The following is a 72,089-nucleotide window of genomic DNA, read 5'->3' as shown; positions in this document are numbered from 1 at the left end:
CCGTCCTGAGACTGTCTCAGTGCTGCCATTACACTGGGCTTTGAAACCGTCCTGAGACTGTCTCAGTGCTGCCATTACACTGGGCTTTGAAACCGTCCTGAGACTGTCTCAGTGCTGCCATTACACTGGGCTTTGAAACCGTCCTGAGACTGTCTCAGTGCTGCCATTACACTGGGCTTTGTAACCGTCCTGAGACTGTCTCAGTGCTGCCATTACACTGGGCTTTCAAACCGTCCTGAGACTGTCTCAGTGCTGCCATTACACTGGGCTTTGTAAACCGTCCTGAGACTGTCTCAGTGCTGCCATTACACTGGGCTTTGAAACCGTCCTGAGACTGTCTCAGTGCTGCCATTACACTGGGCTTTGTAACCGTCCTGAGACTGTCTCAGTGCTGCCATTACACTGGGCTTTGTAACCGTCCTGAGACTGTCTCAGTGCTGCCATTACACTGGGCTTTGTAACCGTCCTGAGACTGTCTCAGTGCTGCCATTACACTGGGCTTTGTAACCGTCCTGAGACTGTCTCAGTGCTGCCATTACACTGGGCTTTGTAACCGCCCTGAGACTGTCTCAGTGCTGCCATTACACTGGGCTTTGAAACCGTCCTGAGACTGTCTCAGTGCTGCCATTACACTGGGCTTTGAAACCGTCCTGAGACTGTCTCAGTGCTGCCATTACACTGGGCTTTGTAACCGTCCTGAGACTGTCTCAGTGCTGCCATTACACTGGGCTTTGAAACCGTCCTGAGACTGTCTCAGTGCTGCCATTACACTGGGCTTTGAAACCGTCCTGAGACTGTCTCAGTGCTGCCATTACACTGGGCTTTGAAACCGTCCTGAGACTGTCTCAGTGCTGCCATTACACTGGGCTTTGTAACCGTCCTGAGACTGTCTCAGTGCTGCCATTACACTGGGCTTTGAAACCGTCCTGAGACTGTCTCAGTGCTGCCATTACACTGGGCTTTGTAACCGTCCTGAGACTGTCTCAGTGCTGCCATTACACTGGGCTTTGTAACCGTCCTGAGACTGTCTCAGTGCTGCCATTACACTGGGCTTTGAAACCGTCCAGAGACTGTCTCAGTGCTGCCATTACACTGGGCTTTGTAAACCGTCCTGAGACTGTCTCAGTGGCCATTACACTGGGCTTTGACACACAGACACAGACACACTTTGTAACACAGACACAGACACAGACACTGCAGACACAGACACACATCACAGACACAGACACAGACACAGACACACAGACACACACACACACACACAGACACACACACAGACACACACACACACACACACACACACACACACACACACACACACACACACACACACACACACACACACACACACACACACACACACAGACCCTGTAATGTTATGGCGTTTGAAAGCCATGGTGACTTCCAGTACACGGACTTTGCTAATTCATTTGCAGTGGACTAAACACACACACTGTTATGGGTTTAAACAGTATCCATAGTAACAGAAGTATCCACCTCACACACATGGTTATTATGGGTTTAACAACAGTATCCACCTCACACACATGGTTATGGGTTTAACAACAGTATCCACCTCACACACATGGTTATGGGTTTAACAACAGTATCCACCTCACACACATGGTTATGGGTTTAACAACAGTATCCACCTCACACACATGGTTATGGGTTTAACAACAGTATCCACCTCACACACATGGTTATGGGTTTAACAACAGTATCCACCTCACACACATGGTTATGGGTTTAACAACAGTATCCACCTCACACATGGTTATGGGTTTAACAACAGTATCCAGGTTATGGGTTTAACAACAGTATCCACCTCACACACATGGTTATGGGTTTAACAACAGTATCCACCTCACACACATGGTTATGGGTTTAACAACAGTATCCACCTCACACACATGGTTATGGGTTTAACAACAGTATCCACCTCACACACATGGTTATGGGTTTAACAACAGTATCCACCTCACACACATGGTTATGGGTTTAACAACAGTATCCACCTCACACACATGGTTATGGGTTTAACAACAGTATCCACCTCACACACATGGTTATGGGTTTAACAACAGTATCCACCTCACACACATGGTTATGGGTTTAACAACAGTATCCACCTCACACACATGGTTATGGGTTTAACAACAGTATCCACCTCACACACATGGTTATGGGTTTAACAACAGTATCCACCTCACACACAACAGTATTATGGGTTTAACAACAGTATCCACCTCACACACATGGTTATGGGTTTAACAACAGTATCCACCTCACACACATGGTTATGGGTTTAACAACAGTATCTACCTCACACACATGGTTATGGGTTTAACAACAGTATCCCTCACACACATGGTTATGGGTTTAACAACAGTATCCACCTCACACACATGGTTATGGGTTTAACAACAGTATCCACCTCACACACATGGTTATGGGTTTAACAACAGTATCCACCTCACACACATGGTTATGGGTTTAACAACAGTATCCACCTCACACACATGGTTATGGGTTTAACAACAGTATCCACCTCACACACATGGTTATGGGTTTAACAACAGTATCCACCTCACACACATGGTTATGGGTTTAACAACAGTATCCACCTCACACACATGGTTATGGGTTTAACAACAGTATCCACCTCACACACATGGTTATGGGTTTAACAACAGTATCCACCTCACACACATGGTTATGGGTTTAACAACAGTATCCACCTCACACACATGGTTATGGGTTTAACAACAGTATCCACCTCACACACATGGTTATGGGTTTAACAACAGTATCCACCTCACACACATGGTTATGGGTTTAACAACAGTATCCACACATGGTTACACACATGGTTATGGGTTTAAACAGTATCCACCTCACACACATGGTTATGGGTTTAACAACAGTATCCACCTCACACACATGGTTATGGGTTTAACAACAGTATCCACCAACAGTATCACACACATGGTTATGGGTTTAACAACAGTATCCACCTCACACACATGGTTATGGGTTTAACAACAGTATCCACCTCACACACATGGTTATGGGTTTAACAACAGTATCCACCTCACACACATGGTTATGGGTTTAACAACAGTATCCACCTCACACACATGGTTATGGGTTTAACAACAGTATCCACCTCACAACAGTATCCACCTATCCACACACATGGTTATGGGTTTAACAACAGTATCCACCTCACACACATGGTTATGGGTTTAACAACAGTATCCACCTCACACACATGGTTATGGGTTTAACAACAGTATCCACCTCACACACATGGTTATGGGTTTAACAACAGTATCCACCTCACACACATGGTTATGGGTTTAACAACAGTATCCACCACACATGGTTATGGGTTTAACAACAGTATCACATGGTTATGGGTTTAACAACAGTATCCACCTCACACACATGGTTATGGGTTTAACAACAGTATCCACCTCACACACATGGTTATGGGTTTAACAACAGTATCTACCTCACACACATGGTTATGGGTTTAACAACAGTATCCACCTCACACACATGGTTATGGGTTTAACAACAGTATCCACCTCACACACATGGTTATGGGTTTAACAACAGTATCCACCTCACACACATGGTTATGGGTTTAACAACAGTATCCACCTCACACACATGGTTATGGGTTTAACAACAGTATCCACCTCACACACATGGTTATGGGTTTAACAACAGTATCCACCTCACACACATGGTTATGGGTTTAACAACAGTATCCAGTATCCCTCACACACATGGTTATGGGTTTAACAACAGTATCCACCTCACACACATGGTTATGGGTTTAACAACAGTATCCACCTCACCTGGTTATGGGTTTAACAACAGTATCACCTCACACACATGGTTATGGGTTTAACAACAGTATCCACCTCACACACATGGTTATGGGTTTAACAACAGTATCCACCTCACACACATGGTTATGGGTTTAACAACAGTATCCACCTCACACACATGGTTATGGGTTTAACAACAGTATCCACCTCACACACATGGTTATGGGTTTAACAACAGTATCCACCTCACACACATGGTTATGGGTTTAACAACAGTATCCACCTCACACACATGGTTATGGGTTTAACAACAGTATCCACCTCACACACATGGTTATGGGTTTAACAACAGTATCCACCTTATGGGTTTAACACACACATGGTTATGGGTTTAACAACAGTATCCACCTCACACACAACAGTGGGTTATGGGTTTAACAACAGTATCTACCTCACACACATGGTTATGGGTTTAACAACAGTATCCACCTCACACACATGGTTATGGGTTTAACAACAGTATCCACCTCACACACATGGTTATGGGTTTAACAACAGTATCCACCTCACACACATGGTTATGGGTTTAACAACAGTATCCACCTCACACACATGGTTATGGGTTTAACAACAGTATCACCTCATGGTTATGGGTTTAACAACAGTATCACCTCACACACATGGTTATGGGTTTAACAACAGTATCCACCTCACACACATGGTTATGGGTTTAACAACAGTATCCACCTCACACACATGGTTATGGGTTTAACAACAGTATCCACCTCACACACATGGTTATGGGTTTAACAACAGTATCCACCTCACACACATGGTTATGGGTTTAACAACAGTATCCACCTCACACACATGGTTATGGGTTTAACAACAGTATGGGTTTAACAACAGTATCCACCTCACACACATGGTTATGGGTTTAACAACAGTATCCACCTCACACACATGGTTATGGGTTTAACAACAGTATCCACCTCACACACATGGTTATGGGTTTAACAACAGTATCCACCTCACACACATGGTTATGGGTTTAACAACAGTATCCACCTCACACACATGGTTATGGGTTTAACAACAGTATCCACCTCACACACATGGTTATGGGTTTAACAACAGTATCCACCTCACACACATGGTTATGGGTTTAACAACAGTATCCACCTCACACACATGGTTATGGGTTTAACAATCAGTATGGGTTTACCAACAGTATCCACCTCACACATGGTTATGGGTTTAACAACAGTATCCACCTCACACACATGGTTATGGGTTTAACAACAGTATCCACCTCACACACATGGTTATGGGTTTAACAACAGTATCCACCTCACACACATGGTTATGGGTTTAACAACAGTATCCACCTCACACACATGGTTATGGGTTTAACAACAGTATCCACCTCACACACATGGTTATGGGTTTAACAACAGTTTAACATGGTTATGGGTTTAACAACAGTATCCACCTCACACACATGGTTATGGGTTTAACAACAGTATCCACCTCACACACATGGTTATGGGTTTAACAACAGTATCCACCTGACACACATGGTTATGGGTTTAACAACAGTATCCACCTCACACACATGGTTATGGGTTTAACAACAGTATCCACCTGACACACATGGTTATGGGTTTAACAACAGTATCCACCTCACACACATGGTTATGGGTTTAACAACAGTATCCACCTCACACACATGGTTATGGGTTTAACAACAGTATCCACCTCACACACATGGTTATGGGTTTAACAACAGTATCCACCTCACACACATGGTTATGGGTTTAACAACAGTATCCACCTCACACACATGGTTATGGGTTTAACAACAGTATCCACAACAGTATCCACACACACATGGTTATGGGTTTAACTCACACACATGGTTATGGGTTTAACAACAGTATCCACCTCACACACATGGTTATGGGTTTAACAACAGTATCACCTCACACACATGGTTATGGGTTTAACAACAGTATCCACCTCACACACATGGTTATGGGTTTAACAACAGTATCCACCTCACACATGGTTATGGGTTTAACAACAGTATCCACCTCACACACATGGTTTTTAACAACAGTATCCACCTCACACACATGGTTATGGGTTTAACAACAGTATCCACCTCACACACATGGTTATGGGTTTAACAACAGTATCCACCTCAACACACACACACATGGTTATGGGTTTAACAACAGTATCCACCTCACACACATGGTTATGGGTTTAACAACAGTATCCACCTCACACACATGGTTATGGGTTTAACAACAGTATCCACCTCACACACATGGTTATGGGTTTAACAACAGTATCCACCTCACACACATGGTTATGGGTTTAACAACAGTATCCACCTCACACACGTGGTTATGGGTTTAACAACAGTATCCACCTCACACACATGGTTATGGGTTTAACAACAGTATCCACCTCACACATGGTTATGGGTTTAACAACAGTATCTACCTCACACACATGGTTATGGGTTTAACAACAGAAGACACCTCACACACATGGTTATGGGTTTAACAACAGTATCCACCTCACACACATGGTTATGGGTTTAACAACAGTATCCACCTCACACACATGGTTATGGGTTTAACAACAGTATCCACCTCACACACATGGTTATGGGTTTAACAACAGTATCCACCTCACACACATGGTTATGGGTTTAACAACAGTATCCACCTCACACACATGGTTATGGGTTTAACAACAGTATCCACCTCACACACATGGTTATGGGTTTAACAACAGTATCCACCTCACACACATGGTTATGGGTTTAACAACAGTATCCACCTCACACACATGGTTATGGGTTTAACAACAGTATCCACCTCACACACATGGTTATGGGTTTAACAACAGTATCCACCTCACACACATGGTTATGGGTTTAACAACAGTATCACACACATGGTTATGGGTTTAACAACAGTATCCACCTCACACACATGGTTATGGGTTTAACAACAGTATCCACCTCACACACATGGTTATGGGTTTAACAACAGTATCCACCTCACACACATGGTTATGGGTTTAACAACAGTATCACCTCACACACATGGTTATGGGTTTAACAACAGTATCCACCTCACACACATGGTTATGGGTTTAACATCCACCTCACAGGTTATCAACAGTATCCACACACATGGTTATGGGTTTAACAACAGTATCCACCTCACACACATGGTTATGGGTTTAACAACAGTATCCACCTCACACACATGGTTATGGGTTTAACAACAGTATCCACCTGGTTATGGGTTTAACACACACATGGTTATGGGTTTAACAACAGTATCCACCTCACACACATGGTTATGGGTTTAACAACAGTTATCAACACCCTCACACACATGGTTATGGGTTTAACAACAGTATCCACCTCACACACATGGTTATGGGTTTAACAACAGTATCCACCTCACACACATGGTTATGGGTTTAACAACAGTATCCACCTCACACACATGGTTATGGGTTTAACAACAGTATCCACCTGGTTTAACACACATGGTTATGGGTTTAACAACAGTATCCACCTCACACACATGGTTATGGGTTTAACAACAGTATCACACATGGTTATGGGTTTAACTCCACCTCACACACATGGTTATGGGTTTAACAACAGTATCCACCTCACACACATGGTTATGGGTTTAACAACAGTATCCACCTATCCACCTCACATGGTTATGGGTTTAACAACAGTATCCACCTCACACACAACAGTGGTTATGGGTTTAACAACAGTATCCACCTCACACACATGGTTATGGGTTTAACAACAGTATCCACCTCACACACATGGTTATGGGTTTAACAACAGTATCCACCTCACACACATGGTTATGGGTTTAACAACAGTATCCACACTCAACAACAGTATCCACCTGGTGGTTATGGGTTTAACAACAGTATCCACCTCACACACATGGTTATGGGTTTAACAACAGTATCCACCTCACACACATGGTTATGGGTTTAACAACAGTATCCACCTCACACACATGGTTATGGGTTTAACAACAGTATCCACCTCACACACATGGTTATGGGTTTAACAACAGTATCCACCTCACACACATGGTTATGGGTTTAACAACAGTATCCACCTCACACACATGGTTATGGGTTTAACAACAGTATCCACCTCACACACATGGTTATGGGTTTAACAACAGTATCCACCTCACACACATGGTTATGGGTTTAACAACAGTATCCACCTCACACACATGGTTAACAACAGTATCCACCTCACACACATGGTTATGGGTTTAACAACAGTTTAACAACAGTATCCACCTCACACACATGGTTATGGGTTTAACAACAGTATCCACCTCACACACATGGTTATGGGTTTAACAACAGTATCCACCTCACACACATGGTTATGGGTTTAACAACAGTATCCACCTCACACACATGGTTATGGGTTTAACAACAGTATCCACCTCACACACATGGTTATGGGTTTAACAACAGTATCCACCTCACACACATGGTTATGGGTTTAACAACAGTATCCACCTCACACACATGGTTATGGGTTTAACACATGGTTATGGGTTTAACAACAGTATCCACCTCACACACATGGTTATGGGTTTAACAACAGTATCCACCTCACACACATGGTTATGGGTTTAACAACAGTATCCACCTCACACACATGGTTATGGGTTTAACAACAGTATCCACCTCACACACATGGTTATGGGTTTAACAACAGTATCCACCTCACACACATGGTTATGGGTTTAACAACAGTATCCACCTCACACACATGGTTATGGGTTTAACAACAGTATCCACCTCACACACATGGTTATGGGTTTAACAACAGTATCCACCTCACACACATGGTTATGGGTTTAACAACACCTCACACACATGTTATCCACCCTCACACACATGGTTATGGGTTTAACAACAGTATCCACCTCACACACACATGGTTATGGTTATGTTTAACAACAGTATCCACCTCACACACATGGTTATGGGTTTAACAACAGTATCCACCTCACACACATGGTTATGGGTTTAACAACAGTATCCACCTCACACACATGGTTATGGGTTTAACAACAGTATCCACCTCACACACATGGTTATGGGTTTAACAACAGTATCCACACACATGGTTATGGGTTTAACAACAGTATCCACCTCACATGGTTATGGGTTTAACAACAGTATCCACCTCACACACATGGTTATGGGTTTAACAACAGTATCTACCTCACACACATGGTTATGGGTTTAACAACAGTATCCACCTCACACACATGGTTATGGGTTTAACAACAGTATCCACCTCACACACATGGTTATGGGTTTAACAACAGTATCCACCTCACACACATGGTTATGGGTTTAACAACAGTATCTACCTCACACACATGGTTATGGGTTTAACAACAGTATCTACCTCACACACATGGTTATGGGTTTAACAACAGTATCCACCTCACACACATGGTTATGGGTTTAACAACAGTATCCACCTGACACACATGGTTATGGGTTTAACAACAGTATCCACCTCACACACATGGTTATGGGTTTAACAACAGTATCCACCTGACACACATGGTTATGGGTTTAACAATAGAAGACATCCGTATCATATCAGATACAGAGTTGAAATGTATTCCATTTTGAGTTTGTATCCCAATATTACACTTTATATACATCATACAACACTGAAATATAACAAACCGTTTAACATAAAAACACCGTATTTTAGGCGTTTAAAAAAACTAACATTTATTGATTAATTATAAAAATGAAGAATAATATTAATAATATTCCACCCATGAGGCCACTAGAGGGCGATTTGGTCACCTGACTGCAAGACAGGGCTACCTGCGAAACTGCATCTGTCTTAATGTGTGTTGGAGTTCATTTAGCCTATATGCACATCCCAGGTAATCTATCTTCAATTCACCCCTAGTTCAGCTAGTCGTCTATCTGATTAGTTTTGGTAAGACATTTATATGAGGATTAAGAGGAGCTTGCCTCCTGGGATGTAATACATGACCCTATAAAACTACAGTCATGTCAAAGGAACATCGGAAAACGTCTAACTATGTTACTCATATAACTATGAGAACTCATGTAACTATGAGAACTCATGTAACTCATGTAACTATGAGAACTCATGTAACTCATGTAACTATGAGAACTCATGTAACTCATGTAACTATGAGAACTCATGTAACTCATGTAACTATGAGAACTCATGTAACTATGAGAACTCATGTAACTATGAGAACTCATGTAACTATGAGAACTCATGTAACTCATGTAACTCATGAGAACTCATGTAACTCATGTAACTATGAGAACTCATGTAACTATGAGAACTCATGTAACTCATATAACTATGAGAACTCATGTAACTCATGTAACTATGAGAACTCATGTAACTCATGTAACTATGAGAACTCATGTAACTATGAGAACTCATGTAACTATGAGAACTCATGTAACTATGAGAACTCATGTAACTATGAGAACTCATGTAACTCATATAACTATGAGAACTCATGTAACTATGAGAACTCATGTAACTCATGTAACTATGAGAACTCATGTAACTCATGTAACTATGAGAACTCATGTAACTATGAGAACTCATGTAACTATGAGAACTCATGTAACTATGAGAACTCATGTAACTCATGTAACGATGAGAGCCCTGTCCTAGATAAACATCAACGCATCAGGACACCTCAGGTCCTTGTTCTTATAATATAATGCTACATAAGGGTTGCATATTCTTATTTCTTTTTACAATACAATGTGTTTGAATTTCCTAGACTTGACGCGCATAGCGTTTTGTGGGTATGCGCGTCACCTGGCAAAAAGGCGCCAGTGGAGTGGCTACTTACGGGTCCCATCAAAACGGTTTGCGATTGTGTCTAGGAAGGTGTTCTGTGGCGCCAGACGACCCCTCGTCGCTGGCGTTCTCGACCGTTGAGACCCTCTCCGGTCTCGGCGATTCGAGGCATCGGTCTCCGCTGCGACGAAACCTGGCAAAAATCTGGAAGCCCCGGGCGCGCCCCCGAGCCCCTGTAGGAGCGCGCCGATCCGAGATCCTCGGGTCTCCACTTTTAGACCGCGGGGTTGACCACTCAAATGGTCACAAACAAAGAGAAGAAGGAAAGTAATATCCGATTGTTGTGGGTGGTTGCCAGATGATGAATGGTAGGCAGTGTTTGACTACATTTGTGAACTGGAACACACGAGGAATGTTAACGGCTGCAACGTGCGCCTCGCTGCATAAGTGCTGCTGCGCTCTGCATAAGTGCTGCTGCATAAGTGCTGCTGCGCTCTGCTCCTCGATGTTACATACCTAGCCTAGGTCTGCTTCTCTCTCGCTCTCTCTCCCTCTCTCTCTTATATCCTGTACTCTTTCTCTCTTTCTCTCTCTCTCCTCTTATATCATGTACTCTTTCTCTCTCTTCAGACACACAGGCAGGTATGAGGATAAGACCAATGGGTAATGCAGTTCTCCATCAAAACATGTGACTTTGGAGAAAGTTTCATTTACATTTTCACATTAAGTCGTTTCTCTTATCTTTCAAAAGCAAATTACAGTAAATTAATATACAATCATATACAATGAAAGGCTATGAAGGCTTATCCGATTGTTTTTCCATGAGCATAAATAATTTCTAGACAACTGAACGTTCATAGCTTGTGGTGTCTGCATTTCGTCATCTTATTATTTTTTAGATGGAGTGGAGCGCCCTCTAGTGACTGTTGTTTGAAAGACCGTAGATCTCGATGGCGCTTTATCAAGCACTGGCTCTATTTACATCTACATAGAGCCAAGATCGAGTCTTTGTGCTTTTATTTCCTGATATAATGAGTTGTGCCAAAAGCTTGTATAAAGCGGAAGGGTTCAATACCCTGCGTCATGTATGGCTCTCAAAAAGGTTCTATATAGAACTGCAAAGAGCCCTTATTTTTGTTGCAGTGTACTATATTTGTTACACTTTACTTATATCAGATCATGCTATTGAATAGTAGCATGTTTAAAATATATATTTTGTAGATCATTTGTTATAAAATAAATCTAAGACTGTGTCTGTCTGACTGTGTCTGCTACTGGAGGTGTCGACAACTGATGGGTAATAAGGAGAAGGGTTAGCCTGCCATCTAGTGGTGAAGATAAACTATACATGGATGATTCAACGAGCTGTCGAAGAAAACTATAAATGAATGATTCAACTAGCGGCAGAATAAAACTGGGAATGGACAGCATAGTCAAATAACAGTCAGACTCAACTCATTGTACCTCAATTCCTCGCATTCCAGCTCCACCCCTCCTGCTCGAGCGTATCCGAGGAGGGCCTCTCCCCGTTCAGACGTTCTCCGATACGAGAAGGGTGCGAGGAGAGAGGACACAAAAAAGCGAGGGAAGATCCATTGAGAAAGTGACTCGGTGATTCACAGTTTGATGAAACGAGCTGAATAAAACCTGATAGACATAGAATTGAACAAACACTAGTTAGTCTTTCTTCATAAAAAAAAAGTGAACTGCACTAACAGATATGATTCAACTTAACAAGTGTTTAAAGTTGATTAGTTGAATATGACGAATTACTACTGGGTTGGAACAAGAGTAGCAGCTGACTACAGGACCGCCTCTGGGAGCAGTTGGAGTGGTCGATTATTGACCCGTGTGCTGTGTGTCCACCTTACTACCACACGGTGGAGCTGTTTGTTCATAGTCAGATCCATAGCCATCACAGGGCATTGACAGCGGAAACTAGATTTAAAAAGCAGGAGAAAGGACTTACATGAGACAATATGTGACAATATGTGTGTATATGTAACTATTACAGTATTTAGTTATGCAAAGTACAACGTAACTGCAAACTGGCCCTCTTAAATATGTATGTGTGTTAATTGACTTACTACTAGATACCTTATACTCTTTTACCACATTAACAAATGTGTTACAATAAATCTGATACAATAAACACCCAGCACATCCTTACAAATCCCAAGGAGCTTTTGGTTGGATTGTATTGTCTGTTACTCATGTGTGTGTAGTTGGATTTTATTGTCTGTTACTCATGTGTGTGTGTGTGTGTGTGTGTGTGTGTGTGTGTGTGTGTGTGTGTGTGTGTGTGTGTGTGTGTGTGTGTGTGTGTGTGTGTGTGTGTGTGTGTGTGTGTGTGTGTGTGTGTGTGTGTGTGTGTGTGTGTGTTCGGCTTGCATTGTCTTGTAACTCATGTGTGTGTGTGTTAGTGTGTGCATGTGTGCATGTGTGTGTGTGTGTGTGTGCATCTTCAGTCAGGAACAGAGGAGGTTCCTGCACCTGTTTCTATGGAGACCCCTTTACAATTGGTGTACTCATCAAAACCAACCCAGAGGTGAGGTAGAGGAGCCTTTGTGCTGAAGAGCACAGAACATAAAAACACTGGACAGATGAAAGACTAGCCAGCCTACAAACAACACTAATGTAGACAGTGGAGGTGGGCAGAATGAAAGACTAGGGGGAGCAGAGAGAGAGAGACAGTGTCCACTACCCACCCTACCAACACCTCTCTCAACCTCAGTGTCCACTACCCACCCTACCAACACCCCTCTCAACCTCAGTGTCCACTACCCACCCTACCAACACCCCTCTCAACCTCAGTGTCCACTACCCACCCTACCAACACCCCTCTCAACCTCAGTGTCCACTACCCACCCTACCAACACCCCTCTCAACCTCCTCAGTGTCCACTACCCACCCTACCAACACCCCTCTCAACCTCAGTGTCCACTACCCACCCTACCAACACCCCTCTCAACCTCAGTGTCCACTACCCACCCTACCAACACCCCTCTCAACCTCAGTGTCCACTACCCACCCTACCAACACCCCTCTCAACCTCAGTGTCCACTCAACCTCAGTGTCCACTACCCACCCTACCAACACCCCTCTCAACCTCAGTGTCCACTACCCACCCTACCAACACCCCTCTCAACCTCAGTGTCCACTACCCACCCTACCAACACCCCTCTCAACCTCAGTGTCCACTACCCACCCTACCAACACCCCTCTCAACCTCAGTGTCCACTACCCACCCTACCAACACCCCTCTCAACCTCAGTGTCCACTACCCACCCTACCAACACCCCTCTCAACCTCAGTGTCCACTACCCACCCTACCAACACCCCTCTCAACCTCAGTGTCCACTACCCACCCTACCAACACCCCTCTCAACCTCAGTGTCCACTACCCACCCTACCAACACCCCTCTCAACTTCAGTGTCCACTACCCACCCTACCAACACCCCTCTCAACCTCTTGATTGTCATTGACAGTCAATACAAAAGAACCTTGTTTTAGCCCAATAGATTTGCATGTCATCCCCATTCACATGTATGTCCCCTGCAGGCTCTACAGCTGGAGCCCAGGCAGCCGTTACAATACCAACAATACCCCCGGAGAGGAACTCAATTGGGGCTGAATCCCACCTATTAGCCCCTCATTAGAGACAGCTTTTCTTAAACACACCAAGACAATGAGAGTGGCAGGGGAGGGGGAGATGATTCTTGTATTGCTACTGTTTAGTTGTGTGTTGGTCTTCTCAAGCAGAAACCAGGGGGGCTTATGTTTCTCCTGGTGGTCAGTGAGCCCACAGAAAAAAACAATCACTGTTGAAAAATGCCTCTCTCTCTCAATTCAATTCAATTCAAGGGCTTTATTGGCATGGGAAACATGTGTTAACATTGCCAAAGCAAGTGAGGCAGATAATATATAAAATGAATATATAAAGTGAAATAAACAATACAAATTAACAGTAAACATCACACATACAGAAGTTTCAAAACAATAAAGACATTACAAATGTCATATTATATATATATATATACAGTGTTGGAATGATGTACAAATGGTTAAAGAACACAAGGGAAAATAAATAAGCATAAATATGTGTTGTATTTACAATGGTGTTTGTTCTTCACTGGTTGCTCTTTTCTTGTGGCAACAGGTCACAAATGTTGCTGCTGTGATGTCACACTGTGGTATTTCAACCAGTAGATATGGGAGTTTATCAAAATTGGGTTTGTTTTTGAATTCTTTGTGGATCTGTGTAATCTGAGGGAAATATGTCTCTCTAATATGGTCATACATTGGGCAGGAGGTTAGGAAGTGCCGCTCAGTTTCCACCTCATTTTGTGGGCAGTGAGCACATAGCCTGTCTTCTCTTGAGAGCCATGTCTGTCTACGGCGGCCTATATTTGTAGCGTGTAGCGTGTAGCGTGTAGTGTGTAGTGTGTGTATTTCCTATTTTCTTTTTTATACTGAACTAAAATATTAACGGAACATTTAACGTGTTGGTCCCATGTTCCATGAACTGAAATTAAAACCTCTCTCTCCCATAACAATTCCCCAGGGAAAGAGAGAGGGAGAGTCCTGTGTGTCTACCACAGCCCCCACACAGCCCCTCCACCCCCTGCCTGCAGCTGATTGGCAGTGACCATGTTTGCATTTAGGCCTGATTCAGGAGTGACCTGCTTGCTCTTAATTACCACACTTGAGGAACTTGATGACACAGGAATCTGCCAAATGTCAAATTAGTACAACAACAAAACAAAGAGGGCCTCCTCCTGTCCTCCGCCTCCTCCTCCTCCTCCTCCTCCTCCTCCTCCTCCTCCTCCTCCCCTCCTCCTCCCCCTGTCCTCCTCCTCCTCCCTCCTCCTCCTCCTCCCTCCCTGTCCTCCTCCTCCTCCTCCTCCTCCTCCTCCCCTCCTCCTCCTCCTCCTCCTCCTCCTCCTCCTCCTCCTCCTCCTCCTCCTCCTCCTCCTCCTCCTCCTCCTCCTCCCCTCCTCCTCCTCCCCCTCCCTCCTCCTCCCTCCTCCTCCCTCCTCCTCCTCCTCCTCCTCCTCCCTCCTCCTCCTCCTCTCCCTCCTCCTCCTCCTCCTCCTCCTCCTCCTCCTCCTCCTCCTCCTCCTCCTCCCCTCCTCCTCCTCCTCCTCCTCCTGTCCTCCTCCTGTCCTCCTCCTCCTCCTGTCCTCCTCCTCCTCTCCCTGTCCTCCTCCTCTCCCTGTCCTCCTCCTCCCCTGTCCTCCTCCTCCTCCTCCTCCTCCTCCTCCTCCCTCCTCTCCCTCCTCCTCCCTCTCCCTACCTCTCTCCCCATTCTCCCTCCCTCTCCCTACCTCTCTCCCCATTCTCCCTCCTCCTCCTCCTCTCCTCCCCCTGTCCTCCTCCTCCTCCTCCTCCTCCTCTCCTCCCCCTGTCCTCCTCCTCCTCTCCTCCCCCTGTCCTCCTCCTCCTCCTCTCCTCCCCCTGTCCTCCTCCTCCTCCTCTCCTCCCCCTGTCCTCCTCCTCCTTCTCCTCTCCTCCCCCTGTCCTCCTCCTCCTCCTCCTCCTCCTCCTCCTCTCCCTCCTCTCTTTCCCCTGTCCTCCTCCTCTCCTCCCCCTGTCCTCCTCCTCCTCCTGTCCTCCTCCCCTGTCCTCCTCCTCTCCTCCCCCTGTCCTCCTCCTCTCCTCCCCCGTCCTCCTCCTCCTCCCCTCCTCGTCCCCCTGTCCTCCTCCTCTCCTCCCCCTGTCCTCCTCCTCCTCCCCTCCTCATCCCCCTGTCCTCCTCCTCTCCTCCTCTCCTCCCCCTGTCCTCCTCCTCCTCCTCCTCTCCCTGTTCTCCTCCTCCTTCTCCTCCTCCTCCTCTCCCTGGCCTCTCCTCCTCCTCCTCACCTGTCCTTCTTCTCTCCCCCTGTCCTCCTCCTCCTGTCCTCCTGTCCTCCTCTGATCCCAGCATCAGGCAGGCCAGGTGAGTCCCCTTACTGAGGGGAGAGAGGCTGTAGGGGTTGTTGCTGTTCTCTACTCAAGCTGAAGCTTTGGGAAACTGATTTTTAGAAACACACATTTGCAACACCAAAAACACAGCGTTTTGTGTGTGTGTGTGTGTGTGTGTGTGTATCTGTTCATATGAGTGTGCATGTATGTTCATATTCAAAGAAATATAAGCCTTTTCAGATGTTATCAAAAGCAAACATTTCAGTGGTGAATCTATGCATCTGATCAAACCATTTGTACAACACTATGGTTTAATGTACCTGATGCCTTGGCGTCTAATGGCTGTCCCTGTACACATACAAACATACATGTGATGTGGAACCTTTTACAGAAATAACAGGATGCCGGGTTTTAAGGCCTCATCAAAGATGAATTCAAAGGCTTCTTATTCATGGAGGCTCGAAGAAAGAGGAGAGAGAAGAAAGGAGAAACCACTTGAAGGGTCTGGCCCTCCAACTAACAATGCTTAGACTAAGGTTGGATTGGAGGGGAATGGAGGAGGTGGTACTGAAGGTAATGTATGGAAGGAGGAGGGGGGGAAGGAAGTGGTACTGAAGGTAATGTATGGAAGGAGGAGGGGGGAGGCACTGAAGGTAATGTATGGAAGAAGGAGGGGGGGGGGAGTGGTACTGAAGGTAATGTATGGAAGGAGGAGGGGGGAAGTGGTACTGAAGGTAATGTATGGAAGGAGGAGGGGGAGGAAGTGGTACTGAAGGTAATGTATGGAAGGAGGAGGGGGGGAGTGGTACTGAAGGTAATGTATGGAAGGAGGAGGGGGAAGGGAAGTGGTACTGAAGGTAATGTATGGAAGGAGGAGGGGGAGGAAGTGGTACTGAAGGTAATGTATGGAAGGAGGAGGAAGGGGGGGAAGTGGTACTGAAGGTAATGTATGGAAGGAGGAGGGGGAAGGAAGTGGTACTGAAGGTAATGTATGGAAGGAGGAGGGGGAAGGAAGTGGTACTGAAGGTAATGTATGGAAGGAGGAGGGGGGAGAAGTGGTACTGAAGGTAATGTATGGAAGGAGGAGGGGGGAGTGGTACTGAAGGTAATGTATGGAAGGAGGAGGGGGGGTGGTACTGAAGGTAATGTATGGAAGGAGGAGGGGGGAGGAAGTGGTACTGAAGGTAATGTATGGAAGGAGGAGGGGGGGAGTGGTACTGAAGGTAATGTATGGAAGGAGGAGGGGGAAGGAAGTGGTACTGAAGGTAATGTATGGAAGGAGGAGGGGGGAGGAAGTGGTACTGAAGGTAATGTATGGAAGGAGGAGGGGGGGAAGTGGTACTGAAAGTAAGGTATGGAAGGAGGAGGGGGGAGGATGGGAGGGAGCGAGTTGTTATGGGATACGGGGGATGTTTAAATCAAAGGTTTACACTACAGCGTCGCTCCAACATCAAAGCTTGCCCTCTCTTCTCTTGTTACTCTGGGAAGTCCCCCCCATCTTTCCCCTCCCTCTCCCTGCCAAACTGTTCCTCCTGTTCTTCAGTTAGAGCGCAGTTGCATCAAAGCGTCATCTTCGAGAAACTTAATTTGGTACTTTTATTTCAGTATTTCAGTGACCCTGGTATTGTGGCAGTCAGTTAGGTGTGTACACACTGCTGCTCTTCCCACAGAAACACTGGACTACTGAGGGCCCAGTCACCAGGGCATCTGGTTCAGAAAGACTGGACTACTGAGGGCCCAGTCACCAGGGCCTCTGGTTCAGAAAGACTGGACTACTGAGGGCTCAGTCCCCAGGGCCTCTGGTTTAGAAAGACTGGACTACTGAGGGCCCAGTCCCCAGGGCCTCTGGTTTAGAAAGATTGGACTACTGTGTGTGTGTGTGTGTGTGTGTGTGTGTGTGTGTGTGTGTGTGTGTGTGTGTGTGTGTGTGTGTGTGTGTGTGGTGTGTGTGTGTGTGTGTGTGTGTGTGTGTGTGTGTGTGTGTGTGTGTGTGTGTGTGTGTGTGTGTGTGTGTGTGTGTGTGTGTGTGTGTGTGTGTGTGAGAGAGAGAGAGAGAGAAGAAAGAGAGAGAGCTGCATCTTACACAGTATGCTCCATGGGAAGGGACTGCTAGGACCTTTTCAGAGAGTCCTGGACCGGGCAATAACAAGTTGAAGGTAAAATGTCAACCATAAGGTTTCTGCTTTCTGAGGTACCGTCTCCTGGGGCTTTCTGAGGTACCGTCTCCCTCTGCTGAGCCCTGGGGCTTTCTGAGGTACCGTCTCCTGGGGCTTTCTGAGGTACCGTCTCCTGCTGCTGAGCCCTGGGGCTTTCTGAGGTAACGTCTCCTGGGGCTTTCTGAGGTACCGTCTCCTGCCGCTGTGTCCTGGGGCTTTCTGAGGTACTGTCTCCTGCATCTGTGCCCTGGAGCTTTCTGAGGTACCGTCTCCTGGGGCTTTCTGAGGTACCGTCTCCTGCCGCTGAGCCCTGGGGCTTTCTGAGGTACCGTCTCCTGGGGCTTTCTGAGGTACCGTCTCCTGGGGCTGTCTGAGGTACCGTCTGCTGCATCTGTGCCCTGGGGCTTTCTGAGGTACCGTCTCCTGGGGCTTTCTGAGGTACCGTCTCCTGCCACTGAGCCCTGGGGCTTTCTGAGGTACCGTCTCCTGGGGCTTTCTGAGGTACCGCCTCCTGGGGCTTTCTGAGGTACCGTCTCCTGCCGCTGAGCCCTGGGGCTTTCTGAGGTACTGTCTCCTGCCGCTGAGCCCTGGGGCTTTCTGAGGTACCGTCTCCTGGGGCTTTCTGAGGTACCGTCTCCTGGGGCTTTCTGAGGTACCGTCTCCAGCCGCTGAGCCCTGGGGCTTTCTGAGGTACCGTCTCTTGGGGCTTTCTGAGGTACCGTCTCCTGCCGCAGTGTCCTGGGGCTTTCTGAGGTACCGTCTCCTGCATCTGTGCCCTGGGGCTTTCTGAGGTACCGTCTCCTGGGGCTTTCTGAGTTACCGTCTCCTGCCGCTGAGCCCTGGGGCTTTCTGAGGTACCATCTCCTGCCGCTGAGCCCTGGGGCTTTCTGAGGTACCGTCTCCTGGGGCTTTCTGAGGTACCGTCTCCTGGGGCTGTCTGAGGTACCGTCTGCTGCATCTGTGCCCTGGGGCTTTCTGAGGTACCGTCTCCTGGGGCTTTCTGAGGTACCGTCTCCTGCCACTGAGCCCTGGGGCTTTCTGAGGTACCGTCTCCTGGGGCTTTCTGAGGTACCGCCTCCTGGGGCTTTCTGAGGTACCGTCTCCTGCCGCTGAGCCCTGGGGCTTTCTGAGGTACTGTCTCCTGCCGCTGAGCCCTGGGGCTTTCTGAGGTACCGTCTCCTGGGGCTTTCTGAGGTACCGTCTCCTGGGGCTTTCTGAGGTACCGTCTCCAGCCGCTGAGCCCTGGGGCTTTCTGAGGTACCGTCTCTTGGGGCTTTCTGAGGTACCGTCTCCTGCCGCTGTGTCCTGGGGCTTTCTGAGGTACCGTCTCCTGCATCTGTGCCCTGGGGCTTTCTGAGGTACCGTCTCCTGGGGCTTTCTGAGTTACCGTCTCCTGCCGCTGAGCCCTGGGGCTTTCTGAGGTACCGTCTCCTGCATCTGTGCCCTGGGGCTTTCTGAGGTACCGTCTCCTGGGGCTTTCTGAGTTACCGTCTCCTGCCGCTGAGCCCTGGGGCTTTCTGAGGTACCGTCTCCTGCTGCTGAGCCCTGGGGCTTTCTGAGGTACCGTCTCCTGGGGCTTTCTGAGGCACCGTCTCCTGGGGCTTTCTGAGGTACCGTCTCCTGCCGCTGAGCCCTGGGGCTTTCTGAGGTACCGTCTCCTGGGGCTTTCTGATGTATCGTCTCCTGGGGCTTTCTGAGGTACCGTCTCCTGGGGCTTTCTGAGTTACCGTCTCCTGGGGCTTTCTGAGTTACCGTCTCCTGCTGCTGAGCCCTGGGGCATTCTGAGGTACCGTCTCCTGCTGCTGAGCCCTGGGGCTTTCTGAGGTACCGTCTCCTGGTGCTTTCTGAGGTACCGTCTCCTGGGTCTTTCTGAGGTACCGTCTCCTGGGGCTTTCTGAGGTACCGTCTCCTGGGGCTTTCTGAGTTACCGTCTCCAGCCGCTGAGCCCTGGGGCTTTCTGAGGTATCGTCTCCTGGGGCTTTCTGAGGTACCGTCTCCTGCCGCTGTGTCCTGGGGCTTTCTGAGGTACCGTCTCCTGGGGCTTTCTGAGGTACCGTCTCCTGCTGCTGAGCCCTGGGGCTTTCTGGGGTACCGTCTCCTGGGGCTTTCTGAGGTACCGTCTCCTGGGGCTTTCTGAGTTACCGTCTCCTGGGGCTTTCTGAGTTACCGTCTCCTGCTGCTGAGCCCTGGGGCTTTCTGAGGTACCGTCTCCTGCTGCTGAGCCCTGGGGCTTTCTGAGGTACCGTCTCCTGGTGCTTTCTGAGGTACCGTCTCCTGGGTCTTTCTGAGGTACCGTCTCCTGGGGCTTTCTGAGGTACCGTCTCCTGGGGCTTTCTGAGTTACCGTCTCCAGCCGCTGAGCCCTGGGGCTTTCTGAGGTATCGTCTCCTGGGGCTTTCTGAGGTACCGTCTCCTGCCGCTGTGTCCTGGGGCTTTCTGAGGTACCGTCTCCTGCATCTGTGCCCTGGGGCTTTCTGAGGTACCGACTCCTGCTGCTGATCCCTGGGGCTTTCTGAGGTACCGTCTCCTGGGGCTTTCTGAGGAAACCGTCTCCTGGGACTTTCTGAGGTACCGTCTCCTGCCGCTGAGCCCTGGGGCTTTCTGAGGTACTGTCTCCTGCCACTGAGCCCTGGGGCTTTCTGAAGTACCGTCTCCTGGGGCTTTCTGAGGTATCGTCTCCTGGGGCTTTCTGAGTTACTGTCTCCTGCCACTGAGCCCTGGGGCTTTTTGAGGTACTGTCTCCTGCCGCTGAGCCCTGGGGCTTTCTGAGGTACTGTCTCCTGCCACTGAGCCCTGGGGCTTTCTGAGGTACTGTCTCCTGCCACTGAGCCCTGGGGCTTTCTGAGGTACTGTCTCCTGCCGCTGAGCCCCGGAGACAAGAAGTAGAAGACTAACAAAGTCCTATTCTATTGTATCCTATCAGCTGATGTCCAGGATGTGGATTTGTTCAATGAGTAATAGCATACAGTACTTGTGTCAGACACACCCTAGATACATAAATAAATAGTCCACTAATCACACCAACGCTGGCACTGGCTGCAGAGTAGACTTGCCTGCATCCCAAATAGCACCCTACTCCCTTCACAGTGAACTACTTTTGACCAGAGCCCTATTGGGCCCTGGTCAAAACTAGTGCACTATATAGGGAATCATTTGGTTCGCCACCATGGGCTAAACACTGTACAGTACCCATAAATCAGTCAGAATGGCATGAGCACATTGTTGCTCGCTTGTTAGATCTCAAGTTCCACCTTTGAACCTCTTTGCTAAATGATATCACCATGTTCCAAGCAGACTTGAACACAATGGATGGCTGTGTGTGAATGTTTCAACTGAATCCATACTCATGTTTACTGTAGTTCCATTCCCTGTGAACACTGAGACTGTCCCTCAATCACCTAGAGCTGTCACGTCATGATGTCAGACAGCTACCACCACACTTTGATCATACAGGCCTGCCTTACTGCAGGTTGAGATAAATAATGGTGTTACTACTGCTCACAGCACTCCAGTCTTCACTGTGGCCTGTTGTGGGATTTCACCTCAGTGAACAGTACATAGATTTTTCAACAATGCAAGTGTGTGTGTGTGTGTATACTGTCCTGTATGATGTGTGTGTACTCTGAGTTTCCCCTGTTTGTGTGTGTGTGTGTTTTGCATGTGTGTGTGTGTGTGTTTTGCATGTGTGTGTGTGTGTGTTTTGCATGTGTCTCTGTGTGTGTTTTGCCTCTGTTTGTGTGTGTGTGTGTGTGTGTGTGTGTGTGTGTGTGTGTGTGTGTGTGTGTGTGTGTGTGTGTGTGTGTGTGTGTGTGTGTGTGTGTGTGTGTGTGTGTGTGTGTGTGTGTGTCTCTGTTTGTGTGTGCATACTGTCCTGTATGATATGTGTGTGTGTTTTGCATGTATGTGTGTGTGTTTTGCCTCTGTTTGTGTGTGTTGCCTCTGTTTGTGTGTGTGTGTGTTGCCTCTGTTTGTGTGTGTGTGTGTGTGTGTGTGTTTGTGTGTGTGTGTGTGTTTTGCCTCTGTTTGTGTGTGTGTGTGTGCATACTGTCCTGTATGATATGTGTGTGTGTTTTGCATGTATGTGTGTGTGTTTTGCCTGTGTGTTTTGAATGTGTATGTGTGCGTGTTTTGTGTGTGTGTGTTTTGTGTCTGCTTGTGTGTATACTGTACTGCATGTACTGAACTATCTGACTCAGCCCATTTTCCCTCCTTCCTCTGCTGAGAAAACGGACCTTGTATTCCAACATGCTTAATTGTCAATGCCAATTAGTCCAGGGGCCATGTCCACAATGGCTCAACTGTAGCGAGCTGCAAAGCCCTCTTTGTGATTGTCCAGTGGCCCGCAGAGCAATCAGGCGCTCATCTAGTCTCCTAACGACAAGAGGCCTGAGAGATGCCATCAGAAACAGAAAACAAAAGAGCCTTGGACAATGAGGGCAGCAGGAGACACAGAGAGACAGCGACGAACCAGCGCAGCCCATAGGGTCGTCCTTTCACAGATAGACACACCTACGTGTATACCAGAGGAGGCTGGTGGGAGGAGGAGCTATAGGAGGACGGGCTCATTGTATTGGCTGGAAAGGAGTGAATGGAACTGAGTTAAACACATGAAACATCTGGCTCATTGTAATGGCTGGAAAGGAGTGAATGGAACTGAGTTAAACACATGAAACATCTGGCTCATTGTAATGGCTGGAAAGGAGTGAATGGAACTGAGTTAAACACATGAAACATCTGGCTCATTGTAATGGCTGGAAAGGAGTGAATGGAACTGAGTTAAACACATGAAACATCTGGCTCATTGTAATGGCTGGAAAGGAGTTGACGGAACGGAGTCAAACGTGGGGTTTCCAGATGTTTCATGTGTTTAACTCCGTTCCATTCACTCCTTTCCTCTAGTGCACACAAACACACTGACAAGCATGTCAACACACCTACCTTCACATGCACGTAACAGAGTAGATTCTATCCATCCCTCACTGGGCTCCAGTCTTCTGCTCCCAACAATAACTCTCAACTCAACACAGTGTGACTCAACCTGACATAGGACATGTAACCAACAGTTTTTAATTGACAATTGATTTGTCATCTTGTTTGTAGAGGACTTTATCTTCAGTTCTGATCAGAATAACCTCAGAACACCCGTATGTTTAGTTTGGCAATCTAGGTAACTATGCAATGAGACCAAATCTATGGAAGGGAGAACCATCCCAGGACAGATCCAAGCACCTATAGAGGCATCAACCATTCCTCCCACAAACACACAGATTATTATAGGAGTATATCCCACACAAGACAAACACACAGATTATTATAGGAGTATATCCCACACAGGACAAACACACAGATTATTATAGGAGTATATCCCACACAGGACAAACACACAGATTATTATAGGAGTATATCCCACACAGGACAAACACACAGATTATTATAGGAGTATATCCCACACAGGACAAACACACAGATTATTATAGGAGTATATCCCACACAGGACAAACACACAGATTATTATAGGAGTATATCCCACACAGGACAAACACACAGATTAATTATAGGAGTATATCCCACACAGGACAAACACACAGATTATTATAGGAGTATATCCCACACAGGACAAACACACAGATTATTATAGGAGTATATCCCACACAGGACAAACACACATAACAATTATAGGAGTATATCCCACACAGGACAAACACACAGATTAATTATAGGAGTATATCCCACACAGGACAAACACACATAACAATTATAGGAGTATATCCCACACAGGACAAACACACATAACAATTATAGGAGTATATCCCACACAGGACAAACACACATAACAATTATAGGAGTATATCCCACACAGGACAAACACACATAACAATTATAGGAGTATATCCCACACAGGACAAACACACATAACAATTATAGGAGTATATCCCACACAGGACAAACACACAGATTAATTATAGGAGCATAGCCCACACAGGGCAAACACACAGATTAATTATAGGAGCATAGCCCACACAGGACAAACACACATATTAATTATAGGAGCATAGCCCACACAGGACAAACACACATATTAATTATAGGAGCATAGCCCACACAGGACAAACACACAGATTAATTATAGGAGCATAGCCCACACAGGACAAACACACAGATTAATTATAGGAGCATAGCCCACACAGGACAAACACACATATTAATTATAGGAGCATAGCCCACACAGGACAAACACACATATTAATTATAGGAGCATAGCCCACACAGGGCAAACACACAGATTAATTATAGGAGCATAGCCCACACAGGACAAACACACATATTAATTATAGGAGCATAGCCCACACAGGACAAACACACATATTAATTATAGGAGCATAGCCCACACAGGACAAACACACATATTAATTATAGGAGCATAGCCCACACAGGACAAACACACAGATGAATTATAGGAGCATAGCCCACACAGGACAAACACACATATTAATTATAGGAGCATAGCCCACACAGGACAAACACACAGATTAATTATAGGAGTATATCCCACACAGGACAAACACACATATTAATTATAGGAGCATAGCCCACACAGGACAAACACACAGATGAATTATAGGAGCATAGCCCACACAGGACAAACACACAGATGAATTATAGGAGCATAGCCCACACAGGACAAACACACATATTAATTATAGGAGCATAGCCCACACAGGACAAACACACAGATTAATTATAGGAGCATAGCCCACACAGGACAAACACACATATTAATTATAGGAGCATAGCCCACACAGGACAAACACACATATTAATTATAGGAGCATAGCCCACACAGGGCAAACACACAGATTAATTATAGGAGCATAGCCCACACAGGACAAACACACATATTAATTATAGGAGCATAGCCCACACAGGACAAACACACATATTAATTATAGGAGCATAGCCCACACAGGACAAACACACATATTAATTATAGGAGCATAGCCCACACAGGACAAACACACAGATGAATTATAGGAGCATAGCCCACACAGGACAAACACACATATTAATTATAGGAGCATAGCCCACACAGGACAAACACACAGATTAATTATAGGAGCATAGCCCACACAGGACAAACACACAGATGAATTATATGAGCATAGCCCACACAGGACAAACACACAGATGAATTATATGAGCATAGCCCACACAGGACAAACACACAGATTATTATAGGAGTATATCCCACACAGGACAAACACACAGATGAATTATATGAGCATAGCCCACACAGGACAAACACACAGATGAATTATATGAGCATAGCCCACACAGGACAAACACACAGATGAATTATATGAGCATAGCCCACACAGGACAAACACACAGATGAATTATATGAGCATAGCCCACACAGGACAAACACACAGATTATTATAGGAGTATATCCCACACAGGACAAACACACAGATGAATTATATGAGCATAGCCCACACAGGACAAACACACAGATGAATTATATGAGCATAGCCCACACAGGACAAACACACAGATTATTATAGGAGCATAGCCCACACAGGACAAACACACAGATTAATTATATGAGCATAGCCCACACAGGACAAACACACAGATGAATTATATGAGCATAGCCCACACAGGACAAACACACAGATGAATTATATGAGCATAGCCCACACAGGACAAACACACAGATTATTATAGGAGTATATCCCACACAGGACAAACACACATAACAATTATAGGAGTATATCCCACACAGGACAAACACACAGATTATTATAGGAGTATATCCCACACAGGACAAACACACATAACAATTATAGGAGTATATCCCACACAGGACAAACACACAGATTATTATAGGAGTATATCCCACACAGGACAAACACACATAACAATTATAGGAGTATATCCCACACAGGACAAACACACAGATTATTATAGGAGTATATCCCACACAGGACAAACACACATAACAATTATAGGAGTATATCCCACACAGGACAAACACACATAACAATTATAGGAGTATATCCCACACAGGACAAACACACATAACAATTATAGGAGTATATCCCACACAGGACAAACACACATAACAATTATAGGAGTATATCCCACACAGGACAAACACACCTAACAATTATAGGAGTATATCCCACACAGGACAAACACACATAACAATTATAGGAGTATATCCCACACAAGACAAACACACAGATTAATTAAAGGAACATGTCCCAAACAGGACAAACACACATAACAATTATAGGAGCATAGCCCACACAGGACAAACACACATAACAATTATAGGAGTATATCCCACACAGGACAAACACACAGATTATTATAGGAGTATATCCCACACAGGACAAACACACAGATTATTATAGGAGTATATCCCACACAGGACAAACACACATAACAATTATAGGAGTATATCCCACACAGGACAAACACACATAACAATTATAGGAGTATATCCCACACAGGACAAACACACAGATGAATTATAGGAGTATATCCCACACAGGACAAACACACATAACAATTATAGGAGTATATCCCACACAGGACAAACACACATAACAATTATAGGAGTATATCCCACACAGGACAAACACACATAACAATTATAGGAGTATATCCCACACAGGACAAACACACAGATTATTATAGGAGTATATCCCACACAGGACAAACACACATAACAATTATAGGAGTATATCCCACACAGGACAAACACACATAACAATTATAGGAGTATATCCCACACAGGACAAACACACAGATTATTATAGGAGTATATCCCACACAGGACAAACACACAGATTATTATAGGAGTATATCCCACACAGGACAAACACACATAACAATTATAGGAGTATATCCCACACAGGACAAACACACATAACAATTATAGGAGTATATCCCACACAGGACAAACACACATAACAATTATAGGAGTATATCCCACACAGGACAAACACACATAACAATTATAGGAGTATATCCCACACAGGACAAACACACAGATTATTATAGGAGTATATCCCACACAGGACAAACACACAGATTATTATAGGAGTATATCCCACACAGGACAAACACACATAACAATTATAGGAGTATATCCCACACAGGACAAACACACAGATTATTATAGGAGTATATCCCACACAGGACAAACACACAGATTATTATAGGAGTATATCCCACACAGGACAAACACACATAACAATTATAGGAGTATATCCCACACAGGACAAACACACAGATTATTATAGGAGTATATCCCACACAGGACAAACACACAGATTATTATAGGAGTATATCCCACACAGGACAAACACACATAACAATTATAGGAGTATATCCCACACAGGACAAACACACAGATTATTATAGGAGTATATCCCACACAGGACAAACACACAGATTATTATAGGAGTATATCCCACACAGGACAAACACACAGATTATTATAGGAGTATATCCCACACAGGACAAACACACAGATTATTATAGGAGTATATCCCACACAGGACAAACACACAGATTATTATAGGAGTATATCCCACACAGGACAAACACACAGATTATTATAGGAGTATATCCCACACAGGACAAACACACAGATTATTATAGGAGTATATCCCACACAGGACAAACACACAGATTATTATAGGAGTATATCCCACACAGGACAAACACACATAACAATTATAGGAGTATATCCCACACAGGACAAACACACAGATTATTATAGGAGTATATCCCACACAGGACAAACACACATAACAATTATAGGAGTATATCCCACACAGGACAAACACACATAACAATTATAGGAGTATATCCCACACAGGACAAACACACAGATTATTATAGGAGTATATCCCACACAGGACAAACACACAGATTATTATAGGAGTATATCCCACACAGGACAAACACACATAACAATTATAGGAGTATATCCCACACAGGACAAACACACATAACAATTATAGGAGTATATCCCACACAAGACAAACACACAGATTAATTATAGGAGTATATCCCACACAGGACAAACACACATAACAATTATAGGAGTATATCCCACACAGGACAAACACACAGATTATTATAGGAGTATATCCCACACAGGACAAACACACATAACAATTATAGGAGTATATCCCACACAAGACAAACACACAGATTAATTATAGGAGTATATCCCACACAGGACAAACACACATAACAATTATAGGAGTATATCCCACACAGGACAAACACACATAACAATTATAGGAGTATATCCCACACAGGACAAACACACATAACAATTATAGGAGTATATCCCACACAGGACAAACACACATAACAATTATAGGAGTATATCCCACACAAGACAAACACACAGATTAATTAAAGGAACATGTCCCAAATAGGACAAACACACATAACAATTATAGGAGCATAGCCCACACAAGACAAACACACATAACAATTATAGGAGTATATCCCACACAGGACAAACACACATATTAATTATAGGAGTATATCCCACACAGGACAAACACACAGATTATTATAGGAGTATATCCCACACAGGACAAACACACATAACAATTATAGGAGTATATCCCACACAGGACAAACACACAGATTATTATAGGAGTATATCCCACACAGGACAAACACACATCACAATTATAGGAGTATATCCCACACAGGACAAACACACATAACAATTATAGGAGTATATCCCACACAGGACAAACACACATCACAATTATAGGAGTATATCCCACACAGGACAAACACACATAACAATTATAGGAGTATATCCCACACAGGACAAACACACATCACAATTATAGGAGTATATCCCACACAGGACAAACACACATAACAATTATAGGAGTATATCCCACACAAGACAAACACACAGATTATTATAGGAGTATATCCCACACAGGACAAACACACATAACAATTATAGGAGTATATCCCACACAGGACAAACACACATAACAATTATAGGAGTATATCCCACACAAGACAAACACACAGATTAATTAAAGGAACATGTCCCGAACAGGACAAACACACATAACAATTATAGGAGTATATCCCACACAAGACAAACACACAGATTAATTAAAGGAACATGTCCCAAACAGGACAAACACACATAACAATCATAGGAGTATATCCCACACAGGACAAACACACAGATTAATTATAGGAGCATAGCCCACACAGGGCAAACACACATATTAATTATAGGAGCATAGCCCACACAGGGCAAACACACAGATTAATTATAGGAGCATAGCCCACACAGGACAAACACACATATTAATTATAGGAGCATAGCCCACACAGGGCAAACACACATATTAATTATAGGAGCATAGCCCACACAGGGCAAACACACAGATTAATTATAGGAGCATAGCCCACACAGGACAAACACACATATTAATTATAGGAGCATAGCCCACACAGGACAAACACACAGATTAATTATAGGAGCATAGCCCACACAGGACAAACACACAGATGAATTATAGGAGCATAGCCCACACAGGACAAACACACAGATGAATTATAGGAGCATAGCCCACACAGGACAAACACACATATTAATTATAGGAGCATAGCCCACACAGGACAAACACACAGATTAATTATAGGAGTATATCCCACACAGGACAAACACACATATTAATTATAGGAGCATAGCCCACACAGGACAATCACACAGATTAATTATAGGAGCATAGCCCACACAGGACAAACACACAGATGAATTATAGGAGCATAGCCCACACAGGACAAACACACAGATTAATTATAGGAGCATAGCCCACACAGGATAAACACACAGATTAATTATAGGAGCATAGCCCACACAGGACAAACACACAGATGAATTATAGGAGCATAGCCCACACAGGACAAACACACAGATGAATTATAGGAGCATAGCCCACACAGGACAAACACACAGATTAATTATAGGAGCATAGCCCACACAGGACAAACACACAGATTAATTATAGGAGCATAGCCCACACAGGACAAACACACAGATTAATTATAGGAGCATAGCCCACATAGGACAAACACACATATTAATTATAGGAGCATAGCCCACACAGGACAAACACACATATTAATTATAGGAGCATAGCCCACACAGGACAAACACACAGATTAATTATAGGAGCATAGCCCACACAGGACAAACACACAGATTAATTATAGGAGCATAGCCCACACAGGACAAACACACATATTAATTATAGGAGCATAGCCCACACAGGACAAACACACAGATTAATTATAGGAGCATAGCCCACACAGGACAAACACACAGATTAATTATAGGAGCATAGCCCACACAGGACAAACACACAGATTAATTATAGGAGCATAGCCCACACAGGACAAACACACAGATGAATTATATTAATTATATTGATTATGTGCAGAGTTGAACTGGCACACTGCAGTCCACATACACTGAGTATAGAGAACATTGAAGTGCCTTTGAACAGGGGATGGTAGTAGGTGCCAGGTTTGTGTCAAGAACGGCAACGCTGCCGGATGTTTCACGCTCAACAATCTCCTATGTGTTCCAAAGGACTTCCAGTCAACTGTGAGAAGCATTGGAGTCAACATGGGCCAGCATCCCTGTGGAACACTTTAGACACCTTGTAGAGTCCACGCCCTGAATAACTGAGGCTGTTCTGAGGGCAAGGGGGGTCAATTGAGATTGACTTAACTAGTAATCAAACACTAATCAAACACTACTTTTGATAAAACATTGTAGGTGTGAGGTCATATAGAATGTATTCAGTTGTCTGATAAGGTTATGGTAAAAGGAATGAATGGATTGAGTTGGTCACAACACTACTTTAAACATTGTCTAACTTTACTGGTGATAGGCCTATAAAAATAAGGAATGATATTACCTTATGTGATAAGTAGGTTATGGGTAAAGAATGTACTGATTGAGTCGTTCAGGGTGTAAGCAGATTCCTATTGGAGAGGACGCAGCCCTGTGGGCGTGGCTGTCCAGAGTAAGCGGCCAAGGTGTTGTTAGTCGGTATGGTTAGGAGCCGCAGCAAGAAGACGCACGAGGGAAGACAGTCGTGGACTGTAGATTTTTTTTCTGAGAATAGGAGGCTGTTTCACTAAATATTGTTGAAAGAAAAAAAGTGTGGCGCAAGGATTAGGCGTTGCTGCCTGAAAATTCCGTCTACATTATCGAGTCGAAATGGACTTTATTTGATTGCACCGGAGGCGCGTTTCCTAAAGGTACACTGGGAGTGAATTTAGTGGTGGCAAGATTTATCAGATGGCGCTTCTCTCTTTGATTGGCATTGCATATTGATGAGCTAGCTTACATTTTCCCGTGTGATCGACTTGGTGAGTTATACATTTGATCAACTTGTTTCATTACTGTATTTCTTAGCCTTTACGTGTGAGTAAATAAGGCGCACACCCAAAGTGCATTGGATGTATTATTGATAGAACATAGAAACAATAATAAAATGTTTCAAACGTTCAGAGCGCATTTCCTGTCCAATAACCCCAAGTATCTTTTTTTGTGGGAATCCACAGCGTTGGAGGAGCTTCCATGGCGACCATGACGCACATCTGCCCTCTTTACATCAGCGTTCTGTGCCTGCTCCTGCTGATGCGCGCACTGGCGGTGCGCGCTGCCTCCAAGGCCATCGTGTGTGAACCCATCACGGTCCCCATGTGCAAAGGCATCGGCTACAACCTGACCTACACGCCCAACCAGTTTAACCACGACACTCAGGACGAGGTGGGGCTGGAGGTTCACCAGTTCTGGCCACTGGTGCGCATCCACTGTTCCCCTGACCTGCTCTTCTTCCTCTGCAGCATGTACACCCCTATCTGCATCCCGGACTATCGCAAGCCTCTGCCCCCGTGCCGCTCCGTGTGCGAGCGGGCCAAGCGCGGCTGCTCCCCCCTGATGAGCCAGTATGGGTTTGAATGGCCCGAGAGGATGAGCTGCGAGGGGCTGCCAGAGCTGGGTGATGCTGACCGCCTCTGTATGGACCGGAACAGCAGTGACGCCACTACTCTGTCCCCAGGCCCGGCCTTCCCCCCGAAGCCTACCCCCAAGGCCCCCTACCGCAACCCAGCCCGCCGCAGGCCGCATCTCCTGCCCAAACCCCACCACCAGGACTGTGAACAACGCGGCTGCCGCTGTCGCCACCCCCTGGTGTCCGTCAAGCATGAGGCCCGCTCACTGTACGGCCGTGGCGTCCACACAGGCCCCGTGGAGAACTGCGCCCAGCCCTGCCGTCAGCCCTACTTCACCCCGGACGAACACGCCTTCACCTCCCTCTGGATCGGCCTGTGGTCGGTCCTCTGCTTTGTCTCGACCTTAACTACGGTGGTCACGTTCCTGATTGACCGCGACCGCTTCTCCTACCCCGAGCTGCCTATCGTCTACCTGGCTGCCTGCTACCTCTTCATCTCCCTGGGATACATGGTGCGGCTGGCGGCGGGCCACGAGCGTGTGGCGTGCTCCGAGGACGGCGGGCACGTGCTGTACGGCGCTTCGGGCCCTGCCGGCCTGTGCACCTTGGTGTTCCTGCTGGTCTACTTCTTTGGCATGGCCGGCGCAATCTGGTGGGTGGTGCTCTCGCTCACCTGGTTCCTGGCGGCGGGTATGAAGTGGGGCAACGAGGCCATCGCCGGGTACTCGCAGTACTTCCACCTGGCCGCCTGGCTGGTGCCCAGCGTCAAGACCATCGCCGTGCTGGCCCTGAGCGCTGCTGACGGAGACCCTGTGGCAGGGATATGCTACGTGGGCAACCAGAGTGTGGAGAGCCTGCGGGGCTTCGTGCTTGCTCCCCTGGTGGTCTACCTCTTCACAGGCTCCCTCTTCCTCCTAGCGGGGTTTGTGTCGTTGTTCCGCATCCGCAGCGTCATCAAGCAGGGGGGGACCAAGACGGACAAGCTGGAGAAGCTGATGTTGAGGCTGGGCCTCTTCACCGTCCTCTACACGGTCCCTGCCGCGGTGGTGGTGGCCTGTCTGGTGTACGAGCAGCACCTCAGGCCCCAGTGGGACAGGGGTCTTTCCTGCTCCTGCCAGGCTGAGAGAGAGAGGCTAAGCCTAGGGCCAGACCACGCCATCTTCATGCTGAAGTACTTTATGAGCCTGGTGGTGGGGATCACCTCGGGGGTGTGGGTGTGGTCAGGGAAGACCCTGGAGTCGTGGAGGAGGTTCCTGGGGAGGTGCTGTTGTTCATGTCCCTGCTGGGGCCACAAACCGTCCAGCGCGTCAGTATACAGCGAGGCCAGCACATCCCTCACGACACGCACCGGGCTGCTCCCCTCGCAGTCTGAGCACAAGTCCCTGTCGCACCCATCTGTGTGACCAGACTGGCTGGACGCTTGTCAGACTCATGGTGCTCCACAGAGAGTGACTGGATGGACGCTTGTCAGACTCATGGTGCTCCACAGAGAGTGACTGGATGGACGCTTGTCAGACTCATGGTGCTCCACAGAGAGTGACTGGATGGACGCTTGTCAGACTCATGGTGCTCCACAGAGAGTGACTGGATAGACGCTTTTCAGACTCATGGTGCTCCACAGAGAGTGACTGGATGGACGCTTGTCAGACTCATGGTGCTCCACAGAGAGTGACTGGATGGACGCTTGTCAGACTCATGGTGCTCCACAGAGAGTGACTGGATGGACGCTTGTCAGACTCATGGTGCTCCACAGAGAGTGACTGGATGGACGCTTGTCAGACTCATGGTGCTCCACAGAGAGTGACTGGATGGACGCTTGTCAGACTCATGGTGCTCCACATAGAGTGACTGGATGGAAGCTTGTCAGACTCACGGTGCTCCACAGAGTGACTGGATGGACGCTTGTCAGACTCATGGTGCTTCACAGAGAGTGACTGGATGGAAGCTTGTCAGACTCATGGTGCTTCACAGAGAGTGACTGGATGGAAGCTTGTCAGACTCATGGTGCTTCACAGAGAGTGACTGGATGGAAGCTTGTCAGACTCATGGTGCTTCACAGAGAGTGACTGGATGGATGTTTGTCAGACTCATGGTGCTCCACAGTGGCTGACAGAAACTAGATGGATGTTAATTTAACTTATTCAACATATTGTAAATTATGTAAACTATTGTCTTCACATAAGGACATGTTTAAACAAATTGTGGCAATATAGAAGTATTTTGTATTATATTTCCTAGTTCTCATCCTCGACTCATTGCAGGAGATTTCCCCTGAAGTTGGAACTTTTTAAAAGGTGTTTTTAAATTATCTGTGGGGGGGGGGTACAGTTCAATAAGTCTCTAGAATGTTTAAATGACATGTTTTGCCAGTATGTTCATAACCTGAAAGGTAATGGTTAGGAATCCAATCAGTCATTAACCTGGAGATAAGTGGCATGTTATTCTTCTATACGTAATAAAGATGGAGAATTGCTATTTGTCATTTTATTTAAAAAGTGCTTCCTAAAAGGACATTGTCATTTTTTTAAAATGGACACAGTAACACCTTGTTAGGATGAAGGAATTTCACTACCCATTTATGATTATGTGCAGATTTTAATATGAAGTCAGTTTAAAAAAAGTCCAGATGAATTGAGAGGTCACCACTCAATGTTTTACTTTCCCTGTTAAATTGAGATCCCAAGTATACAAAGGGTGAAAATGAGGAAAATAGTGTTAACTGAGTTGGTCTGATTGGAATCCATAATTTCATCGTTCTCACCCTTGCTTGAGGAGCAATACAGCCCCCCACCACCACCACTTGTGCTGTGATTACTTACCTGGACCACCGATTGAGACTGAAGTGCCTCTTTAAAAAGATGCAACTTCTCACTTTAGAGACCTCTGTTGTAGCCTCTTCTGCCTCCATGTGGTGGGTTCTAGTAATTACAGCAGCACATATTGTGAAATGACAATCTTGTTTTTTCTCTGCAAATGTGTTAAGCATAATCCACCTATAGCATCCCATCTATCCAATGGCCTTTGTCTTAAATACCTAATAAATCAACTGAATGGATCAGTGTACATGCGATTCTCTTTTTAAAAATTGCCTTGTCTAATTCTGGCATGTTAAACTATGTAGCCTGTAACCCAGGTAGAGAATACATGTGTGAATCTGGTTGTTCTGATTCTAGAAACCATCAGACCACTTATGGAGCCTACGCTTCTCCAGTCTCGTCCTGTCAGATCTATGAAAAACCAACGGGAAAATATAAATCAGCCCAATTTATTTGAAGTCATTTCAAATACAGGGCTTGATTGAGCTGAACCTGACACATGAAACCAATAGAACAGCTGCAGAACTGCCAACCCCACCCAGCCGGCACTCCAGACAGGCTAAAGTAAACCCAGAACTGCCAACCCCACCCAGCTGGCACTCCAGACAGGCTAAAGTAAACCCAGAACTACCAACCCCACCCAGCCGGCACTCCAGACAGGCTAAAGTAAACCCAGAACTGCCAACCCCACCCAGCTGACACTCCAGACAGGCTAAAGTAAACCCAGAACTACCAACCCCACCCAGCCGACACTCCAGACAGGCTAAAGTAAACCCAGAACTACCAACCCCACCCAGCCGACACTCCAGACAGGCTAAAGTAAACCCAGAACTACCAACCCCACCCAGCCGGCACTCCAGACAGGCTAAAGTAAACCCAGAACTACCAACCCCACCCAGCTGGCACTCCAGACAGGCTAAAGTAAACCCAGAACTACCAACCCCACCCAGCTGACACTCCAGACAGGCTAAAGTAAACCCAGAACTACCAACCCCACCCAGCCGGCACTCCAGACAGGCTAAAGTAAACCCAGAACTACCAACCCCACCCAGCTGGCACTCCAGACAGGCTAAAGTAAACCCAGAACTACCAACCCCACCCAGCTGGCACTCCAGACAGGCTAAAGTAAACCCAGAACTACCAACCCCACCCAGCTGGCACTCCAGACAGGCTAAAGTAAACCCAGAACTGCCAACCCCACCCAGCTACCAACCCCACCCAGCTGCACTCCAGACAGGCTAAAGTAAACCCAGAACTACCAACCCCACCCAGCCGGCACTCCAGACAGGCTAAAGTAAACCCAGAACTACCAACCCCACCCAGCTGGCACTCCAGACAGGCTAAAGTAAACCCAGAACTACCAACCCCACCCAGCCCAACACTCCAGACAGGCTAAAGTAAACCCAGACCCCACCCAGGCACCAGACAGGCTAAAGTAAACCCAGAACTGCCAACCCCACCCAGCTGGCACTCCAGACAGGCTAAAGTAAACCCAGAACTGCCAAACCCAGAACTGGCACCCCAGCTGACAGGCTAAAGTAAACCCAGAACTAAACCCCACTCCAGACAGGCTAAAGTAAACCCAGAACTGCCAACCCCACCCAGCCGGCACTCCAGACAGGCTAAAGTAAACCCAGAACTGCCAACCCCACCCAGCTGGCACTCCAGACAGGCTAAAGTAAACCCAGAACTGCCAACCCCACCCAGATGACACACCAGACAGGCTAAAGTAAACCCAGAACTGTAAACCAAACCCCACCCAGCCGACACTCCAGACAGGCTAAAGTAAACCCAGAACTGCCAACCCCACCCAGCAGGCTAAAGTGGCACTCCAGACACTCCAGACAGGCTAAAGTAAACCCAGAACTGCCAACCCCACCCAGATGACACACCAGACAGGCTAAAGTAAACCCAGAACTGCCAACCCCACCCAGCTGACACTCCAGACAGGCTAAAGTAAACCCAGAACTGCCAACCCCACCCAGATGACACACCAGACAGGCTAAAGTAAACCCAGGACTGCCAACCCCACCCAGATGACACCAGACAGGCTAAAGTAAACCCAGAACTGCCAACCCCACCCAGCTGACACCAGACAGGCTAAAGTAAACCCAGAACTGACACCATAACATCACACATCTTATCTAGAAATGGACACTATACACAGATTTGATAGTTTATTACGGTTTATTTGAAATAAACAGCAACTGAAAATATGTTCAATTAAAAACCGATACATTTCCCAGCTAAAGGGCCTACACAGTAAGCAAAGAAAACCGTCCTACGTCACCATCTGTCCGTCCGTGTGCCAAACTACACCACAGGGTAGTTGGAGGCTTCGTCACCATGGTCAGTGTGTGGTGTCAGTCACTCCAACCCTTCTTGCAGATCTGGAGTGTATGAGTAAGTATCAGTGGTGGAGCTGCCACCATACAGATCTGGGGGTGGGGGTGTGTGTCCATGGTGCCAGTGAGGGTCTAGTTTAGGAAGACCGTCGGTGCATCCTCAGCCTGTCCTGTGTGTGTAGCAGGTCCAGCTTTAGGACAGCACGGCGTGGGTGGTTCGGACACCCACCAGATTGTCTGCGCTGAGGGACCTCCTTATGGTCACCTTGCCCAGATCCTTGTATCTGTCCTCACACAGTCTGGAGATAGCCTGGGAACACAACAACACTTATTACAGCCCAGAGATAGCCTGGGAACACAACAACACTTATTACAGCCCAGAGATAGCCTGGGAACACAACAACACTTATTACAGCCCAGAGATAGCCTGGGAACACAACAACACTTATTACAGCCCAGAGATAGCCTGGGAACGCAACAACACTTATTACAGCCCAGAGATAGCCTGGGAACGCAACAACACTTATTACAGCCCAGAGATAGCATGGGAACGCAACACTTATTACAGCCCAGAGATAGCCTGGGAACGCAACACTTATTACAGCCCAGAGATAGCCTGGGAACGCAACAACACTTATTACAGCCCAGAGATAGCCTGGGAACGCAACAACACTTATTACAGCCCAGAGATAGCCTGGGAACGCAACAACACTTATTACAGCCCAGAGATAGCCTGGGAACGCAAAAACACTTATTACAGCCCAGAGATAGCCTGGGAACACAACAACAGTTAGTAAGTACATGATAGTAGGGGAGTAGGGGCTGGGGTTGTTTCTGAACAGGACCAAGTCAACCAGGACAACCATTAAACTCTCCTCTTGCCAAGTAGCCGTGTTTACATTCCTGCTGTCCTAGAAGCTCTCCTCACCTCCAGTTTAGTGGCTCGCTGGTTGTCAAGTGGCTCCAGGGGGAAGTTGAGGTTGTTGTCGTCGGCCAGGGAGCGCAGGTCAAAGTAGTACTTTGCGTAGACGCTGGCCGGCACGTTGATGTTGAACTGAAGCAGCTCCAGGAAGTGCCTCTCCATCTCATTCCTGTGAGAGGTAGAGAGAGAGAGAGGGGTACAGGTAGAGAGAGAAAGAGGGGTACAGGCAGAGAGAGAGAGAGAGAGAGGGGGTACAGGCAGAGAGAGAGGTAGAGAGAGAGGTACACAGGCAGGCAGAGAGAGAGGTAGAGAGAGAGAGAGAGAGGGGTACAGGCAGAGAGAGAGAGAGGTAGAGGTACAGGCAGAGAGAGAGAGAGGTACAGGCAGAGAGAGAGAGAGAGGTAGAGAGAGGTAGAGCAGTAGAGAGAGAGGGGGTACAGGCAGAGAGAGGTAGAGCAGAGAGAGAGAGAGGTAACCCAACCCCACCCAGCCGGCACTAGACAGGCTAAAGTAAACCAGAGCAGAGAGAGAGAGGTAGAGAGAGAGAGGGTAGATAGGTAGAGAGAGGTAGAGCAGAGAGAGAGAGGGGTACAGGCAGAGAGAGAGAGGGGTACAGGCAGAGAGAGAGAGGTACAGGCAGAGAGAGAGAGAGGGGGGGCAGAGACAGGTAGAGAGAGAGAGAGAGGGGTACAGGCAGAGAGAGAGAGAGAGGGGTACAGGCAGAGACAGGTAGAGAGAGAGAGAGGGGTACAGGTAGAGAGAGAGAGAGGGGTACAGGCAGAGAGAGAGGTACAGGCAGAGAGAGAGGTAGAGAGAGAGAGGTACAGGCAGAGAGAGGTAGAGAGAGAGAGAGGGGTACAGGCAGAGAGAGAGGTAGAGAGAGGGGTACAGGCAGAGAGAGAGAGGTAGAGAGAGAGAGAGGGAAAACAATAAATTCCCACACACTTCTATGGAGACCTTTGTCAGCGGCATCAATCTATTATATTGTATTAATATAGTCCTTTGAACAAGGATGTGCCACACGAAGCCCAGTGGTAAGAAGGGGGGCCGTATGCCACTCCAGGGGCTGAGGAGACCCACAGACTGAATCCTAAAACTACCCTGACACCCTCAAATTCAACTGGACCTCCAAGCCACTTCCCACTGCTTTTTTATATTCTTCTCTCTAAAGCAGGGACTGAGACACCTGGGACACCAGATGGGTGCAATTAATGATCCGATAGAACAGAATATCAGCAGGCTCTGAGACCTCGTAGGGTCAGAGTTGAATACCCCTGCCCTATAAGCACTTAGATATGAGAGGATTGGAGAGCTGTAAGGTAAGTCGGTAGTCGTCCCTCTCGCTTACACCTATCCAACCCTCAGATCTAATGCCTAAAGGTTGGGGTGACTTGTGAAGGTGAGCAGTCAGGGGGACAGGTGAGTGGACAGGACAGAGGGACACTGACATGTCCTCCACGGTGATGTCCTTGAGGATCTGGCAGTAGTCTACGTTCCACACGGCCTGGTCGTCCCACACCTTGGACGCCAGCAGGATGGCTCCCAGTACGATACGCTTCCAGTTGCAGGGACAGATGTCCATCTCAGCGTAGGTCAGCAGACGCTCCAGGTACACCTTGGGGAAGAATGGACACAATAACACCGTTACCAGGGCCAGGTGTTCAGCAGGAGAAAATAGATTATTATGCAGAACAAGCGTCTCTTTTACTCACGTCTCAACACGCCACAACATTTAAATACTAAACATGCCCAAAGTGAAACTCCCTGTGATAGGGCAACAGACTGGTGGGGCAACAGACTGGTGGGGCAACAGACTGGTGGGGCAACAGACTGGTGGGGCAACAGACTGGTGGCATACGTACCAGGGTGACGATGGCATACGTACCAGGGTGACGATGGCATCCGTACCAGGGTGACGATGGCATGCGTACCAGGGTGACGATGGCATGCGTACCAGGGTGACGATGGCATGCGTACCAGGGTGACGATGGCATGCGTACCAGGGTGACGATGGCATACGTACCAGGGTGACGATGGCATACGTACCAGGGTGACGATGGCATACGTACCAGGGTGACGATGGCATACGTACCAGGGTGACGATGGCATACGTACCAGGGTGACGATGGCATACGTACCAGGGTGACGATGGCATACGTGACCAGGGTGACGATGGCATGCTGACCAGGGTGAGCGATGGCATGGACCAGGGTGGTAGATGGCATGCGTACCAGGGTGACGATGGCATCTTCGTACCAGGGGAAGACGATGGCATACGTCTGACCAGGTTTGTGACGATGGCACACGTACAGGGACATGACAGTATGGCATACCTACCAGGGTGACGATGGCTTCTCACGAAAATGTCCAGGAACGTGAATCGATGGCAAAAAAGACTGAAAACCACCAGGGTGTCACCATGGCATTACCATGTCACCAGGGTCACGCTGTAGCATACCATGTCTTCAGGGTGACCACACCTTCATTACCATGTCACACAAATCAACACACCTTCATTACGTCACCAGGAACACACCTTTTACCATGTCACACAAACCAACACACCTGGCATTACGTCACCAGGGTCACCACACCTGGCATTACCATGTCACACAAATCACCATGGCATACGTCACCAGGGTGAAACATGGCATTACCATGTCACCAGGGTGAACACATGGCATTACGTCACCAAACCAACACACCTGGCATTACCATGTACAGGGGTGAAATGGCATTACGTCACACAAATCAACACCTTCATTACCATGTCACACAAATCAAAACACCTTCACCTGTCACACAGGGTGGCACACACCTTCATGGCATCACGTACCAGGGTGACCATGGCATACAAATCATCAACAGGGTGACATCTTCATTACCATGGTCACACATACTCACAGGGTGACATGGCATAAATACCACCTTCATGACCATGATCAGGCATACCTTCAGGGGTGACGATGGCATACGTCACATGGCAAATCAACACACCTTCATTGACCATGGCACACTCAGCAGTCAGCTTCATTAGCCATGTCAACAAATGCACAACACCTTAGATGAGCTTGTGTTCAGGGTCCACACCTTCATACCAGTCACACAAACTGGAACACCTTCATTACTCTGTCAGGAAACCAGGAGGTCTGGCCAGTCAGTCTGACAGGAGGTTTGGTGGATTACATGTCACACAAATCACACACCTTCACACCATGTCACACAAATCAACAGTATCTTCTTACCATGTCACCTAACACACCGTTACCATGATGGATCTTCTCACCTTCATTAATGTCCAGAAATCACCACACCTTCATTACCAGGGGGAAAATCAACAATGTCCTTCAGACTGAAAACCACATTACCATGTCACTGTCACCACACCTTCATTACCATGTCACACAAATCACCACACCTTCATTACCATGTCACACAAATCACCACACCTTCATTACCATGTCACACAAATCAACACACCTTCATTACCATGTCACACAAATCAACACACCTTCATTACCATGTCACACAAATCAACACACCTTCATTACCATGTCACACAAATCACCACACCTTCATTACCATGTCACACAAATCAACACACCTTCATTACCATGTCACACAAATCACCACACCTTCATTACCATGTCACACAAATCACCACACCTTCATTACCATGTCACACAAATCACCACACCTTCATTACCATGTCACACAAATCACCACACCTTCATTACCATGTCACACAAATCACCACACCTTCATTACCATGTCACACAAATCACCACACCTTCATTACCATGTCACACAAATCACCACACCTTCATTACCATGTCACACAAATCACCACACCTTCATTACCATGTCACACAAATCAACACACCTTCATTACCATGTCACACAAATCAACACACCTTCATTACCATGTCACACAAATCAACACACCTTCATTACCATGTCACACAAATCAACACACCTTCATTACCATGTCACACAAATCAACACACCTTCATTACCATGATACCATGTCATGACAAATCATCAACAGAAAACTCCTCCATTTACCTCACCACATCTCTATATCATTTTCCTCACCGTTTTCCTCATGAAATGAATGACCGATAGAACATACCTGTTTTTTATGTGATAGTATATCGCCAACGTGACACTGGAACAGAGAGAGACAAGACGGTGAGTCCTTACAATGACCGCCTCTTTTCTGCTCTGTCGTGTGTGTGGAGGTAAGGAGGTCTCACCATTTGACCGTACTCTTCAGGTTGGGCAGGCTGACCGTGCTATCGTCAAGGAATATTGTGGAGCAGGAGCTGTACTTTTTAGATAACCCAGGAGACGTCTAGGAAAAGGGAGTAGTTGTTAGTCCATGGAACAGGGGAAAACATAGCATCACTTCCTGACATCTCTGCATTAGGATCAGTGGATGTCCATGGGTAGCCATGGTAACGCTCGACTGGACAGATGGATTTACTCACGTGATGATTACTTAAGTAGTTACTTCTCCTTTTCTCCCGCACTGGAGGGGAAAAACAGTCAGACAAATCTTAGGTCAGGTAGTTCCCTGAACGTGTAGAATAACTATCTGACTGTGACCATTAGACTCTCCTGTTGTCCAGACCAGATCTGGGACGTGATCTGCATGGCACAACGTTGTGGGACGTTCAGATAAAGAATTATATTACGTAGAACAAGCGTGCCCCTCTGACATGTAGAATAAGAAATCATGTCAACTCTATTCATGACATTTCTATCTGCGCCGTTCCATGATAACCAGAGGATACAGCCATGAGAAGTAGAAGATCCCCATGCCACTTGTGGCGACATGCTGCACGGAGCCTTCACTGTGCACTGCCACTTTAAGAGCGCATCAGCAGTCAGGAAGGGGGAGATAAAGATAGCTCTTCTGGCGCTCTGTGGAGAGCTCTCGGTTGGCGCGGCAGTTTGACACTGTGTGCAACTCTGCAGAACTCTTGTTTATTTTTCAGCGTACTTTGTATTGTGTTGAAGTGGAACGCCGGTATGAGCTCTCTAGGTGGGGGGTGGAACGCCAGTGTGAGCTCTCTAGGTGGGGGTGGAACGCCAGTGTGAGCTCTCTAGGTGGGGGGTGGAACGCCGGTGTGAGCTCTCTAGGTGGGGGGTGGAACGCCAGTGTGAGCTCTCTGGGGGTGGAACGGTGTGGGGTGGGGGTGGAACGCCAGTGTGAGCTCTCTAGGTGGGGGGTGGAACGCCAGTGTGAGCTCTCTGTGAGGTGGGGGTGGAACGTGTGAGCTCAGGTGGGGGGTGAGCTGTGAGCTCTCTAGGTGGGGGTGGAACGCCAGTGGGGGGTGGAACGCCAGTGTGAGCTCTCTAGGTGGGGGTGGAGCTGTGAGCTCTCTAGGTGGGGGTGGAACGCCAGTGTGAGCTCTCTAGGTGGGGGCTCTCTAGGTGGGGGGTGGAACGCCAGTGTGAGCTCTCTAGGTGGGGGGTGGAACGCCAGTGTGAGCTCTCTAGGTGGGGGGTGGAACGCCAGTGTGAGCTCTCTAGGTGGGGGGTGGAACGCCAGTGTGAGCTCTCTAGGTGGGGGGTGGAACGCCAGTGTGAGCTCTCTAGGTGGGGGTGGAACGCCAGTGTGAGCTCTCTAGGTGGGGGGTGGAACGCCGGTGTGAGCTCTCTAGGTGGGGGGTGGAGCTCTCTACGCCGGTGGGGGGTGAGCTCTCTAGGTGGGGGTGGAACGCCAGGAACGCCAGTGTGAGCTCTCTAGGTGGGGGGTGGAACGCCAGTGTGAGCTCTCTAGGTGGGGGGTGGAACGCCAGTGTGAGCTCTCTAGGTGGGGGGTGGAACGCCAGTGGTGGGGGGTGGAGCTCTCTCTAGGTGGGGGGTGGAACGCCAGTGTGAGCTCTCTAGGTGGGGGGTGGAACTCCGGTGTGAGCTCTCTAGGTGGGGGGTGGAGCTCTCTACGTGTGAGCCAGGTGGGGGTGGAGCTCTCTAGGTGGGGGGTGGAACGCCAGTGGTGAGCTCTCTAGGTGGGGGGTGGAACGCCAGTGTGGTGGGGGGTGGAGCTCTCTAGGTGGGGGGGTGGAACGCCAGTGTGAGCTCTCTAGGTGGGGGGTGGAACGCCGGTATGAGCTCTCTAGGTGGGGGGTGGAACGCCGGTATGAGCTCTCTAGGTGGGGGGTGTATCTTTTGGGAGCGCTCCTGTCATTGATCACATGGTGTGATAGCAACATTTTTGCGAAGCTTTGCCAAACAAACCAACCATCAGGTGTATCCGACAGACAATCCTGTCAACAGCTAAGACCCCCTCCTCTCTGTGCTTTACACTGCAGCACTCCTCTTCTCCCCAATGCAGTCCCTTTGATGTTCAGTGGCGCTGGACTACTACTGACCTGCCAGACATGTTTGGGTTGACATTGTAGTTAAAGGGAGGTTGTTGTTTGAACTGTATTGATTTGGTGTGGAACTATTGACATTTGGCCGAGAAGAGTAGAACAACCCCCCTCACTCACTGGGAGGTAATACCGAATATTGCAAATTCTCTAAGGGTTATGAGTGGGTTCTTTCTGTGTCAATTGTTTCTATGAAGTTGCCTTTTAAATTGCTCTGCCATTATTATTGTGGGAGGTATTATTGGTTGGGTCACCGCTGTGCTGTGACATGTGTTTTATATGGTGTCTTATCCTTTCTACTTGCCATCTGACCAACAGTCTCCAGTCTAGACAGTCTCTTCTGCTGATGTGTGTTTCTGGTAGCAGAACTATCTATCCTATTATTTGCCTTTCAGCAGGGTTGATACATGCCTGCCTGGCGCCAGAACAAAAATTATTTTATTTACCCATCTAACAATACTGCTACACACTTACCATCAGTCTGAGACTTGTTGAGGAAGATTGTGCTGGCTCTGGCATTATCAGATGGGTTGGACTCCTGCGCCAATTCTGAAAGAAACAAGAAATACACACCTATTTTATCACCAACACCACAAGAAATGCACACGTATCCCAACTATATGCACCATGTGTATCTGAAAACAGAGTGAGATACAGTATAATACTGACTGATTACAGATCATTACCTCTGGGGGTGCACCTTGTGACTTGACACTCACGATACTCTGGGAAAGGGGGATACCTAGTCAGTTGTCCAACTGTATGTATTCAACTGAAATATGTCTTCCGCATTTCACTCAGCCCCTCTGAGTGAAATGGAGGGGGGGAGCTGCCATATGACAGATTTTTACCTTGTCAGTTCTGGGATTCAATCCAGCAACCATTTGGTTACTGGCCCAATGCTCTAACCACTAAACTACCTGGCTATAGCTGAAGCAAAAACAACGCTAGTTACTCTGCAGGCTATAGCTGAAGCAAAAACAACGCTAGATACTCTGCAGGCTATAGCTGAAGCAAAAACAACGCTAGTTACTCTGCAGGCTATAGCTGAAGCAAAAACAACGCTAGTTACTCTGCAGGCTATAGCTGAAGCAAAAACAACGCTAGTTACTCTGCAGGCTATAGCTGAAGCAAAAACAACGCTAGATACTCTGCAGGCTATAGCTGAAGCAAAAACAACGCTAGATACTCTGCAGGCTATAGCTGAAGCAAAAACAACGCTAGTTACTCTGCAGGCTATAGCTGAAGCAAAAACAACGCTAGTTACTCTGCAGGCTATAGCTGAAGCAAAAACAACGCTAGTTACTCTGCAGGCTATAGCTGAAGCAAAAACAATGCTAGTTATAGCTCTGCAGGCTATAGCTGAAGCAAAAACAACGCTGGATACTCTGCAGGCTATAGCTGAAGCAAAAACAACGCTAGTTACTCTGCAGGCTATAGCTGAAGCAAAAACAACGCTAGTTACTCTGCAGGCTATAGCTGAAGCAAAAACAACGCTAGTTACTCTGCAGGCTATAGCTGAAGCAAAAACAACGCTAGTTACTCTGCAGGCTATAGCTGAAGCAAAAACAACGCTAGATACTCTGCAGGCTATAGCTGAAGCAAAAACAACGCTAGTTACTCTGCAGGCTATAGCTGAAGCAAAAACAACGCTAGATACTCTGCAGGCTATAGCTGAAGCAAAAACAACGCTAGTTACTCTGCAGGCTATAGCTGAAGCAAAAACAACGCTAGATACTCTGCAGGCTATAGCTGAAGCAAAAACAACGCTAGATACTCTGCAGGCTATAGCTGAAGCAAAAACAACGCTAGATACTCTGCAGGCTATAGCTGAAGCAAAAACAACGCTAGTTACTCTGCAGGCTATAGCTGAAGCAAAAACAATACTCTGCTAGCTGAAGCAAAAACAACGCTACTCTGCAGGCTATAGCTGAAGCAAAAACAACGCTAGATACTCTGCAGGCTATAGCTGAAGCAAAAACAACGCTAGATACTCTGCAGGCTATAGCTGAAGCAAAAACAACGCTAGTTACTCTGCAGGCTATAGCTGAAGCAAAAACAACGCTAGATACTCTGCAGGCTATAGCTGAAGCAAAAACAACGCTAGATACTCTGCAGGCTATAGCTGAAGCAAAAACAACGCTAGATACTCTGCAGGCTATAGCTGAAGCAAAAACAACGCTAGATACTCTGCAGGCTATAGCTGAAGCAAAAACAACGCTAGTTACTCTGCAGGCTATAGCTGAAGCAAAAACAATGCTGGATACTCTGCAGGCTACAGCTGAAGCAAAAACAACGCTAGATACTCTGCAGGAGATCTTGGAATAGCTGAATCAATATGACTGAACAATCAATAGTGCAACAGGTCATAAACTGATGTGTGATGTATGCATTGTGGGTTAACAGCAAGCAACATCTTCCTTTCCCCTTTCATGCATGTCTTGGCTGTTCAGAGAGGCGTGACCATGACGTACACCCCTCCACTCCAGCTTATCCGAAAAGTACACCTACCATCCGGGACCTCTCTATCGCTGATGTGCTGCAGATAGGTGCCCGTGTCCTCGCTTACGTCGTCGCCAGTGGTGGTTATTGGGTAGTCGTCGAGCTCGACTGCTCTCCTTGCAAGCTTTGGACTCCCGCCGGGGGACATGCAGCATGACACTGTAGCCCCCATGATTGAACAATTTGCTAAAGTCCTACTACTGACTACACCCCAGATATCTGAAAGAACCGTCCACTCGTCTATAACATCAGACAGAACCACTGTCAGTGATGTCTGGTCTCAAAATGACACATTCAATTTTAAATACATGAGTAGCAGCCACATATCGGGGTTCATATCTACAACACACAATTCAAACGGAACAGTTGAATCCCTATCTTTTTCAGGGCGTGTGCGCAAAAGCATGGCGAGTAGCGCATTGATACGTCGGCCAGATACAGGCTTGACCACTAAACTAATCCAAAGGCTGGCAACGCTAGGACACCGGTTTAACCGTTAATGGCAACACGTTATACTCGGTTTTAAAAAGCCTAGCTGAAGCTGCTAGACAGCTGACACGTTAAAAAACATGAATCTGGTCTTCATAAACCAGACGTAGTTTGCTAGCTAGCCCTACACCCGGCTAACGCTAATCCAGGCGTCAGTTAACTGGCTATTTATGCCGGTCCACTTGATCTAGCTATTCTTGCGATGCATTGCAGTCAGATAATATGCCGAATCCCTTCGTCTCAGCAAATGTTCTAGGTATGGTCGTTCACCGTACACAGAAATGTATAATGCTCAGATTTGAGACGACTAGCTAGCCTGCTAACAGCTGATTCCCACTCCAGCCAAAGCCAACTAGGAAGGAACGCCCTCAAGAACGGCCCATTTTGACGCACGTCAAATACCATTGGCTGTTTACCAAGATTAATAATTGTTATTTAACAGAGATTGGTGAACATTGTCATTTGACAAGTGTCAGCTCTACGATTTTATTATCGCGAGAACATAGATTTTTCCACTTCCTCATAAGAAATCGTTCAGCGAGGTATGAATTTCAAGCTTAATAAAAATTACATATTATATTACATTTCCATGGTCTTCTTTTGACTATGGCGCTTGTACCATATGATGGGAATTATTTGCCCGTGCTCTCAAAACTACATAATTCGTCTGTAGAGTTCCATTTTGCTGACCACAATGTCAGACTAACCCAGGACTGGAATAAACTCGGAGTAGCTGCTGTCGTCTGGGATGCAGTGAGTGACCATCGTTGGTGTACGACTGTACATACTTTGCAGCATTTTTTAAAATATTTTTTTTAATTCCAATATGAACTATTCAATCATCTGTTGAATTACGGTTCGTCTTCTTGAGTGTGACAAAGATGTAGCCAACTATGGTACGATTGATTCTGCCACAATTTACCAATACTGTTCTCTCCTTACATCTATGTTTTCCTTTCTCTGTCAGGCGGTAGTGATGTGTATGTACCTGGAGCTGGGGCAGGTCGAGCTGACAGGGAAGGTTGCCATCGAGCTGGGGGCAGGCACTGGACTGGTGGGCATCGTGGCAGCTCTTCTAGGTAAGAACTCACAGGGGAAACTGGTAGGAGACTTGCGCTACAGGGCCAAACCAAGTTGAAGTGGGTTGGCCTGACGACTATATAGTTGAGCTGATGTGGGTTGGCCTGACGACTATATAGTTGAGCTGATGTGGGCTGGCCTGACTACTATATAGTTGAGCTGATGTGGGCTGGCCTGACTACTATATAGTTGAGCTGATGTGGGCTGGCCTGACTACTATATAGTTGAGCTGATGTGGGCTGGCCTGACTACTATATAGTTGAGTTGATGTGGGCTGGCCTGACTACTATATAGTTGAGCTGATGTGGGCTGGCCTGACTACAATACAGTTGAGCTGAAACCATTATGGAAAGGTCAATGTGAAAATAAACCATCAGCCAGAACTGTTTGGGTTGGCCCTATAGTGTGGATCAGGCTCAACTGTTAGAACTACTAATTGTTAGTCACATTTTTACATGTGCTAACCATGCAAGCCTTCTGTCCAAAGGTGCCAAAAAAGTGACCATCACAGACCGTGAGCCTGCCTTGGGCTTCCTTGCAGCCAATGTGAAAGAGAACATTCCCCCGGATCAGCTAGGAGCAGTGGAGGTCTCAGAACTGACCTGGGGCCAGGGATTGGAGCGCTATCCCAAAGGAGGCTTTGACATAGTGCTGGGAGCAGACATTGTTTACCTGGAAGACACATTTCCATCATTACTGCAAACGATGGAGCACCTCAGCTCAGAGATTAGTGTAGTGCTACTGGCCTGCAAGATCCGCTACGAGCGAGACACTAACTTCCTGAGCATGCTGAAGCAGCGCTTCACAGTACACGAGGTGCACTATGACAAGGAAAGAGACATTCACATCTACAAGGCCGTGAAGCTTCCAGCAAGGAGAGATCTGTAGGAACCAGTGACTGATGGGGGATGTGAGGGGTTTGAATCACAGTGGATGGATCAATGTGCTGTCAATCATTGATGGTTCAGGGAGCTACTACTCATGAATGGGCAGTCAGTGAGATTGTTCATGGAGGATGGTTTTGTTTCATGCAGGGTTGTGTCCAGTAGGGAGAAAATATGGAGCTACAACCCAGCTACTGTGGGTGATTGTAATCGTCTTAATTTCATTCATCCCTTTTTGATAAAAATGGATTTGAAAACAAATTAAGACATCTGAAAAATAATACCAGAAACACATTTATTAACAGCTGCCAAAAACAAATAGTAGAATCTGTAATATAATTGTTTTGCTTTTTTCATACAAGTGAATGCTGACATTAAGAAATACAACGTTTACAAAATATGAACAGAAATGGCAAGTGTTTTAAAAATAAGATGCATATGTTATTTATGACAGATGGCTACGTAAAAACAAAATAATACAATATGGCATTCCGTTATCCAATCAAACAGAAGACCGGGTTCAGTAAGCAAACGTTATGGAACATTGCCGATAGAAATATAGTTGACATGAATCCTTATTTTACATGTCAGAAAGGCATGTCTGTTCTAGCTGAACATTTTGATCTGTTCCACATTGTTGTGAGCTGCTGAACGCACCCCTGGTGTAATCCCACGTTTGTTGATGAGTTGTCAGTCTAAATGTCACGAGATGGAGCCCAAAATCGAGGTCTACGTCATCACTGCAGATCCAAGCAAATTATCCCTTTTAACTAACTACATGATAGAAAATGCTTCTTCCCTTGTTCTATCAATCAGAAGTGTTTGAGGCACAACAGATGAAAAAGTGAGATTGTGGGGCTAATCCTAACTTTCACTCTACAATCCCATTGATGTCAATGCATGATTAAGTTAAGTGGAAGTTAGGATATCCTCCAATATGATTATGCCTTATGCCTGTTCAGGCCATGGAGAAACAAACAAGGAGACTCAAACACACACACTGCCTCAGACATCGTATACATTACATGAATGCCTAAAAGCACACTATACAACACCCATAGTCTACCCTTCAGTCATATTTCACAACTCCTCCTGTCAGCTGTGTGGTAGCTCAGTTTACATTAGCACAACTCTTTAAAATGGTACTCAGCGAAATGACTTTCCCCCGAGCAGCACCGGAGATATTGAGATGCAACACTTTGCCATCACCCAGTATCGCTTAACGTTGTAGTGGTAGCCACGGCACCAAAACAGCGGAGAAGTTGAGCCTCTCGCTTCAACACTCTTAGTTGTGGTAACTGACCCACTATGCTGTTTACATTCTGCATCTACATCATATCGCTGAGGTTACCTTTTAATGCCTGTTAGTTGTTACAGACAATCCACCTCCTACCCCAAAACACCCGACTTAGCAATGCTGAATAACAAAAGTTGGCAAGCAGAAAAATTCAATACATGATAACCCAACTCAAGCTCATAGATAATACATTTCACCTGACAGTGGTTGGGATCTACAGTCCACATAAAGTGTTAGTAAGTAACAGAAGAGTTAAAGCAATCATCAGCCTAAAAACTGAATAGTGTAGCACTCAAAAAGATGACCATTTTTCCAAAATCATTTTCAACGTGTGTTGCCAGGTGACGGTCCCAACTCAATAGTTGTATAGGGTAGTTCATGGTGGGCAGAGGGGTCCTAGTCCTCCACAGCTGGTGTTTTCCTGCTATCTGACATCTTGAGACTGGGGACTACTGGTTAGTGAGCAGCAGTGGTGTCGTGGATAGACACAATACCTACCACTGTAAGATTCCACTAGGGGCTCCATTCTATTGGTGGAGAAACAGTGTGCTCCACCTCATCCTTTTAGGGGTACTCATGATGGAAAGTACTCATCATCCTTTTAAGGGGTACCTATGAGGCCATCCTTTTTAGGGGTACTCATGTCATCCTTTTTAGGGGTACTCATGTCATCCTTTTAAAGGGATACTTGTGAAAAAGTGGAGAAATTGTGTTCTTGTTATTTTTCCTCTTTCTGTAGGTCTTCTAGACTGGTAGAGCTTTTTAAAAAGAAAAGGATAAATGGGGGAGGGTGGTGCCAGATGCATGGCTCTGTGGTGAGTCTCTGTACATGGGGGAGGGGGGACACTACTCTGATTTGTGGCAGTACAAGTCTTTAAGTGACTTCAGTTCCTCAATGAGGGTTTTGTTTTGGTTCTCCAGAACGGCCACACGGTTCTCCAGACACTTGACGTACTCCTTCTTCTTCCGGCGACACTCCCGGGCCGCCTCCCTGTCACACACACACACACACACACACAGAGGTATGGACAGTCAGTACAGTATGTCCGCCTCAGCAAATCTTAACACGATCATCATGTTTTCACTTAACATTACCTCAGCTTTCTTTATTGTGTAGGTACAGAAATAGGAGTTCCATATCAACAACATGCTAAATGTACACCTACATTATAGGACGTAGTCTATTTCACCCAACAGCCTTCATTAAAGTGATCAACACAACCCTAGTTAACAGTATCTATACCCTCTACTCCATTTACCTGTTCTTCATCAGTCTGACCTCCCTCTTACGGGTGACGACAACCTCTGGGCCTTCCTGGCCAGACAAGGCGGGAGAGGAGGCCATCACCATCCCAGGAGTCATGCTGCTGGTGTTGGCCGTACGGATCTGGTAGGTCTGCACTTCTCCAGAGGCAGCTGGGAAACAGAAGGGATCGTAGCATTACGTGTTGGTGTTTACGGAAAGAAATTGTGGGCATACAGGAGTTGTTTGTGTTGTTGTGTGACTGCATATGCAGGAAAACGGTTCTGTTTAGAACAACTGACGGGCACCCAGTAAGAACTAAAACTTGATTGAGGCTGGGGCCTCCCATGGTCCAAGAGGTTCTCACCTTGCATTACCACCTGGTTGCTGGGCACCAGGATTTGCTGTCCATCGGAGGTCTGGGCATATTGCAGGATGGTGGTGCCCTGCTGGGCGCCCGCCGCGTTGGTCATGGTCAGGGTCTGCATCCCCTGCATGCCATCTGTACCGTTATTGGCCAGTTGGATGGCGCCGCCCTGGGTGATGGCAACTGAAGAGGGGGAGGGGTTAATGGATGATCGTCAGGTTAGGAACATTACTACGGTCTGCTCGGTCATGTTCAGCAAGGCAAACCCTATAGCGAAACGGAAAATTAACATTGTCATTATTGGACATGTTCAGGTAGAACCTTCCCGTGTCATTCAAACATTTCTCCCTACTGAACATGACCCTATTTCCACTATAGTCATTGACCATACACTACTCATCAAATACAAAGTAAGAAAGCCAACTAAGCTTCTCCAAACCAGAACAAGCAGGCACTCATCACATATGGCCATGATGAAACTGGAGTACGGGTGAAGTTGCCCCTAGATGCTGATCTTGGGTCAGTTAAGCATTTTCCCATGTAGAGGGGATTGGTGGAGGGGAAGCTGATCCTAGATTTGTACCTACGGGACCCCCCCCGGAGCGATAAAACTGAGGACTGAATAGGTAGGGGTTACGTACTGTACTGGCCGCTGGCCGTCTGATAGATGGGGCATGATGTGGGCATGGCAACGGTGGTGATGGCGGGGGTCGAGTCGTCCTCCGATTTCTCCTCCTCGATCGGCGGGACCGCAGACACGTCAGACGACAGGTCGTTCAGGATCTTCCTGCAAGGGATAACAAACACAATCCCAATCAATGTCTCGGACTCTCAGTCAACAATGTCTCGGACTCTCAGTCAACGATGTGTCATCAGATTTCATTCACAGCCCAATCAGATCCAAAATGGCACCCAATCTGCATTTTTTTTTTAAAGAATCCCAATTTGGCAACACTGAGTCAACATGACAGTCATGTTGCCAGATTGGGATTTTTTCCTGCCACCCTGAGGCTGAGACAGTGGCCCTGTGGAGGAGCGGTACCTGTAGGAAGGACGTCTGGACAGAATCTCCCTCCTCTTCTGAGAGTCTGTCACACTGTCCACCGACTCCTGGGAGTCCTGGGAATCCTCTGCAACTGTTGAAATCTGACAGGGTCAAACACAAGAGTTGCAGTTTATAGGGCGTCCAATCATAAACACTTTTTTGACCAATGGGTAAAATAATATAATCCATTGGAAAGATTTGACCCTTGTAGGATGGTCAGAATTAGGGTGATTAAATCAATCGAGGTCAGAGAGGAAAAAAGTGGCAAAAAATCTGGAAAATCACTTTCCCGTTGAACTGATCTTTCTTCTAGAATCCAAAAGGACAGGAAACAGAGGTAAGATGGATATCCACTTTTCATATTCATTCAAAATTCCTGTCATTTCCCCAAGATACCTCACAAAAACAAGCATAGCTCTGAAATGTCAGAGCAATAAGCATATACCCCAATTTTTTTTTTTTTTTTACCAAAGCCTTTTACGTTTACTTCAGCTTGTCTCATGCTAATTTAGTTTTTTTGCGACCCACGGAAACAACTTTGACCACAAAACGTAAAATTCTCAAAAGTCATTACAGGACACTTGCACTACTGCTTATTATCAGATGTATTAGGTTATGAAATCCAACCTTTTAGATATGTTAATGATATGTTAATGATATGTTAATGATATGTTAGAGAAAGACCCAACTGAACCATTCAGAACATGAAGAATCATACTTGTCTTGGTAAAATGGGTTTTATAACACAGTCTAATAAAAAGCATAGCTGGCACACACCCAGAGAAAATTATTTTGTGTAGAGTTGCTGACGAACGGCAAATAAGCTATGAAAATAGAGAGTCAGACACTAATATATATATATATATCTCCCAGTAATTCATTTTACAGGGATATAACAAGTGAAATTTCATCACCAAAGCACATTGACACTGCAGTTTATTGGAAATGCAGTAACACCTACACAATATCCAATAATGTTATATTACTGTATGTGACCCACACCAACCCTCAAATAGCTGCTATCTGAGAGATTCTCTGTTATAGATTAGATCAGTTCATTAGTCACATGCACAGGGTCACACATGTAATTGAAGGTTACAGTGAAATTCTTAATGCTCCCAACAGTACAGGTCAAATATAGACCTGTTGCTGCCTACTGGCCTATTGCATGTACCTTACTATGTATATCACAATAGACGACTGTAATGGAGGGAGGAATGGGGCTCACCTGAACAGTCTGTACTTGAGGCGACTGGATGACCGAGGGCTGGGCGGCCTGGATGACCCCGTGGACCTGAACCGTCTGACCGTTGGGTAGCTGCACCAGGGTGACTGTGGGGCCGCTGGAGGAGACCTGTCCTGCTGCCATAGACACCTGCAGCAGATTTAGAAACAGCTTATGAGTGTGGGCTATACATGCTCGTTCCAGGGCCCGGTTTCCCAAAAGCATCTTAAGGCCAAGTCCATTTTAGCACAACGGGATCCTATGGCTCTAACGATGGACTTCTGGGAAACTGGTCCATCATTTTAACCTTTATTTAACTAAGCAAGTCATTAAGAACAAATTCTTATTTACAATGACGGCCTACCCCAGCCAAACCCTAACCCGGACGACGCTGGGCTAATTGTGCGCCGCCCTAAGGTATTCCCAATCATGTCCGGTTGTGATACAGCCTGGAATCGAATCTGGGTCTGTAGCGACGCCTCTAGCACTGAGATGCAATGCCTTACACCGCTGTGCCACTCGGGAGCCCAAAATCCACATAATGGTTACAATCAAAGACCATGAATAGAAGTGATTGATTATTCTTCATGTCAGTGAACAGTTCTGCTCTTCTACACAACATATTTATGAACATTCTACAATGTTGTGCCCTGCTGAATGCAGCCCACATATGAAGGCTCCCTACACGCATAGGCTGCATTTACACAGGCAGCCCAATTCTGAGCTTTCTTTTGACCAATCATATCAGCTCTAAAAAGACATGATGTGATTGGTCAAGACAAATTGGTGGGGAAAACATCAGAATTGGGCTGCCAGTGTAAACACAACCATACAGACTCATACATGTACACCAAAAGTAGGGCCTCGTAAAGAATTTCCACCAGAGGATCAATAAAGTTTCATCTGATTCAAGTGTCTGGCAACGTTGATGAGGGTACTGTACCTGGGCCAGTGTGATCTGCTGGGCCTCAGACTCAGAAACAGCCGTGTCACCACCCTGCTGTGTATCGGCTCCCGCTTCCATGGTCATTTAGTTGGCTGGAATGGCGGGTGGAGAACTCTGGAGAGCCTGTGAATGTACGTTTTTACACAAAATGTTAAATATTGGTATGGGGGTGGATTTAATTCAGGGCTCTCCAACCCTGTTTCTGGAGAGATAAAGTTCACGCCAATCCTGTTCCTGGAGATACCATCCTGTAGGGTTTCGCTCCAACCCCAGTTGTAACTAACCTGATTCAGCTTATCAACCAGCTAACTATTAGAATCAGGTGCATTGGATTACAGTTGGAGCTAAAAACCTACAGGATGGTAGCACTCCAGGAAGGTTGGTGTGAAACCCTTCAGGATGGTAGCTCCCCAGGAAGAAGGTTGGTGTGAAACCCTTCAGGATGGTAGCTCCCCAGGAAGAAGGTTGGTGTGAAACCCTACAGGATGGTAGCTCTCCAGGAAGAAGGTTGGTGTGAAACCCTACAGGATGGTAGCTCTCCAGGAAGAAGGTTGGTGTGAAACCCTACAGGATGGTAGCTCCCCAGGAAGAAGGTTGGTGTGAAACCCTACAGGATGGTAGCTCTCCAGGAAGAAGGTTGGTGTGAAACCCTACAGGATGGTAGCTCTCCAGGAAGAAGGTTGGTGTGAAACCCTACAGGATGGTAGCTCTTGGTGTGAAACCAGGAAGAAGGTTGGTGTGAAACCCTACAGGATGGTAGCTCTCCAGGAAGAAGGTTGGTGTGAAACCCTACAGGATGGTAGCTCCCCAGGAAGAAGGTTGGTGTGAAACCCTACAGGATGGTAGCTCCCCAGGAACAGGGTTGGTGTGAAACCCTACAGGATGGTAGCTCTCCAGGAAGAAGGTTGGTGTGAAACCCTACAGGATGGTAGCTCCCCAGGAAGAAGGTTGGTGTGAAACCCTACAGGATGGTAGCTCTCCAGGAAGAAGGTTGGTGTGAAACCCTACAGGATGGTAGCTCCCCAGGAAGAAGGTTGGTGTGAAACCCTACAGGATGGTAGCTCTCCAGGAAGAAGGTTGGTGTGAAACCCTACAGGATGGTAGCTCTCCAGGAAGAAGGTTGGTGTGAAACCCTACAGGATGGTAGCTCTCCAGGAAGAAGGTTGGTGTGAAACCCTACAGGATGGTAGCTCCCCAGGAAGAAGGTTGGTGTGAAACCCTACAGGATGGTAGCTCTCCAGGAAGAGGGTTGGTGTGAAACCCTACAGGATGGTAGCTCTCCAGGAAGAAGGTTGGTGTGAAACCCTACAGGATGGTAGCTCTCCAGGAAGAAGGTTGGTAGCTCTCCAGGAAGAAGGTTGGTGTGAAACCCTACAGGATGGTAGCTCAGGATGGTAGCCAGGAAGAAGGTTGGTGTGAAACCCTACAGGATGGTAGCTCCCCAGGAAGAGGGTTGGTGTGAAACCCTACAGGATGGTAGCTCCCAGGAAGAAGGTTGGTGTGAAACCCTACAGGATGGTAGCTCTCCAGGAAGAAGGTTGGTGTGAAACCCTACAGGATGGTAGCTCTCCAGGAAGAAGGTTGGTGTGAAACCCTACAGGATGGTAGCTCTCCAGGAAGAAGGTTGGTGTGAAACCCTACAGGATGGTAGCTCTCCAGGAAGAAGGTTGGTGTGAAACCCTACAGGATGGTAGCTCTCCAGGAAGAAGGTTGGTGTGAAACCCTACAGGATGGTAGCTCTCCAGGAAGAAGGTTGGTGTGAAACCCTACAGGATGGTAGCTCTTGGTGTGAAACCCTAGGAAGAAGGTTGGTGTGAAACCCTACAGGATGGTAGCTCTCCAGGAAGAAGGTTGGTGTGAAACCCTACAGGATGGTAGCTCTCCAGGAAGAAGGTTGGTGTGAAACCCTACAGGATGGTAGCTCTCCAGGAAGAAGGTTGGTGTGAAACCCTACAGGATGGTAGCTCTCCAGGAACAGGGTTGGTGTGAAACCCTACAGGATGGTAGCTCTCCAGGAAGAAGGTTGGTGTGAAACCCTACAGGATGGTAGCTCTCCAGGAACAGAGATGGTGTGAAACCCTACAGGATGGTAGCTCTCCAGGAACAGAGATGGTGTGAAACCCTACAGGATGGTAGCTCCCCAGGAACAGAGAGCACTGATTAAGTGATGTTATGCACTGACTGTGATGTTTCAGGTCGTGGCTTTTGTGCCTCTGTCTATTCATACCAGACCAGGTTTGTTTAAGTGATTGTAGGCTACACCAGACATGCAGTATTACGTGTGACTATCTGAAAGTATGGGAGATTACTATCCCAAACCATAAGTAACGTTCCTAAGGTAAAAATGTGTTGCTCAATGTTTATCTAATAAGTTCCAACATCGCATGAACGTAATGATTTTATGACAACACTAGTTAAGTGTATTTTCAATTTACAGTATAATATGCAGTACATCATTTCCTAACACGATACCCTGTTATTGCCGCCCTTTTCCAAGTAGTTAGCTAGCAAAGTATATAGCATTGTTAGCTACAAAGAAAACAGTAGCTAGCCGACACTTGCCTAGCTATACTAATAGATAAGAAAAAACACATTTTCAACCAAATGGTACGAAATGTATCCATTTTCACATTGTTGCTCGTTATATTAAATATTTGTGGTAGCTAGCTAATATCGAAAACCTGGCTAACTAGCTATAGCTGCTAGCTAGCGAACGTAAATATACAAATGTGTCGCATGCGGTAAAAATCATTAGTTTTAGCTTTAATCAATTCATTTGCATATGGTTCATTTAACGTTGGCTAGCTATGACACTTTAATTGATGTCTTTTATCTAAGTTTGCTAATGTAGTGTGCTTATCCAAGACAACCACGCTGTGTTTGCAGACGGACTATCTTGCAAGCTAACGTTAGCTAGTTCTTTGGGAGGGAAATGTCTGTAGCTAAGCCAACTATTATTGGGCTGGGCTATCATTCCATACCGCTAGTTAGCTTAGCAAGTTAGGCATTCGAACCTACATGTTTTTTTGTGATTGCCAGCTGGCTATGTAGCTAGATGGCCAAACTAGGTCTGTTAGCCAACATGCTGATGCTATTAATTACTGTGGTTGCAATCTTTACTCGAGGACTCAAGCCTCACTCCCATTTTTCCAGTACCATTCTCACATAGCTGGCTGGCTAGCTTTGTAGACTGACTCAACATCGTGTGGCTCTGCAACACCGCCGCCATGATCTCTTTGTTAGATTTGGAGCGATTTCTCCAACACACCAGGGCTTTCTTCTATCCCCCTCTCCGCATCGGATGCTTACCCGACACAGACTCGCTTCGTCACTCCCGGGTCCTCCGAGCTCCACTTTTATTCAGACCGACACGTAAGAGACCGCGTCAGGCTACACCTCTGTCGCGTCACCGAGATGAACAACAACACGGAGAACGAGGGAGACGACGAAAATCAGTTCTATCGACAGGGCTCGAATTCGAACGGAAAATCACGAAATCCACACGAAGAATACCGATAATGACGAACATTGGCGGAAGTGTACGAAATGTAGGCCTAAATAAAAGTGCGCATGTGCAACATGTGTCAGTCGAGAACATGAACAGCTGTCAATCAAAGACGTATTATAAAACAGAAACTAGAACATCTTTGTTATATATTAGGAAGCATGAGCAGTATGCTAAAAACAGTATTGTATTGCCAGTAGAACTGATTCTAGAATCTTAAATAGACTATTTTGTACATAATTGTCACAAGTGATAAATCAAGAGGTATATTCCAAATGTTCCCTAACCAATTTGCTCATGGGCTAGATATATTTTAGTATCATTGTAAGGGATATATTTTTGTGAGGGTGTTGGAAATTATTAAATGAAACCAAAGACTGTGCTTTGCCATATGATTCCAAAGGAAGGAGAACCAGCTTCTTAGCCCAGATGGGTGCGAGATTTCCCTAAAAACTTACCACTTCTTTTTATTTCTTTATATTTTTGTATTTCACCTTTATTTATCCAGGTCGGCCAGTTGAGAACAAGTTCTCATTTACAACTGCGACCTGGCCAAGATAAAGCAAAGCAGTGCGACACAAACAACAACAGAGTTACACATGGAGTAAACAAATATACAGTCAATAATACTGTAATTTGAAAAAGTCTATATGCAGTGTGTGCAAATGAGGTAGGATAATGGAGGTAAGGCAATAAATAGGCCATAGTGGCGAAATAATTACAATATAGCAATTAAAAGCTGGGGTGATAGATGTGCAGAAGATGAATGTGCAAGTAGAAATACTGTGATGCAAAGGAGCAAAATAAATAACAGTATGAGGATGAGGTAGTTGGATGGGCTATTTACAGATGGGCTATGTACAGGTGCAGTGATCTGTGAGTTGCTCTGACAGCTGGTGCTTAAAGGTAGTGAGGGAGATATGAGTCTCCAGCTTCAGTGATTTTTGCAGTTCATTCCAGTCAGTGGCAGCAGAGAACGGGAAGGAAAGGCAACCAAACAAGGAATTGGCTTTGGAGGTGACCAGTGAAATATACCTGCTGGAGCGCGTGCGGCTATGGTGACCAGTGAGCTGAGATAAGGTGGGGCTTTGATAGGTAAAGACCTATAGATGACCTGGAGCCAGATATGAAGTGAGGGCCAGCCAACAGGTCGCAGTGGTGGGTAGTATATTGGGCTTTGGTGACAAAACGGATGGCACTGTGATAGACTGCATCCAATTTGCTGAGTATGGTGTTGGAGGCTATTTTGTAAATGACTTCGCCGAAGTCAAGGATCGGCGGGATAGTCAGTTTTACGAGGGTATGTTTGGCAGCATGAGTGAAGGATGCTTTGTTACAAAATAGGAAGCCGATTCAATTTTGGAATGGAGATGCTTAATGTGAGTCTGGAAGGAGAGTTTACAGTCTAATTAGACACCTAGGTAATTGTAGTTGTCCACATATTCTAAGTCAGAACCATCCAGAGTATTGATGCTGGACGGGCGGGCAGGTGTAGGCAGCGATCGGTTGAAGAGCATGCATTTAGTTTTACTTGCATTTAAGAGCAGTTGGAGGCCACGGAAGGAGAGTTGTATGGCATTGAAGCTTGTGTGGAGGTTAGTTAACACAGTGTCCAAAGAAGGGCCAGAGGTATACAGAATGGTGTCATCTGCGTAGAGGTGGATCCGAGAATCACCAGCATCTCTTATCGATGGCAGTTCTGATATCGTTTAGGACCTTGAGCGTGGCTGAGGTGCACCCATGACCAGCTCGGAAACCAGATTGCATAGTGGAGAAGGTACGGTGGGATTCGAAATGGTTGGTGAACTGTTTGTTAACTTGGCTTTCGAAGACCTTAGAAAGGCAGGGTATGATAGATATAGGTCTGTAGCAATTTGGGTCTAGAGTGTCTCCCCCTTTGAAGAGGGGATCTCTCTTTGGGTATCTCAGATGATACGAAAGAGAGGTTGAACAGGCTAGTAATAGGGCTTGCAACAATTTTGTCAGATAATTCTAGAAAGAATTGGCTATCTGGATTTTGGTGAAGGATAAATGGGGAGGCTTGGGCAAGGTGCTGTGGGTGGTGCAGGGCTGTTGACCGGGGTAGGGGTAGCCAGGTGGAAAGCATGGCCAGCTGTAGAAAAATTGTTATTGAAATTCTCAATTATCGTGGATTTTCTAGCCTCAGTGCAGTGGGCAGCTGGGAGGAGGTGCTTTTATTCTCCATGGACTTTAGTGTCCCAGAACTTTTTGGAGTTTTTGCTACAGGATGCAAATTTCTGTTTGAAAAAGCTAGCCTTTCCTTTCCTAACTGCCTGTGTATATTGGTTCCTAACTTCCCTGAAAAGTTGCATATCACGGTGGCTATTCGATGCTAATGCTGTACGCCACAGGATGTTTTTGTGCTGGTCAAGGGCAGTCAGGTCAATATCTGTTCCTGGTTCTACATTTTTTGAATGGGGCATGCTTATTTAAGATGGTGAAGAAAGCACTTTTATAGAATAACCAGGCATCCTCTACCGACGGAATGAGGTCAATATCTTTCCAGGATACCCGGGCCAGGTCGATTCGAAAGGCCTGCTCGCTGAAGTGTTTTATGGAGCGTTTGACAGTGATGAGGAGTGGTCGTTTGACCGAAGACCCGTTACGGACGCAGGCAATGTGGCAGTGATCGCTGAGATCCTGATTGAAGACAGCAGAGGTGTATTTGGAGGGCAGGTTGGTTAGGATGATATCTATGAGGATGCTATTGCAGATTAAGAGAACGTACGCAGCATGTTAGGAGAACTAGGTTAAGGTTAGGACTTTTCATCCTAACCTGCTACGAGAAGTCACTTCCGGTCGTAGCTGTATCGAAGGGGCGTGTTTTTAGGGAGTCCCAGGTGGGGGCAGTAGAACACTGTCTGTGAGCATGCTGTATAGATCTGCTGCCACACTCAAGCTGCAAATCAGCAATAGGAAGCTTCTACAATCTGGGCCCTGTTGAAATACATACTTCTTCCCTTTTGAAAGACAGGAATAGGTTTTGATTAAGGTCTCAACTAAAGCAATACCCAATATAGTGTTATTGTGATTATTGGCTAGGTACTTTCACTTATTTAATCTCTGATTGGTGATCACGTTGAGGGAGAAAGGAGGCATGTTTTGGTATTCCAACAGAGAAAACCCTGATCTTGTATTGTGGGAAATGCTGTGTTGGGGTTATTGAGTTTCTGTTAGTTTTATAATGCTCAAGATGCCCATTTCATTTGCTTTATCTGTCTAGTATTCCTCTCCATCTTACACAAGCCATAAAAAACATCCCTTTATTGCAGACACAAAATTAGCTGTGTTTTAAAAGAAATTAACCCTCGGCTTTGGCAGCTGTTGCAAATCCTAAGGGAAACTTACACGTCGAACCAATTTATGACAATCATCTTTATTAGCTTTTAAATTTATTTTTATTTTTAATCGATCAAACCATTTAGTCTATACACCCCCACACGCATTCAGCAAACAGTGACTGACCTTGAGCTGTCAGTGAGTGGAAGAATGGAGTGTTTCTCCGACGAGCCCCCCACTGTGCAACTCCTCCAAGAGGGCGTGTTTGTGTTCGTGTGTGAACTCCCTCTAGCCTTCACTCCAACACTCAGCAATACTGTATCCTTCAGCATGAAGCCAGTCTGCTCTTCTAATCTGTGCTGTTATAGACTTTGCCTATTGCACAAAGTCCACTCATTGTAAAAAGAGGAGCCTACAGGAAATGAAACGGTTACCTTCAAAAATAACTTAACTTCATTGTTTGGATGATGCTTGAAATCTTAAACCCATAAATTGTTGTCAAATTTTCCACATCCGCTGCATTTGGAACACACTCACACACATAAACGTGTGCTTTACCTAATAACGCTACAAGAATGCAGAGGAGAAATGACCATAATCACCTAGCTCTTGAGGTAGGCCTAATAGCCATAGACTGCTATACCTTGGAAAGAGTCAACACAGAGGTGGCGGGAGAAAAAGACAGTCGCTGATCTATATTTACTGCAGAGAGACAGAGGGAGAGGTGGTGAGATGGTGACAGGGTCCTACATAATGCATGAAGGCCAGGCGGCCCCACAGTGCAGCAGCACTGCCTTGTCTTCATCCACCAACCCACCAGCTCTCCTACTGAACATCCATCTGGCTACCACCTACTGCACATCCATCTGGCTACCATCTCCTACTGCACACCCATCTGGCTACCACCTCCGACTGCACATCCATCTGGCTACCATCTTCTACTGCACACCCATCTGGCTACCACCTCCTACTGCACATCCATCTGGCTACCACCTCATACTGCACACCCATCTGGCTACCACCTACTGCACATCCATCTGGCTACCACCTCCTACTGCACACCCATCTGGCTACCATCTTCTACTGCACACCCATCTGGCTACCACCTCCTACTGCACATCCATCTGGCTACCACCTCATACTGCACACCCATCTGGCTACCTCCTACTGCACATCCATCTGGCTACCACCTCATACTGCACACCCATCTGGCTACCTCCTACTGCACATCCATCTGGCTACCATATCCTACTGCACACCCATCTGGCTACCACCTACTGCACATCCATCTGGCTACCATCTCCTACTGCACGTTCATCTGGCTACCAACTCCTACTGCACATTAATCTGGCTACCACTTCCTACTGCACATCCATCTGGCTACCACCTCCTACTGCACATCCAGCTGGCTACCACCTCATACTGCACATCCAGCTGGCTACCACCTCATACTGCACATCCAGCTGGCTACCACCTCATACTGCACATCCAGCTGGCTACCATCTCATACTGCACATCCAGCCGGCTACCATCTACTGCACATCCATCTGGCTACCATCTACTGCACATCCATCTGACTACCATCTCCTGCTGTACATCCAGCTGGCTACCATCTCCTACTGCACATCCAGCTGGCTACCATCTCCTACTGCACATCCAGGATACCATCTCCTACTGCACATCCAGCTGGCTACCATCTCCTACTGCACATGCAGGAGGCTACCATCTCCTACTGCACGTCCAGTGTCTCCCTAGCCCTACTGTCTCAGCCTCCAGTATCTATGCTCCAATAGTTTGTGTCAGGGGGCTAGGGTCAGTCTGTTATATCTGGAGTATTTCTCCTGTCTTATCCGGTGTCCTGTGTGAATTTAAGTATGCTCCCTCTAATTCTCTCTCCCTTCCCTCCCCGAGGACCTGAGCCCTAGGACCATGCCTCAGGACTACCTGGCCTGATGACTCCTTGCTGTCCCCAGTCCACCTGGTTGTGCTGCTGCTCCAGTTTCAACTGTTCTGCCTGAGGCTATGGAACCTGACCTGTTCACCGGTTGTGCTACCTGTCCCAGACCTGCTGTTTCTGACGCTCTTTCTCTACCGCACCTGCTGTCACTAAGTCTGAATGATCGGCTATAAAAAGCCAACTGACATTTACTCCTTAGGTGCTGACCTGTTGCACCCTCTACAACTACTGTGATTATTATTTGACCCTGCTGGTCATCTATGAACGTTTGAACATCTTGGCCATGTACTGTTATAATCTCCACCCGGCACAGCCAGAAGAGGACTGGCTACCCTTCAGAGCCTGGTTCCTCTCTAGGTTTTTTCCTAGGTTCCTGCCTTTCTAGGGAGTTTTTCCTAGGTACCGTGCTTCTACATCTGCATTGCTTGCTGTTTGGGGTTTTAGGCTGGGCTTCTGTACAGCACTTTGTGACATCGGCTGTTGTAAAAAGGGCTTTATAAATACATTCGATTGATAAACCGCTGTGAAATATCTTTTCAATAACCAACAATATTGTATTTTCAGCTGTTTAAACCTGGTGTACAAAACCAAAAGTCAAAACAAAATTTATGAAAGGGAAGCATAGAAATAGTGCAGATAGAACAGACCCATCGCATATTAGGCTTACTGTCAATGAGAATGATAGATCTAGAACTCACATTTCTATGTGAATTTAGTCAGATCGCCCAGAAAGTGACATATTGCAGGTTTAAAGCAGCAGAATGAGGAGGGCTGGCGAGGGGCGTCAGAGAGCCAGGTGGAGACTAATCAAACGTTGATGAGGATCACGCTCAGAATTCACTGGGATGATTAGGCTTTAATTACCGAGGGCCACGCAGACATATTCCCAATAACTGGATATGTCTAAGAGCTCCCGTTGCCCCAAGCGGGGCACAAAATAATCCATTGGAGTCGGTGATGAAATCCAAAGCTGTGAGGTGAGGAGGATGACCGTCTCACAGACTTCCTAAGCGGGGGTCACAGACAGGCAAAATCCACCCTTCTAGCAAAGCAACCACTGAATAGACTACCGATACTCAATACAATGCGAATGCCAAGAAGTTTATTCTTGTACGTATGTTTGTTGCATGTTTTTAATGCAATGCATTTATTAGACAGCTCATGCACATCATCATTTTCAATAATGCTATCTTTATTGTTCCCTACAGGCCTAATGGTACTTTTCACCAGCGAATCATCTTGACACCAGACACCAGTGTCAGGACATAATGAACACCAGACACCAGTGTCAGGACATAATGAACACCAGACACCAGTGTCAGGACATAATGAACACCAGACACCAGTGTCAGGACATAATGAACACCAGACACCAGTGTCAGGACATAATGAACACCAGACACCAGTGTCAGGACATAATGAACACCAGACACCAGTGTCAGGACATAATGAACACCAGACACCAGTGTCAGGACATAATGAACACCAGACACCAGTGTCAGGACATAATGAACACCAGACACCAGTGTCAGGACAGAACACCAGACACCAGTGTCAGGACATAATGAACACACCAGACACCAGTGTCAGGACATAATGAACACCAGACACCAGTGTCAGGACATAATGAACACCAGACACCAGTGTCAGGACATAATGAACACCAGACACCAGTGTCAGAGCATAATGAACACCAGACACCAGTGTCAGAGCATAATGAACACCAGACACCAGTGTCAGGACATAATGAACACCAGACACCAGTGTCAGGACATAATGAACACCAGACACCAGTGTCAGAGCATAATGAACACCAGACACCAGTGTCAGGACATAATGAACACCAGACACCAGTGTCAGGACATAATGAACACCAGACACCAGTGTCAGGACATAATGAACACCAGACACCAGTGTCAGGACATAATGAACACCAGACACCAGTGTCAGGACATAATGAACACCAGACACCAGTGTCAGAGCATAATGAACACCAGACACCAGTGTCAGGACATAATGAACACCAGACACCAGTGTCAGAGCATAATGAACACCAGACACCAGTGTCAGGACATAATGAACACCAGACACCAGTGTCAGGACATAATGAACACCAGACACCAGTGTCAGGACATAATGAACACCAGACACCAGTGTCAGGACATAATGAACACCAGACACCAGTGTCAGGACATAATGAACACCAGACACCAGTGTCAGGACATAATGAACACCAGACACCAGTGTCAGGACATAATGAACACCAGACACCAGTGTCAGGACATAATGAACACCAGACACCAGTGTCAGGACATAATGAACACCAGACACCAGTGTCAGGACATAATGAACACCAGACACCAGTGTCAGGACATAATGAACACCAGACACCAGTGTCAGGACATAATGAACACCAGACACCAGTGTCAGAGCATAATGAACACCAGACACCAGTGTCAGAGCATAATGAACACCAGACACCAGTGTCAGGACATAATGAACACCAGACACCAGTGTCAGGACATAATGAACACCAGACACCAGTGTCAGGACATAATGAACACCAGACACCAGTGTCAGGACATAATGAACACCAGACACCAGTGTCAGAGCATAATGAACACCAGACACCAGTGTCAGGACATAATGAACACCAGACACCAGTGTCAGAGCATAATGAACACCAGACACCAGTGTCAGGACATAATGAACACCAGACACCAGTGTCAGCATAATGAACACCAGACACCAGTGTCAGGACATAATGAACACCAGACACCAGTGTCAGGACATAATGAACACCAGACACCAGTGTCAGGACATAATGAACACCAGACACCAGTGTCAGGACATAATGAACACCAGACACCAGTGTCAGGACATAATGAACACCAGACACCAGTGTCAGAGCATAATGAACACCAGACACCAGTGTCAGGACATAATGAACACCAGACACCAGTGTCAGGACATAATGAACACCAGACACCAGTGTCAGGACATAATGAACACCAGACACCAGTGTCAGGACATAATGAACACCAGACACCAGTGTCAGGACATAATGAACACCAGACACCAGTGTCAGGACATAATGAACACCAGACACCAGTGTCAGGACATAATGAACACCAGACACCAGTGTCAGGACATAATGAACACCAGACACCAGTGTCAGGACATAATGAACACCAGACACCAGTGTCAGGACATAATGAACACCAGACACCAGTGTCAGGACATAACCAGACACCAGTGTCAGAGCATAATGAACACCAGACACCAGTGTCAGGACATAATGAACACCAGACACCAGTGTCAGGACATAATGAACACCAGACACCAGTGTCAGGACATAATGAACACCAGACACCAGTGTCAGGACATAATGAACACCAGACACCAGTGTCAGGACATAATGAACACCAGACACCAGTGTCAGCATAATGAACACCAGACACCAGTGTCAGGACATAATGAACACCAGACACCAGTGTCAGGACATAATGAACACCAGACACCAGTGTCAGGACATAATGAACACCAGACACCAGTGTCAGGACACCAGACACCAGTGTCAGGACATAATGAACACCAGACACCAGTGTCAGGACATAATGAACACCAGACACCAGTGTCAGGACATAATGAACACCAGACACCAGTGTCAGAACACCAGACACCAGTGTCAGGACATAATGAACACCAGACACCAGTGTCAGGAGCATAATGAACACCAGACACCAGTGTCAGGACATAATGAACACCAGACACCAGTGTCAGGACATAATGAACACCAGACACCAGTGTCAGGACATAATGAACACCAGACACCAGTGTCAGGACATAATGAACACCAGACACCAGTGTCAGGACATAATGAACACCAGACACCAGTGTCAGGACATAATGTGTCAGGACATAATGAACACCAGACACCAGTGTCAGGACATAATGAACACCAGACACCAGTGTCAGAGCATAATGAACACCAGACACCAGTGTCAGGACATAATGAACACCAGACACCAGTGGACATCAGACACCAGTGTCAGGACATAATGAACACCAGACACCAGTGTCAGGACATAATGAACACCAGACACCAGTGTCAGGACATAATGAACACCAGACACCAGTGTCAGACATAATGAACACCAGACACCAGTGTCAGTAATGAACACCAGACACCAGTGTCAGGACATAATGAACACCAGACACCAGTGTCAGGACATAATGAACACCAGACACCAGTGTCAGGACATAATGAACACCAGACACCAGTGTCAGGACATAATGAACACCAGTGTCAGGACATAATGAACACCAGACACCAGTGTCAGGAACACCAGACACCAGTGTCAGGATAATGAACACCAGACACCAGTGTCAGGACATAATGAACACCAGACACCAGTGTCAGGACATAATGAACACCAGACACCAGTGTCAGGACATAATGACACCAGTGTCAGGACATAATGAACACCAGACCAGTGTCAGAACACCAGACATAATGAACACCAGACACCAGTGTCAGGACATAATGAACACCAGACACCAGTGTCAGGACATAATGAACACCAGACACCAGTGTCAGGACATAATGAACACCAGACACCAGTGTCAGAGCATAATGAACACCAGACACCAGTGTCAGGACATAATGAACACCAGACACCAGTGTCAGGACATAATGAACACCAGACACCAGTGTCAGGACATAATGAACACCAGACACCAGTGTCAGGACATAATGAACACCAGACACCAGTGTCAGGACATAATGAACACCAGACACCAGTGTCAGGACATAATGAACACCAGACACCAGTGTCAGGACATAATGAAGCTGTAACCTGGAAGGAGCTACAGGGAGGGGAAATCTCAACTCCACCTCCCACTTGGTAGGCTGATCAACACTGCCAGATGTGACAATAATGTCCCCTAAACCGCTGGCGCTGCCAACATCCTGCAGACACCTGGCACCACTCAATGATTGTTCTGTTGCACAGCCAATAGGGTTTGTATCAGGGCAGTTGTTGCTGGGATGTCTTTGTAGATTTGTAGTGTATTATTTGACTCTTTCTGTAGCTTGTCTCTAGCACGGTCACACTACTCATTCTGATCATTCACAATTTCCCACAATGCACATTGCAGACTTCTATATCTGCATCCCAAATGGCATCCTTTTCACCCAAAGTAGTGCACTATGTAGAGAATAGTTTCATTTGTCACGTAGATGTTTAAGCTGCCTTTTCTCAGTGGCTGAGAACTGTGATTAGGCAGCCTGTTTTGAATCGATGTCAACATTTCCAATACAGTCCTGGGGTGTTGGTGTGTTGAATAGTCTGGTCTAGACAGAGGATGAGTCACACACGAGCCAACATGCCCGCAGGTAAGGAACGACTGGGAGAGGTAAACACTAGCTAGCTAGCTTTTTTTCCCTGTCACATTTTATACAGCCTGGCAGAGAGACAAGTGAAAAGGAAGAACACACACCTGGGTCCATGTGAAAAACACTTCATCAATTAAACACTTCTTCAATCGACTCTTCACTTGGATCAAACTAGGAAATATTCATCATGTAGCCTATTGACCAATCTGAATAACGTCCCTGGTCTGGTGGTGTGGGTTAAAGGTGGGCATTACCTGATGTACAGCTCTGACATCAGACTGACTGCTCGCTTCGGACAATGTTATGCTACAGCCATCTTCTTTACAAGAACACCAAAGCATTAGGGACACAATGTAATGTAGCTACACTACTGTTCAAAAGTTTAGGGTCACTTAGAAATGTCCTTGTTTTCCATGAAAACATATATGAAATGAGTTGCAAAATGAATAGGAGATATAGTCAAGATGTTGACAATGTTATAAATAATGATTTTTTTATTGAAATAATAATTGTGTTTAGCTTTTGTCAAAGAATCCTCCATTTGCAGCAATTACAGCCTTGCAGACCTTTGGCATTCTAGTTGTCAATTTGTTGAGGAAATCTGAAGAGATTTCACCCCATGCTTCCTGAAGCAGCTCCCACAAGTTGGATTGGCTTGATGGGCACTTCTTACGTACCATATAATCAAGCTGCTCCCACAACAGCTCAATAGGGTTGAGATCTGGTGACTGTGCTGGCCACTCCATTATAGAAAGAATACCAGCTGACTGCTTCTTCCCTAAATAGTTATTGCATAGTTTGGAGCTGTGCTTTGGGTCATTGTCCAGTTGTAGGAAGAAATTGGTTTCTAATTAAGTGCCATCCACAGGGTATGGCATGGCGTTGCAAAATGGAATGATGCCTTCCTTCTTCAAGATCCCTTTTACCCTGTACAAATCTCCCACTTTACCACCATCCCAGACCATCCCATTGCCTCCACCATGCTTGACAGATGGCGTCAAGCACTCCTCCAGCATCTTTTCATTTTTTTCTGCATCTCACGAATGCTCTTCTGTGTGATCTGAACACCTCACAGTTAGATTTGTCTGTCCATAACACTTTTTTCCAGTATTTCTCTGTCCAGTTTCTTGTTCTTTTGCCCATCTTCATTTTTTTATTTTATTGGCCAGTCTGAGATATGGCTTTTTCAATGTAACTCTGCCTAGAAGGCCAGCATCCCTGAGTTGCCTCTTCACTGTTGACTTTGAAACTGGTGTTTTGCGGGTACTATTTAATGAATCTGCCAGTTGAGGACTTGTGAAGCGTCTGTTTCTCAAACTAGACACTCTAATGTACTTGTCCTCTTGCTCAGTTGTGCTGGCTGTTTCTTGGCAATTTCTCGTGTGGAATAGCCTTAATTTCTCAGAACAAGAATAGACTGATGTTTCAGAAGAAAGTTATTTGTTTCTGGCCATTTTGAGCCTGTATTCGAAACAACAAATGCTGATGCTCCAGATACTCAACTAGTCTAAAGGCCAGTTTTATT

At 46.3% G+C, this 72,089-nt stretch overlaps 5 protein-coding genes and 2 long non-coding RNA genes across 84 annotated transcripts; 4 read left to right on the top strand and 3 right to left on the bottom strand.

Annotated features, from left to right (window-relative positions):
- Positions 1–2,236: 2,236 nt before the first annotated feature.
- Positions 2,237–9,390, bottom strand: LOC127928944 (uncharacterized). The gene is made up of 3 exons (XR_008132968.1): positions 9,121–9,390; positions 3,442–3,555; positions 2,237–2,325 (listed from the first exon to the last, which is right to left on the bottom strand). It is a non-coding gene; the product is annotated as an uncharacterized LOC127928944 (long non-coding RNA).
- Positions 9,391–31,821: 22,431 nt separating this feature from the next.
- On the top strand, positions 31,822–35,180 carry LOC118383537 (frizzled-5-like). The gene is made up of 2 exons (XM_052516567.1): positions 31,822–32,276; positions 32,472–35,180. The coding sequence occupies exon 2, from the start codon at positions 32,488–32,490 to the stop codon at positions 34,264–34,266; it is 1,779 nt and encodes a 592-aa protein (XP_052372527.1). The 5' UTR covers positions 31,822–32,276; positions 32,472–32,487; the 3' UTR covers positions 34,267–35,180.
- A 2,667-nt stretch (positions 35,181–37,847) lies between these two features.
- LOC118381624 (cyclin-Y-like protein 1) lies at positions 37,848–48,687 on the bottom strand. The gene is made up of 9 exons (XM_052516519.1): positions 47,838–48,687; positions 45,801–45,875; positions 43,437–43,477; positions 43,203–43,300; positions 43,042–43,114; positions 40,947–41,225; positions 40,395–40,561; positions 38,953–39,115; positions 37,848–38,334 (listed from the first exon to the last, which is right to left on the bottom strand). The coding sequence occupies exons 1-9, from the start codon at positions 47,998–48,000 to the stop codon at positions 38,218–38,220; spliced, it is 1,176 nt and encodes a 391-aa protein (XP_052372479.1). The 5' UTR covers positions 48,001–48,687; the 3' UTR covers positions 37,848–38,217.
- Positions 43,875–45,788, top strand: LOC127928936 (circumsporozoite protein-like). Of its 42 annotated transcripts, none has more exons than XM_052516550.1 (7): positions 43,875–43,993; positions 44,059–44,091; positions 44,452–44,517; positions 44,583–44,615; positions 44,702–44,767; positions 44,812–44,844; positions 45,008–45,788. In XM_052516550.1, the coding sequence occupies exons 1-7, from the start codon at positions 43,981–43,983 to the stop codon at positions 45,346–45,348; spliced, it is 585 nt and encodes a 194-aa protein (XP_052372510.1). In that variant the 5' UTR covers positions 43,875–43,980; the 3' UTR covers positions 45,349–45,788. The 42 variants fall into 42 exon arrangements, 37 of the variants coding, with proteins under 37 accessions (XP_052372510.1, XP_052372498.1, XP_052372511.1 ...); XM_052516538.1 differs by having other exon boundaries at positions 44,452–44,550; XM_052516551.1 differs by having other exon boundaries at positions 44,419–44,484.
- Positions 48,688–48,807: 120 nt separating the features above from the next.
- On the top strand, positions 48,808–50,538 carry mettl21a (methyltransferase 21A, HSPA lysine). Its single transcript, XM_052516560.1, has 3 exons — positions 48,808–49,070; positions 49,285–49,396; positions 49,885–50,538. The coding sequence occupies exons 1-3, from the start codon at positions 48,924–48,926 to the stop codon at positions 50,283–50,285; spliced, it is 660 nt and encodes a 219-aa protein (XP_052372520.1). The 5' UTR covers positions 48,808–48,923; the 3' UTR covers positions 50,286–50,538.
- Positions 50,539–50,562: 24 nt separating this feature from the next.
- LOC118381626 (cyclic AMP-responsive element-binding protein 1-like) lies at positions 50,563–59,896 on the bottom strand. 3 transcript variants are annotated; one of them, XM_052516520.1, is made up of 8 exons: positions 59,714–59,896; positions 56,402–56,527; positions 55,462–55,608; positions 54,231–54,334; positions 53,830–53,975; positions 53,189–53,371; positions 52,838–52,994; positions 50,563–52,569 (listed from the first exon to the last, which is right to left on the bottom strand). In XM_052516520.1, the coding sequence occupies exons 2-8, from the start codon at positions 56,486–56,488 to the stop codon at positions 52,425–52,427; spliced, it is 969 nt and encodes a 322-aa protein (XP_052372480.1). In that variant the 5' UTR covers positions 56,489–56,527; positions 59,714–59,896; the 3' UTR covers positions 50,563–52,424. The 3 variants fall into 3 exon arrangements, with proteins under 3 accessions (XP_052372480.1, XP_052372482.1, XP_052372481.1); XM_052516522.1 differs by having other exon boundaries at positions 59,570–59,718; XM_052516521.1 differs by lacking the exon at positions 59,714–59,896 and adding an exon at positions 59,561–59,707.
- On the top strand, positions 56,416–58,557 carry LOC127928937 (uncharacterized). Of its 35 annotated transcripts, XR_008132936.1 has the most exons (9): positions 56,807–56,954; positions 56,998–57,083; positions 57,137–57,394; positions 57,438–57,566; positions 57,696–57,738; positions 57,814–57,856; positions 57,899–58,156; positions 58,212–58,383; positions 58,427–58,550. It is a non-coding gene; the product is annotated as an uncharacterized LOC127928937 (long non-coding RNA). The 35 variants fall into 35 exon arrangements; XR_008132924.1 differs by lacking the exons at positions 57,696–57,738; positions 57,814–57,856 and adding an exon at positions 56,416–56,782 and having other exon boundaries at positions 56,912–56,954; positions 58,427–58,548; XR_008132925.1 differs by lacking the exons at positions 57,696–57,738; positions 57,814–57,856 and having other exon boundaries at positions 56,416–56,825; positions 56,912–56,954; positions 58,427–58,548.
- Positions 59,897–72,089: the final 12,193 nt, after the last annotated feature.

The sequence above is a fragment of the Oncorhynchus keta genome, unplaced genomic scaffold (assembly GCF_023373465.1).
Source record: "Oncorhynchus keta strain PuntledgeMale-10-30-2019 unplaced genomic scaffold, Oket_V2 Un_scaffold_5147_pilon_pilon, whole genome shotgun sequence".
In the NCBI taxonomy this organism is placed as follows: domain Eukaryota; kingdom Metazoa; phylum Chordata; class Actinopteri; order Salmoniformes; family Salmonidae; genus Oncorhynchus; species Oncorhynchus keta.
Note: the sequence above shows the minus strand (reverse complement) of the source record. Positions and strands in the feature narration are given on the sequence as shown.

Excerpts from the sequence above, each read along its gene's own strand:
- LOC118383537 (XM_052516567.1), top strand. The coding sequence starts at position 32,488 with ATGGCGACCATGACGCACATCTGCCCTCTTTACATCAGCGTTCTGTGC.
- LOC127928936 (XM_052516524.1), top strand. Across the intron at positions 44,616-44,701 it reads CGCCGGTGTGAGCTCTCTAG|GTGGGGGGTGGAACGCCAGT; the intron begins GTGGGGGGTGGA and ends TGAGCTCTCTAG. Across the intron at positions 44,845-45,007 it reads CGCCAGTGTGAGCTCTCTAG|GTGGGGGGGTGGAACGCCAG; the intron begins GTGGGGGGTGGA and ends GGAGCTCTCTAG.
- LOC118381624 (XM_052516519.1), bottom strand. The coding sequence starts at position 48,000 with ATGGGGGCTACAGTGTCATGCTGCATGTCCCCCGGCGGGAGTCCAAAG. Across the intron at positions 45,876-47,837 it reads CGATAGAGAGGTCCCGGATG|AATTGGCGCAGGAGTCCAAC; the intron begins GTAGGTGTACTT and ends TGTTTCTTTCAG. Across the intron at positions 39,116-40,394 it reads GACATCACCGTGGAGGACAT|GAATGAGATGGAGAGGCACT; the intron begins GTCAGTGTCCCT and ends TACCTCTCACAG.
- mettl21a (XM_052516560.1), top strand. The coding sequence starts at position 48,924 with ATGGCGCTTGTACCATATGATGGGAATTATTTGCCCGTGCTCTCAAAA. Across the intron at positions 49,071-49,284 it reads CTGCTGTCGTCTGGGATGCA|GCGGTAGTGATGTGTATGTA; the intron begins GTGAGTGACCAT and ends TTTCTCTGTCAG. Across the intron at positions 49,397-49,884 it reads CATCGTGGCAGCTCTTCTAG|GTGCCAAAAAAGTGACCATC; the intron begins GTAAGAACTCAC and ends TTCTGTCCAAAG.
- LOC118381626 (XM_052516520.1), bottom strand. The coding sequence starts at position 56,488 with ATGACCATGGAAGCGGGAGCCGATACACAGCAGGGTGGTGACACGGCT. Across the intron at positions 53,976-54,230 it reads TCCAGACGTCCTTCCTACAG|GAAGATCCTGAACGACCTGT; the intron begins GTACCGCTCCTC and ends TATCCCTTGCAG. Across the intron at positions 53,372-53,829 it reads GACGGCCAGCGGCCAGTACA|TTGCCATCACCCAGGGCGGC; the intron begins GTACGTAACCCC and ends CCCCCTCTTCAG.